General features: G+C 52.3%; 3 protein-coding genes across 6 annotated transcripts in view; all 3 read right to left on the bottom strand.

Moving 5' to 3' along the window:
• PCSK9 (proprotein convertase subtilisin/kexin type 9) overlaps positions 1–14,516 on the bottom strand; it is a 17,269-nt gene extending 2,753 nt beyond the window's left edge. Inside the window, exons 1-9 of one of the 4 annotated variants that reach the window (XM_063105586.1) lie at positions 14,478–14,516; positions 12,182–12,305; positions 7,396–7,529; positions 7,019–7,163; positions 4,265–4,461; positions 3,233–3,416; positions 2,558–2,731; positions 2,114–2,262; positions 1,190–1,367 (exon numbers count right to left, since the gene is read on the bottom strand). In XM_063105586.1, the coding sequence (XP_062961656.1) occupies positions 1,190–1,367; positions 2,114–2,262; positions 2,558–2,731; positions 3,233–3,416; positions 4,265–4,461; positions 7,019–7,163; positions 7,396–7,529; positions 12,182–12,305; positions 14,478–14,501 (1,309 nt within the window). In that variant the 5' untranslated portion in view covers positions 14,502–14,516. The remainder of the gene's footprint in view (positions 1–1,189; positions 1,368–2,113; positions 2,263–2,557; positions 2,732–3,232; positions 3,417–4,264; positions 4,462–7,018; positions 7,164–7,395; positions 7,530–12,181; positions 12,306–14,477) is intronic. The other 3 variants (XM_063105585.1, XM_063105588.1, XM_063105589.1) reach the window with 3 other exon arrangements.
• A 27,344-nt stretch (positions 14,517–41,860) lies between these two features.
• Positions 41,861–50,417, bottom strand: BSND (barttin CLCNK type accessory subunit beta). Its single transcript, XM_063105758.1, has 4 exons — positions 50,241–50,417; positions 45,182–45,276; positions 43,216–43,479; positions 41,861–42,272 (listed from the first exon to the last, which is right to left on the bottom strand). Exons 1-4 carry the CDS (start codon positions 50,415–50,417, stop codon positions 41,861–41,863), a joined length of 948 nt encoding a protein of 315 aa, XP_062961828.1.
• Positions 50,418–56,222: 5,805 nt separating this feature from the next.
• On the bottom strand, positions 56,223–66,077 carry TMEM61 (transmembrane protein 61). The gene is made up of 3 exons (XM_063103848.1): positions 66,029–66,077; positions 61,990–62,339; positions 56,223–56,490 (listed from the first exon to the last, which is right to left on the bottom strand). Exons 2-3 carry the CDS (start codon positions 62,337–62,339, stop codon positions 56,223–56,225), a joined length of 618 nt encoding a protein of 205 aa, XP_062959918.1. The 5' UTR covers positions 66,029–66,077.
• Between the last annotated feature and the right edge of the window lie 3,780 nt (positions 66,078–69,857).

The raw sequence follows: 69,857 nt of genomic DNA, 5'->3' as shown, positions 1-69,857 counted from the left end.
GCACATGGCAAGTGCTCCGTACACATTAGGGTCACGGTTACTAGATTTCTCTGTGTCCTAGCTGTGTGGCCTTGGGGAAGTCATTCAGCAGGTCCAGGCTACATTCCTTTAACTGCAAAATGGGACTCTTCCGGGTGCGTTTCATAGATAGTGAGATTCTGTGGCTCTCGTGACTTCAAATAGGCACGTGCCCTTGAGCTTATCTGCTAGACTTTCCCAAAGGAGAGTGATTGGAACATGATGGATTTCCCAACAAGCCAAGACCCAGGAGCATGGCCACAGGCTCACTGGACCTTTCAGCCTCTCCCCTGGACAAGGGCACCAGCCACCTGACTGCAAATCCATCCTGCCTGCCAGCTGTTCTTCCTGCAGCCAGCTTCTGACTGCTCACTCCCCTGCTCCTAAACCTTCAGTGGCTCCCCAGTGCACACTCAATCAAGAACCAATTCCTGAGTGAGTTATGTCAGGCTGGCTCCCCACTGTTTCCCCAAACCGTCCCTGGGACATCCCAGGCTCCATCCATGTAGAACAGCTCAGCCTTCTGCTGACCTGAGGGCACCATCTCTTGATCCCCCACAAAGTTCCTATCTGACTTCCTGCTACCTGCCGGGGCATGTTTTTGACATAGGGTGGCCCATCAATAGTTACTATACCAGAGAATGGATTTTAAAGCAATGGGTGATGACAGTAAGAATAACAATAGCTAGAATTTATATTGTCTGGCACCAAGCTAAGTGCTTGGTGCCTATCCTCCCCATTTTACTGATGAGGAAACTGAGGCACAGAGATGTTAAGTAACTCACACAGCTGTTGAATGGCAGAGTGGAATTCAAACTGAGGTCTGCCCCACTTTCAGATCCAGGCTCAGAGCCTCCCCTACACTGCCCTGCCTTTGGTAAAGTACCACCGTGCTCCGGGCCTAAGCTCCACAGGTTACCCACCTCATGGCAGCCCCATGAGGCAGCTGCTACCTTCCTCACCCTTACGGAGGAGGCAGCTGAGACAGAGAAGTAAAGTCGCCTGCCCAGGCTCTCACAGCTTGGAAGTGGCAGAACCAGGCTCCTAATGGGCACTTGGCTGCAGAGTCTGACTGATCATGCTCATGAGTACCATGTCTGGTAGGGGCTGGGCACCTAAGGAGGCAGGGATTCCTCTGATCCTCACCCCAGGGCAGGGCGCAGCCTCCTACCTGTGAGGACGTGGCCCTGCGGGTGGCAGTGGATGTGGGTGCCCACACCGGCCCCAGCTGGTGGAGCTGTGTAGACGCTGCAGTTGGCCCGGGGCAGCAGGCAGCACCTGGCAACGGCGTAGACACCCTCACCTCCAAATGCGTTGTGGGCCAGGCAGACCCGCCTGCCCTCTCGAGCCTGAGGGCCAAACATAGAAACAGAAACCTGCTTTGAAAGGGCTTTGGAAACACAGGATGAGGGGCTGGAAGGGGTTGACTGAAGCACCTGGTCCAAGCCCTGTGAACTCTTTCAGAGGCCAGCCAGCCCTTCTCCCATCCCTCTGGGGACAAGGAACTCACACCTGCCCAAGGCAGACTGTTCTGCTGACGGTCAGCTCCAGACACTGGAAGTGGCTTTCAAACGGAGACATAGGGCAGATGGCAGAGTGAGGACCCAGCCTGCTCTGCCCAACCCACTTAGCCTGTCTGGAACAAGCACTCCGGACACTGCCAGGAACACCCACCTGCCCATGCCTCCTGGCTGGACACTGCCCTTCCACCAAAATGTCTGCTCATCACCCTGCTGCAGGAACATCAATTCCCCTTTTGTGCTGGTTTGAGATTCCTCAACTCCCAGAACCACGGAAGAGCTGAGTAGAAAATGCCCTTGAGACTGCTGAGGCAGGCACTGCAAATCGGTCTAGCAATCAGTGGTGTCCTGCCATCCCCCAGGGAACACTTCTTGGTGTGGCTCCCTTCAGCAGCGCCCCAACTGTGTGAGATGGAATGCACTCTCACCCTGCCCTCGCCCAATGCTTTAAGCTCACAAGAATGGACGGAGGGGCTTGCTGGGGATCACTGAGGGCTTGGGGCTGATCTGGGCCTGGAAGTGAGAATCCTGCTTGGTGCACTGACACACATAAACAACGGAGGGGCGCAGGTCACCTCAATGCGCTCTCCCCGCCGCTTCCCACTCCTGGAGAAACTGGAGCAGCTCAGCAGCTCCTCATCTGGGGCGCAGCGGGCCACCGCCATGGCCATCCGAGTAGGCCCCGAGTGTGCCGACCACACAGTTCTGCACAACAGCTGTCCACCTGCAACAAGGCCCTGGGGTGAGGGGGGATGGTTGGGAGGAGGGAAAGCCTCCACCAGGGAACTCTAGAAAAATCTGTAGTTCGTGGTAGGGGAGAGGGGGCTTAAAGAACACATTCAGCTTAACCATTAAAACATGCTATAAAAACCCTGCAAACCCTGTCACAGCCTGTTCTCCTTTGATCTTATTTAAGGTCACTTCTCCCTTACCCAGACGAGGGAGAGGAGAGAGAGGCCAAGGTCACACAGACCTCCCAAGCCCAGTCTGGACCCTGCCCACCCTGCCATCCTGCTTACCTGCTCCATGGGTGCTGGGGGGCAGTGTGACCACCAGGTTGGGGGTCAGGACCCTCTGGTCCTCAGGGAACCAGGCCTCATTGATGACGTCTTTGGCAGAGAAGTGAATCAGTCTCTGCCTCAGCTCAGCCAGGGTGAGCTTGGGCTCAGCAGTCAGCATCATGGCCGCAATGCCTGGAGGTGGGGGTGGGCAGAGAGAGATGGTGGTGGCCTGGCTCTCCTTCTCAAAAAGGGGACTCCTGCTAGCACACAGACACACACAAACACACATGCACACATACTGACACACCAAGCTGCTCTTCCAGAAATTAAGCCACCGGCAATCTCTTTCTAGGTAAAAGCCAAATAGCAAGGTATCCTGCTCTCCCACCTCTGGGCCTTGGTAATTGCTGTTTTGTTTGCTAGGTGAACTCCTATTCATCTACCAAACCCCAGATCAAATGTCCCTCCTCTAAGAAGCCTTCACTCAGGCTGGACAGATACCTCTTCTGGGCTCCCTCCGACACAGCCCTGACTACCTCATGCTCCATGTTTGCACGCCTACCTCCCCCATCAGACTGAATGTCCTTGAGGACACCATCAGGTCTGCCTCATCTTTGGTCCCCTGGCACAGGCCCTGCCTGCCAAAGGGGCTGTTGGAATCATGGTGGCTGAGGTGGTAGGGCAGTGACTCACCAGCCACATGGGCAGCAGCCTGTGACGTCCCACTCTGTGATACAAAGCAGGTGCTGCAGTCGCTGGAGGCACTGATGATGTCCTCCCCTGGGGCAAAGAGGTCCACGCAGTGGCCAAAATTGGTCCCCAATGTTCCCAGGGTCACTGGCTGGTCCTGGGCATTGGTGGCCCCAACAGTGATGACCTGGAGAGGTAAGGAGGTGGGTGGCAGAGAGAGGAGCCAAGGGGAGGGGTTGCAGGGACAGCCTGAGACCTTGCCAGCTGGTCTCCTATACACTTGTTTGGATCCCACTCACATGTCCCCTCCTGAGGGAAATCTGACTCCCCAGGCACCCCCCGCCCCCCTGCTTCCCCATGTCCCTACCACATGCCAGGCACCAAGTCCCTATGGAGTTTACATTCTAGTGTGGGAGACAGACAACAAAGTAAACAGGAAACTATTTGATGTATTAGACTATTAGGCAGTTTTAAGTGCTATGAAGAAAACAAAGTGGGCAAGGCAGAGAAGACTGCTGGGTTTGGCTTGCTTCATGCAGTTTTGGATTTGGCAGCCAGGGAAGTTGGACTATGGGGAGGCCCTGAGGGTACTGGGCAGGAGCATGTGCCGCTGGCCTTTGATTTAGGCCCAGCCCCTGGGGCCTTGTGGGGCGGCCAGGAGAGGAAGCAAGGGCGGGTGGGGGAAAGCCAAGGACACTGTCCTGTGGGCCCAGGGAAGAGCTGATAGGGGCCTGGTCTGGACAAAGACCAAGGTCCTGGGGATAGGGAGAAGGGGCGGGGATCCAGGAGGCCTTCGGGAGCGAGAGTGGCCAGGACAGGACGTGGGTGTGGTGGGGGTGGCTTGAGGGTGCTGCTGTCACAGACCCTGGGATGGAGGTTCCAGCCCCTGCTCTCCCCAGGCTCCCGCGAGGGGGTCTCTGACAACTCCTTCCCAGCCAGGCCAGTTCAGCCTCCAGGAAAGCACCACATGAAGCCCGCAGAGGGCCGGCCAGCCCACCTTCCCCTCACTCTGGGGACAGTGGCGGCAGCACCTACCTCGGGAGCCGAGGCTGGGGAGTAGAGGCAGGCGTCGTCCCGGAAGTTGCCAGCCGCGGCGACCAGCACTGCGCCCATCCCTGCCAGGCGCTGGCAGGCGGTGTTCAGGACCCGGCTGTACCCGCTCACCAGGGGCAGCAGCACCACCAGTGGCCCCCCAGGCTCGGCCAGCTGGCTTTTCCGAATAAACTCCAGACCTGGGAGGACAAAGCCAAGGTCAGCCCTAAGGAGACATGCTCCCCTCCTCTGGCCCCTTCCTACAGAGGCACCGTGTGACATGTGTCAACTTGGTACCCCAGTGTTTGGTCAAACACTGGTCTAACTGCAGCTGTAAAGGTAGTTTTTAGATGTGACTAACACTTAAGTCAGAAGACTGAATAAAGCAGATTATCTTTCATAATGTGGGTGGGCCTTACCCAGTAAGTTGAAAGCCTTCTCAGGACAGACTGAGGTCCCAGGAGGGAGAAGGAACTCTGCTTCCAGACCATCTTTGGACTTGGATTCCAGCCCGCCTGGCCTGCCTTGAACATTCAGACTTGCCGGCCTCCACCATCATGAGAGCCAATTTCCTTAAATAAAACTCTTGCAAAATATGTATATATATTCTACTGGCTCTGTTTCTCTGGAGAATCCCAGCTAAGACACATGGGAAGTCTATTGACAATGGCAGCAGCAATAACACTAGCCAACTCCCAGGTATCACATACCAGACTCTTTCTAAGTGTCTAAATATATGAACCTACAGGACCCTCTCAATGGCCCTGTTGTTATCCCTTTCCAAGAAACGGAGGCACTGAGCGGATAAGTAAAGTCCTCAGAGGAAAGAGCAGGCCCCTCCGCCGCACCTCTGACTTCACAATCCTCCACCCTCCCAGGCCTGGCTCAGGTGCCCTTTGCTGTGACTCAGTTTTGGGCCCACACAAACGCAAGCGAGTCCCGGAGCCCATTCACCAGCTGTGCGACCCCACCCCTCTGCAAAACAGGGACCATTAATTTTCCACCTCCTGGAACTGGGGGGCTCATTAACCCTCTACCCTTGTGAGTGTGGTTCCCTCTGACCCGGCTGCACTCTGATCCTCCATCTTAGAGCTCCGTGTGCAGACCGTGGTCTGCCTCATGCTACCGTCCCCAGTGACGATTCTAACCCCTCACAGCCCGTGAGCTCTGGCTCCATGGCCTGGAGACCTGGAGTCTAACATCAGCTCTCACCCTGATGTGCTAGGGGGCCTGGTGCTGAGAGCTTCTTTTCTCATGCTCTGGCTTTTGCTCTGTCAAATGGGAGTGTGGCCCAGCCAGCTTCTCAGAACCTTCTGGATCCATGCCTCTGGGATGTCCCTATGTGGGAGTTGGAATCCCATGGCCATGCCCCTCCTACGAGACAGCTGGTGAGGCCCCTCCCACCAGGGAGGGAGCAGAGTGGAACTGGGTGTGAGTTCCACTGGAACTGGAGGTGAGTGGAACTGGAGGTGAAGAGTAACAGCCACAATTACAATTGCCAGTTATTAAGCACCTGCTGTGTACATATCTCTGTGCTCAGACTTGACAATCATCTGCTCTCAGAGGAGGAAGCTGGATTGACAATGAAAGGAATAGCTACTGTTTGTTGAGCCACTGCTCTGCCCCGGGTAATGTGCTTGGGCCTTTCTGCACACTGACCAGGACCCCAAAGAGGGGGTGTTCTTCCCTTCTGCACAATGACCTTTGGGAACTGGCCTGCCAGAGTCTAGGTCGGTCGATAAAGGGGTGGGACAGCCATGAGGGGTCACCTGATGGGGCAGGAGTTATTGATTCTTGCCTTTAAAACTGAACATCAAAACCTGTGCTCTAAATAGGAAAGTCTCGGGGCAGAGCTCGTGGGGCACAAGGCAGATTCCTGGACCTTCTCAGCCTTTCACACAAGCCCATGGGCTGCCGCTGCCGGCTGAGGAGCCAGTGACTGACCCAGGGGACCGGGGTTCGCAGTGGAGGTCAAGTCACTGTCCAGAGCCACCACCTTCCCCAGTGAGGTCACCAGCTCTAGCTATGTGACTTTGGGCAAGTCACCTCCCCTCTCTGGGCTGGTTTAATCAATGGTTTAACAGGTATCGCAATGCCGCCTCAGGATGTGGTGTACAAAGCACTTTGCTCAGTGTCTGGCCACAGGACAAAGCTCCTCTGAGAGCTCCCTCCCTCTTCTCTGTCCACAGGCCCCCAAGTCCTAGCTCTCAGTTAAACTTCACTGGAGACCACCGTGTGGACTGGACACAGTAAACTGAAAAGTCTGGAAAAAGTCCTCTGCCAGTTTCTCCACCCAGTCTGCCTAGCCAGGGTGACCTACTGGGCACAATCAGTCATGCAGTAGTCCCCTGGTTTTAGAGGTATGCAAGCAGAAGCATGCATAGAAGTATGCAAGAAGAGTTTGCTTAGATCACCTCAGGGGTCCATCGGAATCTGAGATAACATGACAAAAGACATAAATACTTTAAAGGGCTTGAAAAGGAGAGCGAGCAGAACTGAGGAACGACCACTGACCCAGGGTCAAGGCTGTCATCTACCTGGGCTGAGCCCCTGCCCTTTCTGGGCCTCGGTTTATCCATCTGCCTTCATGACCTCTGGGGGCCCTGCCAGCTTTGACACTCTGGGTCTCTCTGGCTCTGGGGCAGAGGATGCCTCGGCCTCCTGGGTCAGGAGTCATTAGTTCTCCCTGGGCAGAAGCTGCCTCCCGGGCCAGGTCCAGACAGAGAGGGACCAGCACCATCTGGAGCCATCACTCACCTATGAGGGTGCTGCTGACCGTGCCCTTTCCTTGGCAGTTGAGCACACGCAGGCTGCGCAGGCTGGTGCCCTTGGCCACGCCAGCATCCCGGCCACTGACCACCCCTGCCAGGTGGGTGCCATGGCTATCACACTTGCTTGCCTGCTCGACCAGCACAAGGACCCGTTAGAAAGCCCACCCACCCCATAATATAGCAGCACATGGCTGGACAGATGGACATCCCCACCCCAAGACTGCTAGGCCCGGAAGGGACAGTGATGGCTGGGGAGGCCAGGCTGGAAGTGCAGCCATGACACTCTTGAAGTGGCAGTCCCCTCCCACCTCCAGGTAGGGGGTGAGAGACAGGGCAGCCCCCCTGCCTGAGGGCCATACTTACCTGTCTGTGGAAGCGTGTCCCGTCCTCCTCGGGCACGCTCTCAAAGTCAGTGACTGTGACCCTGCCCTCAATTTCCCGGTGGCCACTCTGGATGCTCGTGTCTAAGAGATACACCTCCACCAGGCCCCCTCCACCTTTCCAAGTGACATTGTAGAAGAGGAGAGAATAACCATGAGGTTAACATTACAGTTAACACATACAAACTGTTTACCACATCCCGGGCACTGTGGTAAGCACCTTAAATGTACTGACTTAAATATACTGACTCACTTAATCTTCAAAAACTCCACATGAGCCCATACTATTATATCTTTACAGAAAAGATATAATAAAAGGGAATAATATAAAAGGGAAAGTGAGGCATAAAGAGGGTAGGTAACTGTCCAAGGCCACAGAGCTGGCAAATAACAGAGCCACGAAGTGAACCAAGGGGCCCAGCTCCATAATACTAACATCCATACAAAATAACAACATAAGCATTAAACATAATAGATATTATGATGTCAAACAAACCATGCCCCTATTTATATAGCCTTTCACAGTTCACAAGCCTGAGAGGCATCCAGACAAGATTTGCAGGACACATGGAGAGTAACAAGGCTGCCTGGCCATCTGAGCAGGCCCGCATTGCTCAGAGAGGTAGCATTGCTACCACCCACACTCGATCATTCTCATCGGGTCAGTCCATACTCCCCAGGAAGCAGGCACCAAGATGGCATGAGAGCTGCAAGAGGCCTGCTACGGGAGATGTGTGTGCAGGACAAAGTGGAGGGGCAGGAGTAGGTGCTCATCTCATGACAGGCTGGGAGTATCCGTCTCCTACGGCTGCTGTAACAAATTACCACAAACGCAGTGGCTTCAAACCACAGAAATTTATTATCTCTCAGTTCTGGAAGCCAGAAGTCCAAGATCAAGGTGTCTGCTGGACTGTGTTCTCTGCGACTGCAAAGGCTCTGGACGAGAATCCTTCCTCGCCTCTTCCTCCTTCTGGAGGCTGCTGGCATCGCTTAGCTTGTGGACACACCATCCAATCTCTGCCTCCATCTTCACGTGGCCTCCTCTATGTGTCCAAAATCTCCCTCTGCCTTTCCCTTGTAAGGACACATCATTAGATTTAAAGCCCCCTGGATGATCCAGGATGATCTAATCTCAAGATCTTCAAGTACAACTGCAAAAACATTTTTTCCAAATAAAGTCACACTCACAGGTTCTGGGTGGATGTATCATTCTGCCCATTACAAAGTGGTTCAGTGACTGCTCTGAGCTCCCCTACTAATTTCAGACAAGATCAAACCCCAGTCCCTAGCCTTCCCATCCCACCATGCTACTAGATTTGGGCTTCACCCAGCTGTCAGGAGCCAGCCTATGTGTACACTGTCCTGCTGTCCCCCTGCCCTGTGGCCTCCAGTCTCCGCAGGAAGCTCTGCTGGTCCCTACCCGTGAGTACTTTGGTTACTTCCATATCAAATGGGGCAGGTGCCCAGCGGTCTGCCTCCCCTCCTAGGATGTGGGACAAGGCAGGCTCCTCGCTACACCCCATACCCCTCCTACGAGTGTGCCAGTAATTTTCATTCATCAGTGGGCACCTATCAAGCGCCCAGTGCCACACTGGGAACGGTAGGGCCGAGAGGGCTCTGAGCTCAGACCTGAGGACATCCAGAGACCAAAGGGTGCCAGTCACCCTGGAGGAATCAGTATATATTGAGCGGGAACATCGAAGGGGCAGACCCGTGATGAGGCCAGTGAGGTGGGCAGAGGCCAGATCCTGCAGGACCATAAGCCTTGGACTGTGTCCTTCTAGAAGAGGCCCCGGCTGGCTGCTGGGGACACAGGTGCTCAGGAATCAGCCTAGGATCTGTCCTTGAGCTGCCAGGATGGCGGGAGAGATGGATCTATCACCAGACAGCCCGATGGGATAAAAGCTAATCCAGAGGACAGCACAGGGACTGTTTCATAGACAAAAGCCTACACAGAATGAACGCTCAGCTAGCGGGAGAGCGTGCCTGGTGGGCTTTAAGTCCAGACCCCTCATGGTGGGTGGGGAGGAAGCTGAGGATGCCGCTGTGGTAACCCAGGCCAGAGTCCCTCCTTGGTCCACCCACGTTCAGGACCACCATCTGCTCCAGGAGCTGTTCCAGGGGCCCACTTCGAGGTGAAGTGACCACTTCAAGGTCACACCCAAGCGCCTGGGGAGTGGGCCCAGCAGAGGTTTGCGGCTCAGGGAGGCAGCTCTCACCCTTCCAAACACAGGTGGTTCCTTCCAGCTGGCCCTAGCCCACTGTCCTGCTGGGACAGGGAAAGGACAGGAGGCTTCGAGCATGGCCAACAGGTGCAGGCGGCCCTGGCAAAGGCTCTTGGTGAGATGCTGCTAGGAGAGAAGGTCCCAGCATGGAGCATCCACTCCAGCCCACGGCCCCCACCACTCCCTGAGCAAAAGCACAAGCCAGAGGTGTCTGTAGAAAAATCCCCATGCTTCCAGTGAGATGGAAAAGGGCAGGGGCCCAGCTCAAATAGGACACAGTGCCTGCCTGCTGGGCCCTTCCTAGAAGGCATCCCCCTATTGTTAAAACCCCCATGTGAGGTGAGGCCTACTGTTGTTCCCTGTCACAAGCTCTGCACCTCTGGCAGGTGGGCATCCAGTCCTGCTTGCATACCTCTGGAGCAGGTAGCTCACTCCCTCCCACCAGCCAGCCCCTGCCATGCCTGAGAAGCTCAGACTGTAGCCAAGTTCTTCCTGTCACCTCTATCCTGGAGCTACCCCCGCCCAGGACCCTGCCCATGGCCTTCTGCCCCTTCCATACAGGCCACACTCTCTCTTGCCTCGGGGCCTCTGTCCATGTTCATTCCTCTGGTTGGACACCGTCCCCTTTGAATGAAGGGTCTGTTCCTGGGTCCAGCCAGCCCACCCTGCACTTGTCTGCACGGTGCCCAGCCCGCCCCACCCTAGCCCAACTGCTCTAGAGGGGCCTCCTCCAGCCACCCCCTGCCTTCCATTCCTCCCTCTTCTCACACACACTAGGAGCAAGTGAGGGGTCAGACTGCCATAGGCATCCCCAAGGGGGAGGAAAGGACCATATCTCCTTCTGGCCCAGGGGAGTGTCCACATCCCCGGGTTACCCCACAACCTGTGGCTGTGACCTTATATGGAAAAGGGTCTTTGTAGACGTTATTAAGTTAAGGCTCTCCAAATGAGATCATCCTGAATTATCCAGCGGATGCTAAATCCAATAAGTGTCCGAATAAGAGAATGAAGAGGAGAGAGACACACACAGAGAAGGCCATGTGAAGATAGAAGCAGAGATGGGCATTATGGAGCCACAAGCCAAGGAACACTGCAGCCACCAGAGGTGGAAGAGGCGAGGAAGGATACTCCCCTAGAGCCCGCAGGGAGAGCGCAGCCGGCCCACACTTTGAGTTCAGACTTCTGGCCTCCAGATTGCAGGAGAATAACCTTCTCTTGTTTTATGCCACCGAGTTTGTGCTACTTTGTTACAGCAGCACTAGGAATCCAATTTAGGGGGCACAGTCCACTCTCTCCTGCTTGGCTTGGGGTCTCTCCAACCCTCTGCCCAGTATCCCTCCCCCTTGCCAACATTAGCCAGCTCTGGGAGTCCCTGAGGCATGGATGTGGAGTGCAGGGGGCTCTAGGGCTCCACTTGGAGAGGCGCAGCCTGGGGTGGGGAGGGGCAGGCTCTTCCTGCAGAGGACACCTGTCCTCTAGCGAGCCACAGGCTGCCCAGGCCCAAGCAGCACACCCCACCTGACCAGGCCCCTCCTCTCTGCACGGCCACTCTTGCCAGATGGTGCCACACACACACACCTCTGACCTCCCTACCCTGGCCACAAGCCCTGATGACAGCAACTCAGAAGCCACCCTAACTTTCAGTGCCAAAAGCGTTTGCATATCCTTCACCTCACCAGAGCCTCACAACAACCCCATGAGGAGGACAGGGACAGGATTATTGTGCCCATTTTACAGATGAGGAAGGTAAGGCTCAGAGAGGGAACTGGCTTCCTACGATCCCATGAGAACTAGTAAGGGCTGGAGGCTGAGCCCACCCTGAGACCCGAGTCCCAGCACCAGACTCCACTGAGCCCAGACCCGCTGCCATGGGCACCTCACACTCAACATGGTCCAGCTAGAACCCCAATCTTCTCCCCAAACCAGGTGCACTTACAGTCTTCCCTGCCAGAACCCATGCCTCTTTTTGGCCTCGCCTCCTCCCTCCCCGTCCAGACCAGGCAGATGGAAGAGCGGGAGGAAAGGCCAGGAGGGGACACACGGCATGGCCCATGCGTAGCCCCTGGAAGTCTAACGGTGCTAGAGGCAGGCAGGCAGAGCAGGGAGAGACAGGAGACTAGAGACCTAGCTGGGGGCAGCCCAGACAGGGCTGTGTCTGTCCTCTTAATGGGCCTGGTCCTGTCTGTGGTGCATTAGGAGACCTGTGGGCCCTTGGAGAGAGTCAGGGTCAGACTACTCTCTCCCCAGGTAAGTGCAACCAGCCGAGCCATTCCAAATGGAGAGAAGAGGCAAACAAGAACTTTCAGAAGGTGGAAGAGAGGATCACCTAAGGAAAAGACTCCCGCATTCTACATGGAGCAACAGGAAGGCAGGGAGTGGTGGCTATAGCGGGTGGGAACAGGACAGAAATGAAGTGGTCGGCGGAGTATGCTGAGTTACAAAGCCCCTGAGAAGTGAGGCCATCGGCAGTGGGGAGGCAAGCCACAGCAGAGCAAGGGAATTCAGCCCGGAGGGTGAGGGGCAGGGCACAGAGGGGGAGCTTACTGGGGGGGCGGTATTCATCCTTCTGGTATCGTGCAGGGATAATCCGCTCCAGGTTCCACGGGATGCTCTGAGCAAAGACAGAGGAGTCCTCCTCGACGTACTCGACACGGGGCAACCTCAGAGCCTGCAGAAGCCAGAGAAGGCAGGAGATCTGCCTAAGCCATCTGACCAGCGACAAACACAACCACAGCCCTGCCCCACCTGACCACACGGTGCCCACATCCCAGCCCAGCATCCTCCCACTTGTCCCAGCAGACTCCCTCTGGGTACCCGATGACAGATTTGGAGCCAGATTTCCCCACTCCCTGATCAGGCTGGGGAGCCCAGCGCTCCCATATCTCTGCAACTGAGCCCAACACTGCCTGGTGGCACAGAGGATTCCTTTTGGGAAGGATTCTAAATTTGACATCTCACCTGGGGAGCTAGACAATGCCAGGCTCTGGGCAGGCTGGACAAGCTCAGGACCTGGACTCTACGCCAAAATCATGCTAACAGCACCAGCAAGTCTGTTTGTCCCAGAGCCGTTCCCCACCCTCCTCTGCTTGCTCAGTGCCTGGGAGGCTGACCCTGCTCACTGCAGCACTGGGCTCCTTTGCAGCACCTTCCAGTTGGGCTCAGCCAGTGGGGGCACCAGCAGGAGTCTGGGGGACCAGAGTGTGCCTGCTCCACTCCCTCCCTGCTCTGGTGCAGGTTCCAGCAGTGGCTGCCTCCTTGGTGAGCATGTCTCCCCATAGACAGCCCCTCCTCCGTGCTGCCAGCTCCCACTGGGTAGGGGAAAACTACTCCCTCTCCTTGCCCTTCAGACTAGAGGTGGTAACTGCTTCCCACCACAGCTAGTCTCTAGGTGCCTCAGTATCCCCAGGGGCTCCTTAACCACCCACACCTCAGTGAGTTTCTGTACTTAGCATCTGCTTAAATACTTCATGATCTCATTTAGTCCTTAAATGACTATTCCCGTTATTTTGCCTGGCTCACAGAAAGGAGATTGAGGCTCAGGGAGTAGAGGGAATTTGCCCAACATTAGACAAACCAGTAAGGGGCTGAGCTGGGACTTGAGCCCAGGCTGGTGGGATGCCGGCTCTTGGGGGCAAATGTCTGTAGCCTTCAGCTCGGCCTCCTCTCCTCAGAGAAGCTGCCCTGGACTTCGGGGCTCGTGCTTACCACCTGGCACTGTGTGGGCACCTTACTCGCTCCTCCCCACTGTGCTGAGCACATTGTACCACAGTTAATTGTACTGGCAGTCACTGGTCAGCCTCTCCTCCTTAACTGTGAGCTCCAGGGAAAAGCCTGGGGATGCTTCATCTTCGTATCTGCAGCACACAGTAGGTGCTTGTTAAATGTGTGTTGAGCAGACAGATCGAAGGCATTTACTTGTCAGTCTCCCTACTAGACTAAGGGTTCCTAAGGACAGGGACCCTGTCTAATCCCTGTCATTGCCCCATAGGACTTGGCACACAGTAGGTGTTCAGCAGTCGCACAGTGGAGCCAGGCCAAACTCTGACCCTGCCAGTCACATGCTGTGTGGCCTTGGGCAAAACCCTGTCCCACTCTGGGCCTCAGTGTCTGCAGGAGGCTGAGAAGCACCCAAGCCAAGTAGAGAGTCAGTATGAAGTTGAGATCCATGCATTCTCATCAAGTGAGAGGACAGGGAAGGGGAGTGGGTTGGGAGGTGAGGGCAGACACAAAAACAAGAAAGGCTCTTAAGATGTGCATTTGAAGCACCAGGGCGAGGGTGAGGAGACAGGAGGCCACAAGTCCTCAGCTACCCAGGCCCCTTTCTGCCCCTCCACCAAAGATGAGCATCCTTGTTGAGCTGGAGGGAGAAAGGCCACCCTCTTCCTAGAGGAGGAACATCACTCTGGATAGTATCAGCTTCAAAGGAATTTTGGAGCCTTGAGTCATGCTTTTTATAAAATGACTCAGATTTCACTGAATGTCCCAGGACTTTGTCCCTACAGGTTCCCACAGGCAGCAGATGAATCAGCACAAGAACAGCTGGCAGGCCGACCACTGGGTTTAATCCCAGGCTCCGCCGCTAGCTGTCTCTGTGGTCCCTTCTGAACCTCGGTCTGCTCGTCTTTCAAATGAAGATGGTCATACCACGGGGGTACAGCCAGGCTTAAAGGGCATTCTATACATAAAGCCACTAGGCACTACGCTTAGTACCCAATAAGTACTCAATAAATGTTGGCTGTGTCCTTCTGATTTTCAGTGATGGACACACTGAGGACAGTCCCCAGCGTGTCTGCGGCGGCACACCCCTATCAGAAGTGCCACATCCAGCAAGGTAGCTCACCAGGTCCAGCAGATCACCGCTCATCTTCACCAGGAAGCCAGGAAAGAGGTCGTGGAAGATGTGCAGGACCTTGGTGAGGTAGCCGCGGAGGGCAGCTTGGGCCTGCAGGCGACGTGCAGTGCGCTCCGTCTGCGAACGGTGGGTGCCTTCCTTCAGCAGCACCACATAGGTGCCTGGCAGCCTCCAGGCGTCCTGGCCCCAAGCAAGGAGGAGTAACGTGATAGGTTACAAATACCAACAAACTCTATGCGTGCTTTATCACACCTTTATTAACAAACTAGAATTACAAAAAAAAAAAAGCCAGTAAAGTAAGCTATAAAGAGAAGTTACCAGATTAGGACCAAACAAACAAACAAACACACACAAAAAAACCCAAAAACCACATATAGGCCAACTATTAACATAGCTTACACAACACTTTCAAATTTGACAGTCAGACAAAAATGGGAACTGTAGGTTACACTCAACAACAGGTTCTCCTCAGTACCTGCACCTAGCTCTGTATAGGCCCTTCTGAGGCTTGGTCACCCCTGAAGGCCCACCCGAAGGCCACTCCCTTCTGGAGACCTTCCTAGTTACGCCTTCCTCCCCCATACCCCAATCAGAATAAATCACTTCCTCCCCATTCTAATACCTCCATGACTCTCCCCAGAGGCAGGCCAGAGGGGAAAACTCACAGGCTTTGGAGCCAGAAAAATGTGGACCTGGACCCCAACTCCAATATTTACTGGCTGTGCAGCCATGAGCAAGTCACTCAACCTCTCTGAGCCTCAGACGTTTCCTCTGGATTGTAGGGACCGTAATACCTACGGCACAGGCCTTCCGGGAAGGCCAAGAGAGGAGGCTGTGTAAAGCACCCAGCTGGATGCTCTGCAGATGCAGATGGAGTCAGCAAAGGCAACACTTCTCAAACAGAGTCCAGGCATGGTCTATAGGAGCAGATTTGTTTAGTCTTAGCAGCTAGCTCTTGTCTCCTCCAACTGCTCTCGAGCAGACACACCTGCTCAAGAACCTTCAGTGGCTCCCCACAGGCTGCCAGATAGAGTCCAAAGTCCATGCTCCTTCTTGGCCCCTGCCTCAACCTACCTCTGCAGACTCATCTCCCACATCTCTATATGTGCACCATGGGTTTTGAAATTCAGAATTTCTTTGGATTTTAGAAAGGTAATGATGAACAATCAGGAAGTTCGCTCAGAGGAAACTGGAGCTGCATACTGTAATCTACACAGCAAAATATATGAACGTCATATTTACACAAGTGGAATAAATAATGAATATAAATAATCTCATGTCAGTTCAGGTCAGATTCTACCATCAAATAAATTACAAAAACATTTTGGTTTTCAGAACATTTTACAATTCAGAAGATGGATAAGGGACTGTGCACATGTGTGCCCTAGGCTCCACCTCTGCCTTTCCCAGCTCTGTGCCTTTGTTCCTGCTATCCCCTCCCCTTAAAGAATAAAATTCTCCTGCCACCTTTATTTGTTAAACTCCTATTCATGCTTCAAAGACCCATCTAAAATACCCTCTGCTAAATGAAAATCTAATGAACTGAGAGGGTACTCTGTGCAGTGAAATGAGAGTTCTACTGGAAGCCAAGCTCTAGTGCACCTCCTCTCTCTGTGCCTCAGTTTCTCATGACTAAAATAAAAGGATTGGTCTAAAATCCTTTGCTTGCTCAAAATATTTTCATTCTAAATTTGATTCCCATGAAATATCCATTGAATGAATTCGTAAATGAACTTTAGTTTCCTGATCTAAACTTCCACCAGGGAAGAAATACCACCAGGTGGTTGTCTAGCCTGTGCTTACTCACCTCTCAGGATAGGGTACTAACTACTTTCAGAACAGTTATTTTGGGGCAGTGGTGACTTGAAATGCCATTTCTTATCCTGGCCAAAACCAGCAACATCTCTCTAGAAGGTGAAAGGCTCAGGGAGCAAGGAAGAGGCACTGGGAGCTGAGTAAGGGCCTGACATGATGCCTGGGACATGAGTGAGGGCCTCACCCCAGCAAACTCTCGCAGAAAGGAGGCCAGGTAACTGTTATCCGCAGAATTCCCCCCTCTGCCCCAGCAGCTGCAGTTTGGAGCAAAACGGGTGCCACCCAGAGATGACACTGCAGCCAGAGACATAACTACTTCCTGCAAGTGATATCTTCCTGGGCTTACATCGGGAGGTCACTCATGTGCTCAACCCAGCTCTTTTCCCTTCATTTCCCCACCTGCTGCACACTGAATCTTCACAACCACCCTTGAAGAAGGATTGTCACCTCCCCGTTAAACATAGGGAAATGCAGGCTCAAGGTTAAGTGACTTGCCAAGCACCACCCAGCTAGCGAGGTAAAGCCAGGATTCAGCCCTAGGTCTGACCCCAAGCCCGGACATCGGAACTACACGGGGAAAGATTGTAACTGGAAGGAACTAGCAGCCCGCAACCCGAGGACCAGGTGCTGGCAGAGAAGTTCAGGAAACTGGCCGCGTCCCCCCCCCCCCCTCCGCGGACCGCCAGGGGGGCTGCGGCGCGGGGCTCAGCCTCCGCCCCAGCACCAACGGCCCCTCCCGGCCTGAGCCCCAGGGACCCCCGCTCTCGAGGGGGCCTCGAGAATAACTCCGCCCCTTCCCCTTTAGTTTTGTTCTTTTCTCCAGCCGAAAAAGACGCAATACTGAGGATGAGTTCTGTGGCACGAAGAAATTGCCTCCCGCCCCCATCGTCTGCCCCCTCTCCTTCCCATCTCACCCCTGTTTCGGGTAGTGCCATCTCTCCAAGACCCCCACCGCACACCCTCCACTGCCCGCATTTCCCGAACTAGGTCAGAACGCACGACAGCAGCCAGCCCGGTGCCGTCCTCAGTGCGTGCCAGGCGCTCAGCCCTTCACCCACCCAGCCGCGGTGGTGCAGATGTCTGAAACGCGGGCAGGCGACCACGGCAGTGCTCTGCTGCTCCTACCTCGTGCCTCCCAGTCCCCCACGCCCCGCGAACCTTCCCACCACCTAGTGCGGCCGCGCGCCCCAGCGTGTCCCCAAAGTGCCAGCCGTCCCCCTTTCCCCGCTACCGTCCCAGCAGTCCCCACGATCGCGCCAAGCCCGCCGCTGGGTGAGCAGAGGGCCCTCAGAACCCTTCCCTCCAGCTCCTCCCTTACATGGGGAAAAATGAGGCCAGAGAGGAGACGGCATCGCAGCCGTCCCGCGGCAGCTTTGTCCGCACCTCCCACCGGGCGCGCGCACCTTGGCGCAGCGATGGAAGGTGGCGGTGGCCACGTGCTGGGCCGCGTCGGCCGGGCTGTACTCCTCGGACCGCAAGGCGAGCACCAGCTCCTCGTAGTCGCCGTCCTCGTCCTCCTGAGCGCCGGCACCCCCAGGGCTCAGGAGCAGCAGCAACGGCAGCAGCTGCGCCCACGGCCGCCCGGAACTGCCGGTGCCCATCGGGGACACAGGAGAGGTTTGCGTCGTGGCGCTGAGATCCGGGGCCGCGCCGGCAGCGCCTCGTGCCTCGTGGCCGGGGAGGACGGTACGTACACGGGAGCGCGGGGCAGTGTCACTACTCCAGGCTCGAACCCCGAGCTGAGCCGCTCAGCGCCCGCCTTCAGCTGCGCGCGCCCCGACGCCGTGGCGGAAACCTTCTAGGGTGTGGGTGCTCGAAGACCCGGGCCGGAGATCACGCCACCCGAGCCCCATCGGACGATCCTATCTGATTAAACATTAACGGATCCCCCAGACTAGAGTAGCAGATTTCGGCCTCGCCCTCCCCAAATAGCGTCAGATTACGCTCAGAGGGAGGCCTTAACAGCCCCAAACTCTAATAGGGCTGGAAGGTGGGCCGGCGCTCGGGAGGCGCCTCCTCTCGGCCGCTCACCCCGAGCCCTGCGTGCGATGCCGGACTCCGAGATCTGTTGGGCCCACCCGGTCGGTGTGTCCGGGGTCTGCCTTGTCATCGGCCAGTCACCCTCCTCGCCTCCCCTAGAGCGATGTTAAACCACTCCTCCCTGCTCCACTCCTCGCCGCCCCGGTGACCCTTGCCAATCAATCTGACTGTGGACTTCTCCCTGCCCCCCGAATTCTCACCACCCCCGCAACTCGGCGTCCTTCTGGACTTAGCCTGGACCCCTCTCCAGCCTCTGCCCTTGTGCACCCCGCACACCGACCTCACCTCCAGCCGTCCCTCTAAGATACTACTTGCTTTTGATTTCCAGCTGGCATGCATTTCAAGGGATTTATTTTATAAAGATTCAGTTTTTTAATCTGCAAAGATGTTACATAGGTACATTTAAAAATTCCATTGTAGGCAAAAGCTCAGTGTTCCGAACAATTCGATTTGCAAAGATTCCTTTTACACGCCATGTCCAAGAACTCAACTGGACAAGTGTCCTGTGAACATCTATTGTGTGCCAGGCAGCAGGATGCAGGGCAGAAAGAGCAGCTCCAGGCATCATCAGATCTGTGTGTGGCTAAGTTGAGCCTCGCTCTTCCCAGAAGGGCTATACTGGGAAGAAACAAGGGGGGCTTTGTGACCCCACTTTGCAGATGTGCAGCAGGTTCTCAGTGAAATGACTTACTCCAAATCCAGGTCCTGGAGTCTAGCGTTAGTGCCCTTTCTACCTTGTTTGGAAAGACTTCACTTCAGAGAGCCGATTAAACAAAGACTGTGCGACCAGTGAGTTGAGGTGACCTCTGTGAGGTGAAGTCAGAGTCACCCCCTGTTCTTTGTTCCCCCTTCAAATATCCCACAATCCTGGCAAAAGTAGGAGCTCATTGTTTGCTGAAAGAGGTAGCTCATGGCTCTCCTTCCTGTGGCCTGTAAGTGGAATTGTATTTGAATGTGCTTCTGGCAGCTTCCTCATCAAAGGCCTCCTCCTATAAAAATAAGGGTGGGAGCAAGCTTTCCCCCATGCTCCCCTGTGAGACATTAAGCTTCTCACCTACCAGGGGGTCTTCATGTGTAGCCAGAGGATGATGAAGCACGTGCAAATGATACTGGAGGAGAGGGTCTGGGCAGCCCAACAGCCGGCCTCGACCCACCCTGTCCTCTTACCAGGTTCTTGACTCTGCCATAGGAATGAATTCAAGAGCTGAGTCACAGCAGAAAGTGAGAACAGGTTTAATGTAATGAATAAGAGATACAGATTTCACAGAGAGAGTACAGCATAGCTCCAGAGACTGAGCAGGGCCCACACCAAGTTTAACAGGAAAGTAAGAAATACACATTCACAAAGTGCAGGCTGGCTCTAGAATGGACAGCAGCCTGCTAAAGGCAAGTTTGAGACAAAAAGATAGAAATACACACCTCAGGTGAAGTGCAGGCTAGCCCCAAGAGGGTGAACAGCTCTGCTTCCTATCAGGATTCCACTTTTATAGTTTTGCTAATACATATTTATGCTATCTAATGAATATTCAACTGGGGGGTTGGTTCCCAGTTAAGTATCAGGTTATGTAACACGTTTGCACATGCTCAGTTCGTCTCTTTTTAGGGCATCTCATTGGTCAAATTCTGAACATATTCAAGAATATTTTCTGATCTTTAGTGCCTCTGGTGGAAGGTCATTCAGAGGATAAATTCCACTTTATTGAGCATGCTTAGGTACTAGGGTTATATAACTCCTTTCTTCTGAGCATGCTCAGGCTACTGGATTTGCATAAATCTGCCCCTTGTGGTCTAGATCTCCCTGTGTTGGTACCAAAAATAGGTGCAATAAGCAACAGTAACTCTCCTCTAGGGGAGGGCCTAGATGAGGGGCCTGAGATTGGGGAGTGGCTTGAAACCCAGAGGGGTGTCTTGTAACCCAAACCCATGGAAACTGAGCACCTCCCATCTCACACAGAGAGGCGTGGGTGTCCCCAGACTGAGGATGGGGGCTTCTGTCCAGTGTGCACTAGGTGTGTTTACATTGAAATGGGAGAGAAAGGAAGCCCCACAGGCACTGTGGGCTCTGTGACAGATGGAACCAAAGGGGCAGTCACTTCTCATCCCACATCCTCCGTTGCACTCTCTTTGGGGCGGCAGACCCAGCTGGGCCTCCTGCCACTTGGCAGGGCTTTTATCCATCACTAAGTGCCCCCCTTAAGTTGCCCAAAGCAGCTGTATCACTGCTTCTCTCTTTTCAGATCGGTCCCCTACACCCTGGCCTGCTGATAACCAGCCTGCTCCCCACAAAGCTATAGGCAATCAGCGTAAGTCAGAAGCCCCCTCCAGGTCCTCTTCTCCACCAGAGTACTTTTGAGGTCAACACCCATCCTTTCCTGCTCCTTCCTTCCTCTTTCAGGGCAGAAGGGACTGTCTTCCTGCCCTCAGCTGACTCTCTCATACCCCAATCTGGCCTCTCCAGGGATGTCCTGTGTCCACTGTCTGCTCTCCCCTCCTCTCTCCAAATTCCTTTTCTGCTGTCATTCTTTCTCCTCACCCTGCAAGCCACTCTAGAAATGTCCTCCCTCCACTTTTGCTTTCCCTCAAAATGGTCTTCTAGGCCTAGACTCCCATTCACAGCCTGCATGAGTAGACAGAATGCACTGTTTATGCTCTCTGACCACCTTCTCCAACCTCGAAAACTTGGGGTCTGCAGCCACTATTGGTGTGAGTATAAAGTAGGGCAATTTGGCAGGATCAGCATTTTAAATATTGGAATGAGCAGGACTGAAGCCATGTTTGGACTAATACACCTGTATTAGTCCATTTCATGTTGCTTATAACAAAATACATGGAACTGGGTGATTTATAAAGAAAAATGACATTTATTGCTTACAGTTTCTGAGGCTGAGAAGTCCAAAGTCCATCGGGTGGTGGTGACAGTGACCCAGGGGTCTCACATTGCAAGATGGTGGAAGCAGAGAGAGCAGAGAGAGGGAAAGGCAGAGTCTTCTGTTCTTTTAAAGCCCTCAGAACCACTCCCCTGAGCACCATTTTTAATCCATTCACTACTGCACGGTCCTACAGTCCAATCACCTCTTCAAGGCCCCACCTTTCAATTACCATAATAGGATTTCCCACCCTCTTAGCAGTCACAGTGGGGGCTAAGTTTCTAATACATAAAATTTTGGGAACACAATTCAAGCTTCTGGGAGTTTGGGGGGCACATAATTCAACCCACTATAAGATCTAAAACTGCTTTGGTAGGAAAAATTTTTTAAAACACACACACAGTTTTTTTCCTAGCATGCATTTCTCTGAGTTCCCTCTTTGTCCCATGGTTACTTGATATTTCAACCCTTGATTATGCAGCAAGAAGTATGTAGAGCTATTTTTCAGACCCTGAGAAACCAAGGAAGACATTAATAAAGCTATGCTGATTCCATCTTGAAGAAAAACAAAATCCTAAGATAACATCAAGGACCGTAATGTAACATCAAGGACAAGAACAGAAACCAGACAGATCCTTGACAAGAATTTGCGCCTGGCCCCTACACGTAACCCCCGCAGCTCACATCTCCTTCTCCTGCTTTTCATTGCCTCAACCTCCTCTTTAAGAACCCCTCAGTAAATCTGAGTCTTTGAGATGGCTTTAGTCTGGCCATCTTCAGGGTTACTGGGGAGATGGGTTAGTCTAGCATCTCCCTCAGGCCACTGGTATTCCTGAAAAAAGCTGACTTCCCTTTTCACCAACATTTGACTTTTGAGTCTTTTGTTTCTGTCTGGCAGTGGGCAGCCAGACTTGGATTTAGTAACAGATTTTGGTGAGCCTCAGCCGGGAGCTGAATGTCCTGGTTGGCCTATCCCCCCTACCACCCCCTAGGTGGAGCGATCGGCTACAGCAGGGTACCAGGGCTTACCCTGTGGGAGCAAGGCTGGATCCACCTGTGGGTGCCGGCTGCCGGGGTAGGCTGGCCCCGGGGCTGGGATTCTGGGGAACTTACCCTGATCTTCCAGCAGCAGTGGTTACCACTGATTCCCTGCCTTTCATTTGGTGGGGAAGGCAGCATTAGTAAGGGGTCACTGGGCTCTGACCTGGTAAGTCCCACCAGTATGTACACCAGGAATCCTCTTTCCACACTGTTTGTTTGTTAAAGGTACCATTTTGGGTGTGAGAAATGACTCGAGGACTAATAACCTGCTTTCTCCTCAAAGGAGTTTGTTTGGGAGCACTCCATCTGTTTGTGTTTGAGTAACTAAGTTTGTGCCTTTTGGGCATTAAAGACCCAATCACCAAAAAGAAAATGTTTTGTTTTGTTTTATTTTGTAATACTGCTTGGCCAATGTATGTGTTAGATTCTAAAGAATGGAATGATTCTAAAGAATGGAATGACTGGATCTTTAAATTAGTATACTGTACCTCAGCTTGAATTATTTTGTCAGCAATCTAGGAAATGGGTAATGAGAGCTCCAGACCCCTTAGGATGCATCCTACAGAATTGGTCTGAGTTTCTCATGGCAAGCTTGAGAAACAGAAACTATGGTCCTGAAACTTATAATTGGCTTAGGTTTCTGGACAAAATTTATCTGTCTGTGTGCACAGTTAATCACAGTTAATTTAAGACTATCTCAAAACTTTAAAAGTCCTTCACATAAAATAAAGAGTCAAGAAAAATTGTTGAAACCCTTTTCTTTTCTAGAGAAAATTGTTTGCTTTAACATATCTTACAGGCAAAGAAAAGATGAGCCATATTTAGGTTACAGAGCTTATTTAGAAACACTGTTTATAGTATATTCTGAGCTTGTTACTAAAAATTCAAGGCCACTTAGAGATTGTTTTCTTATACAATTCGACTAGTGTCGTATTTGCGAATTTAACCCAAAACTCATTTGAAACTGAAAAAAAAAAAAAAGAGTAAAAAGTTTTTTCCTTTGAAAATCAGACTGCTATGAAAACTGTCTTCAGAATTATCAGAATACATTACTGGCCAAACAGGATTATATATGTCTCTGCTAGAGGTTTTTAAAGTTAAGGTTATAAATCCAGCCTAAATCAGAATGATCTTTGATTATGCAATGCTTAGATAAATGAGACTAATTTAGTATTTTTGGTTTAACGAAAGCAACTGTGTTTTCTGAATTATCTCCAAAATCAAAAGGTAAATTTAGGAAAGAAATAGAAACAAAATAGAAAGAAATCAGAAACTAAGAGAAGAGAGATGTGAAGAAAGCTATGGATATGAAGATGTAGTTTGGGTTAGGACGATTAAAAAGATAAGAGAATAATTTTATATGAGAAATAATCTCATATAGTGAACTTTTGTCCTAAAGGAAAATAACTGATTATTTAGGAAACAGGAAATATAGAACAAAACAGGAAATCTGAAGCATGTCATGGAAATGTCTTAGTCACAGTAATGGTTTGTGAAGGGTGAATTTAGGAAAGAATTTTGTGTGTGATTAAGTTGGCTATAATTTTAAGGAAATTATTTCTAAGCCTTTCTAAAGATTGAGTTTTGATGTTAAAAAGACACTGATACAGAAAATCCCCCCACCTCCATATTAGGGCAAGGTTTTCTTAAAGTATTGATCCGCTCTTAGTAAAGTTGCAAGAAGTTTTGATATTTCTCTAAAGGCATCTGCAATTGGATTCATGGAAAAGACTATAACAAGTACTCTTAAATATAGGTTTCAAATAAATTTTAGATTAATGGACAAAATATAAGTTTTTCAGAACTCTAATATGAAATCTGATGGGTTTATAACTGCTAATCAAGATCAAGCAAGGCAAAAATTAATTACATGATATTAAATAATTGATACAGATAATGCTTTTATGACTTTTATTTAAACCATTTTTGGTTCTCTACTTAAATGTTTTGTTTTCCAGATTTAAGGAAATCTTCTCTCTTAAGTTATTTATAAATTACAGCAATCTGGTAAAATATACTTTTATGAACAAAGATGGAAGCATTTGCTTTTTTTCCTCTACTTCATTCCTCCAAAATTTGAAAACTGTTTGTGAGTGTCCTTATGATTTTCGTGGCAATATGGTTATTTACTAAGTTCGGTTAAGAATTTGCTCTCTCTTTATAACAAGATACAATTGGAAACACTGGTTATAAAATAGCACATCTCTTCTAAGCTCCTGGCCCCACTTCGTGCGCGTTGCCCTCATTTGGCCTAACTAATTTCATCCCTCCCCCCACCCCTTGACGTGGGACACGATTACCTGAGAATGAGCCTTCCCAGCACCAAAGGACCAATACAAAGAAAAGTAGGCCATGAGGAGTGTTTTGATCAAAACGGGAAAATGATGTCTTGTATCTGACTCAACTATACCAGTAGTTCTCTAAATATATTGACAGCATCGAAGGTGGGGGCCTCATGACTTGAATGAGACATCCTGTTCTTAAACTACATCTTCATATCCATAGCGGGACACTGAGTCACATGCACCTTGCACCCAGGAGTGCCCCACACCACTTCCCCTCACGTTTCCTCCTCCAGAGCAAGTCACATACCCACACCTACATCCAAGGGGTGAACCTGCAATGCACCAAGTGCCCAGAAGGAGGAAAACGGGAATATTCGTGAATACCACTGGTGACCACCACTCACAGCCACACCCAGGCCAACACAGAGAGCTGTCTAACACTTTGATCTTTCAATGTTAAAAAATCATCCACTTTTGTTTGTCTTTGAACTGTCTCTTCATGTCCTTTGCCCATTTTTTAAATTTGGCTATTGATCTTTTGTTTAATGATTTGTAATAACTTTTTATATGTAGTATCTAGTTAGCCTGTTGTCTATTATATATGTTGCAGATCTATTTTCCCAGTTTGTTGGCTGATTTTAGACTTTACGGTATTATTTTTCATAGAAAATTTTAATTTTTACTGAGTCAAATGTATCAGTCTTTAATTTAATGATTTCTGGATGTTCTGTGCTTAGAAAGGCCTCCCCCTTATCAAGATAATATTAAAATTTTCCTTTTGTAATGCATTTTTAAAACATCTTGGCTTCAGCTGGAATTTATTTTTGTACCAAGTGAGGTTATTTTCTCCAGATGGCTAGCCCATTGCTCCAATACCATTTATTCAATAACCCATCTTTTCTCCACTAATTAGAAATGACATCTGAGTAACTAAATTCCCGTAGGGCTTTGGATCTATTTCTGGCTGTCTGTTTCGCTCCTTTAATACCTCCAATCAGTTCCAAACTGTGAAAATGTGCGTGAATTCTAGCAATATTATTTCTCAGAAATGCATCCCAAGAAAACAATTAGGCAATTGGACAAAAAGGTACAAAAATGATCGTTGTGAAAAACTGAGAGAAACTAAGTGTGTGGAGGCCCTAACGTAATCTAGCAAGGACCCCTGTGATGTCCACCCACTGTACAAGGACAAAGCCTGAACTGGGCCAATGCGCAAGGGGTAAAGGATAAGAGCACACTGCTTCGTAAGAAATTCTGCTGTGTAATGGGTGGGCACTGCTGTTAAAACAGCCTCTGAACAAGTAAGCAGCCTAGCCGTTGTGTGGTCAGCTGGGAAGTTTGCATCTGGTCCTGCTTCTGCGTACCACGGGGGTCTCTGGCCAGCACTGCCCTGTGCCCTGGTGGCCACCCCATCTCCTGCTTCTTAGGGCGGTGTGATCCTGCTCTGACTGCAACATGTTGATTCACTTAGCGCTGCTCCCCTCCTAGCATTACTAACTTCTGTAATAAAACTTTCACTTTGATCTGCCAGGGTGTCATATACTTCTCTTTGCTCTCACCAAATCCTTCCAATGGTTCAGCAACACAAATATCCATAAATGGAGGGACAGATTTTAGTCTGTTCCTGTGCTGGAATATTTTGCAGCTGTTAAAAAGAATGAAATAAACATTTGTATATGGCTACAGAAAGATGCCCAACATCAATAACTTTTAAACAGTATGTTAAGATCCCGTTCCAATAAAGTGGTTGCATACATATACCTTATGTTCGCCTCTGCATAGATAAAGCAACACGTAAGGTATAGACCCCAAACTGAATTATAAGGGGTCTTGATGTCTGTGTTCTATCGTTCTATCATGTTTGGAATTGTAAAATAAATGTGGTACCTCTTCTCTAGCCACGTGGAACCCCTCACCTTTGTCCACAAGGTGTTTTCACTCTCCCTGTCTCATGTGCCCCAGCCCCGTGCTGCACACTGAGCTGGGACCACTGTCTTTATTTAATAGATGAGGAGAGAACCTTGTCCACATCACACAGCTGTGGGTCAGAGTGGACCTAGACTCCCCTTCCAGCTGTCTCCTGAAGTCTAGCAGTCCCAGGGGCCCAGCTAATGCAGCTCCAGGGCAGTGGCGGGTGAGTGGGAGGCCTGAAGTGGGGGAGGTGGGACTGCGGCTGTCTGCTTGAGGTATCTCCTCCCAAAGGCAGTAAGGGCTGCATCGGAAAGTGGCAAACATAAATGGCTTCCTGCAAGTCTAACTGTCAGGTAATGTGTCTGTCTCCCCATGAGGCCGGGAACTCAATATAAGCAGGGACTCTGAGTCACCTTGGTGTCCCCAGCACCCAGCCAGAGCCTGACATGTATATTTTATGGCTGATTTCATTAATTAGTGGGCCCCTTCTATGTGCCAAAGACTGTTCTAGATGCTGAGTTACAGCAATGAACAAGATAGGCAGAATCCTTGCACCCCAGGTAAGTGGGTAGAGTAAGTAGAGAAAAACAGGTAATAAACAAATAAGTCAAACACACAGTGGGTGAGAGGATGATAAATGCTATGGAGAAAAATGAAAAGGGGAGGAGACAGAATGTATTGGTAGGGAAGCGGGGTGGGAGAGCTGCACTTTAAAATAGGCCAGTGCTAGGGCTGGCTGGGTAGCTCGGTTGATTAGAGCACAGCCTTGTGACACCAAGGTCACAGGTTTGTATCACCATAGGAAGAGGCCGGTCAGGAGGCCAGCATGGGTACAAACCTGCAAGGAGCTCGTAGAGCATGGTGCGGACTTTGCTTTTCTCTGAGAAGGTGGGGAGCAAAGGGCAGGTTTTGAACAGAGGAGTGATGTGACCTGATTTACATTTTTAAAGGATGGCTGTGGTTGCTATTTAGAAAATAGACGGTAGCAACCTGGGGTAAGAGCAGAGAAACCAGCCAGGAGACTGTGAGTCACACTGACAGTGGCTTGGACCAGGGATAGCAGTGGGGTGGTGAGAGTAGCTGGATTCTGGGTATATTCTGAAGGTAGAGCCTGTCGGGTTTGCAGACAATTTAGACACAGGATATGAGAGAAAGTTTTGGCCTACTCGACTAGAAGGACAGAGTTGCTACCTACTGAGCTGGGGAAGTCCAGGGGAGGAGAGGCTTAGCAGGGAAACTGACGTGTTCTGGTTGTACCTATTTGAACTGTTCACCAGACATCGAAGATGCCACATCGCAGTGAGACTCATGAGTCCAAACTGGGCGGGAGTCGTCAGCATATCAATGATGGGGACTCAACAGAGATCACGAAGGGAGTGTGTCCAGGAGGAGGAAGTGACCAACTGGGCCAAATGCAGCCCATAGGTGACATAAGGTGAGGCCAGAAATTTGATTTAGCAGACAAGATGATGGGTCCAATGATCAGATTTACCAACATGGAGACCACCAAAATGGCCCCATTGAAGAGGGTTCTAGAGAGAACACCGGAAGAGGAACTGACCACAGCCAGCGAGTACAGTACAGGAATTTTCCTATGACAGGAGCAGGAAAATGGGTTGCATCTGAAGGGAGCACAAGGCCAGGAAAGGTTTTTGTTCCTAGATGGGAGTTGCTAGAGCATGCACATGGGCCGATGGGAAGGACACAGCAGAGAGGGAAAGCTGGAGATGCAGAGAAGGCAGGGTTCTTAGGGAGATGAGAAGGTGGAGGCTTTATCCTTAAGACAGGGGCACAGACCCGTTAGCCATACGGATGGGAAGGTGGAGGGAAGGTAGCGGGGTAGGTGTGCAGGGGGAGCTAGTGGAGGTTCTCTCTTGATTGCGTCTATCTTCCCATTGAAATAGGAAGCAAGTCACCAGCTGTCAGGAAACACGGGGGAGGCTTTGGAGGTCTGAGGAGGAAGGAGAAGGTGCGATGTGCCATTGGGGACAAGGCAGCATTGCACGGTGCACGGGCTCCAGGGCAAGTCTCTCAGTCGCTTTCCACGCTTTCATTTCCTCCACCGTGAAACAATAATCATTGTGGAACGAACCTCACAGAGTTTTCTGAGAATTAAATGAGTTGATATTCGTAACATGCTTAGAATGTCGCCTGCAAAGTGTAACTATTATATACGTTTTTATGAAAATGCAGCATGAAACAAACAGGCGTGGCAGAGGGAGGGACTGAGGACATGAGTGGGTGTGGAGGAGGCCTGCGGGGAAGGGAAGTGGACCAGAAGGCTCCTGCGTTTCTCCCGCTGCGTTCGGCGCTGGGTGGGGAGCAGAGGTGGACAGCTGTCCTTGAGCACGTGCGGTTCTGCCTGTGAGCAGGATGAGCAGCGGGGCCGGCAGCTGGTGTGAGCAAGGCTGAGACAAGGCCAGACCCGAGGGCGAAGCCCGCAGAAGCGAGGTGGCGAGGAGGGGAGCAGGAGGTCCAGGTGGGAAGCTGGTGCTGATGAAGAGTGTTGGAGTCGGGAGGCAGCTGGAAAAAGTGGGAAGTGGGTGTCAAAAAGGAGGGGGTGTCCAAGCTGAGGTTCTGGAGGAGACACAGGTCGAGTGAACGGGTGGGAGTGGGTGGCTGAGGGAGGGTGGAGGCAAGGTCTCTGGAGGTGGAGGGGCTGCGAGTCCAGAGATGGGGGTTCTCCATGTGTTTTGGGGAAGGCCCCCAGCAGGAGAATGTGACCCTGAGCCAGGAGCTGAGTCTTCAGTACTTAAGGGGCTGTGGCCCCAGGGGTAATGCGATGACAGGAGCTTTGGTGTTGAGTCTGGAGGAGAGAAGGATGGTGAGGAGTAAGAGGACCCCTGTCCCAACCTCAGGCCCCTGGTAAAGGGCTGTGGGAGAAGAAAGCAAGAGACTGTGTCCTTAGGGGACAGGGGGATTTTAGACAGAGCAAGAAGGGAAGGAAATGTTGCGAGAGGCTGTTGAGGATAAGAGGGTGCTGGTGATGGGCCAGGATTTCCAGGGCACAGTGAAGGGTGTCAGGACAGGAAGGAAGGAGCCATGGAGAAAGAGACGGGCCAGGAGAACCAGGCCTCTCCCAGGAAGTTCTAGCTGCTCCGGAGCAGTGGCCATGCCCAGCTGGGCCAGCAGAGGGCGGCCAGTGCCCAGTGTGAGAACCCGCGGCCAGACAGCCGTCCAGGAAGGGCAGAGCCCAGCAATTGCTGGCCGCTGCTCTAGCCCCTGAGCTGAATCAGACCCAGCCCTGCCCTCCAGAGCCTGTAGGGAGGCAGGTAAGAACACATACATGTGTGATAGGAGGCAGAAGGAGGCAAGTCACACAGGAAGGGACAGGTTAGGTGCTACAGGAGCCCAGTCAGGTGAGCGGGCACTGGATTCAGGCAGGCTTCCTGGAGGAGGGAATGTGGCATTTGTGGTCCAGTTGTAACGGGTGGCATGTCCAGGGAGCCGTGCATGGCCCAGCTGGGGACATTGGGACTGGAGGCTGGTTCTTAATGCCTCTTGAGGCCAAGGCAAGGTATGGCCCCTTCCTGAGAGTAGGGGGATCCCGGGAGTTTCTGGACAAAAGAGGGTCATGACCAGAGCACCAGCCTCAGTAAATGCTTTCACACACACACACACACACACACACACACACACACACACACACACACACACACACACGAAACGCTCCAGGCCCACCACGATCCAGGACCCTCCACCCGCTACTCCCCTCCCCTCTCTTCCCAGGAAGCCCCTTGCCTGCCACTTCATGGAAAAGATGGAAACCAGTGGGGTCTTCCTGGCACCAACCTCGTGCACCCCTCTCCAGCCCTGCACCTCCTCCCTCTCTGCTGGCTTAAAGGAAAGAGATGTGTAGCAGTCAGGGGGCCTCTCCCAGATGCTTTGCCTGGGCCCCTCCAGGAACTGTTCTCTGATGGCTCTGTCTTGGTCTGTTGTACACACCAAGGCTTGCTCGCCCCTTTTCCTGCCAGCCTCTGAGCACACTCAGGTCTCTTCCACCCTAAAAAAAATTAAAATTAAAAAAAAAAAACAGAACAAAAATTCCCTCTACCACTTTACGTGTTGCAGATAGTGGGCTACAGCAGTGAACCAGATGGACAAAACCCCCTTCGTCACGTGGCCATCTAATAGAGCAAGTCAGGCAGTAGACAGAGTAGACAAACATTCAGCATGTGAGGCGGGGATGAGTGCTCTGGAGGAAAACGAAAAGGGAAGGGGATAAAATGTGTCAGTAGGGAAAACAGGTGGAGAACCGCACTTTTAAACTGGGTGGTTCAGGAGCATGCAACTGCTACAGCTCTTCCTACAGCTCATCCCCCTCTACCCCCGACCCCAGCCCCTCCACAGGGCTCTGGTCAAAGCCTTCTCTGTCCTGCTTGTGTTTCTCCAAGAGTGAGTGAGTGGTCCAGGGACCACTGAATCAGAACTGTGGGGTGGGGTCATTCTGCAGCCTGTGAGAAGCACGGATTCCTCTGGCTGACCCATAATCTCTAGGAACTGGGCCCAGGAATCTGCATTCCATCAGCTCCCTGAGATTTCCTGAGGTGGCCCAAAGTGTGGGAACCACACAGATCAGCTCCCTGAAAATGTGGCACTGCCTCAAGTGGTACAGGTCACCCAGCTGCACTATGCAACCACCAGGGGGGGTCCATGCCTTAATACACACTGTTCCCTCCTCCTCCTAGCTGCCCTTGCCAGCATTCTTTGCCTGGCAACTCTTGCATATCCTTGGAGACCCACCTCAAGGGTCACCTCCTCCAGGCAGCACTCCTTGAACTTTCCCCTGTGCTCCTCTCCTGTTTGCCACGGGATGTTGCCGTTTCTGTGTGACCATCTCTGCCCCTGGACCAGGAGCTTCTATAGCCAAGGCCTCCTTTAGACCAATTTTTGTTGGTCTGGAGAGACTGGTTTTAGAGCCCAACTGCCATTCAGGAAAATCCCTCTGAAGGCCAGCAAGGGGCCCATGTAATGGTGAATGCAGTCCTGAGGAGATGGTGACAGTGGCTGTGGGGAGGGAGGGAATGAGGAGAGGGGTCTTGTGGAGGCAGAGCAGGCCTTGATGGGACAGGACCCTGGCTGGGATCCAGAACATGAATTCTCCCAGCTCTGCTACTAAACCCATGGAGTGAGCCTAGGAAACAACCTGCCTCTCTCCAAACCTCAGGTTACTCATCACTAAAATGGTGACAATAGGTCTGACCTCACCAAGGAGATGTGAGGCCAGATGAGATGACAGATCTGAAAATGCTTTATGTTTCACAGCACAAAGGAGAGGGATTTGTGACATCAGACAGGCATGGCCAGAGAGGAAGGACAGGGCCGTCAATGGTCCAATGGTGCCCTCCACACACTAAACACCCACCTGTGTCACCAGGACTGGCAATTTAGATCCAAAGAACCCCAAGGGCATGCACCCAATTTGCATCAAGTGGTCAAGGGTGAAAAGAAAGAATCCCCAGCAGCCCAGGGCCTCAGGGCAAGTGGGATGGGGAGCAGGAGGAATGTGCAATTGGCAGCTTCAGGGGCCACTAGCCCTCAGCCCCAGGCCAAAATATTTCCATATAACTGCCTGGTCAGGGCAGAGTGTTAATGATGCAGGGAAATCAGCCATCTGAGCTGGGAGGATAATCAGAAGCTCTGAAACCCAGCATAGCAAATAACCACCTAGGTCCCCAAAGGTCCCCAGGCCTGGCATCAGCCCTATGAGGCAGGCAGGCAGAACTGCTGTCCTATGATAGGGACAGCAGATCGCCCACCCCAGGCAGGGAAGATCAAAGCTGCTCCCTGGGAAGAGGCAGGGAGGCATTGGCTGGTCCCCCATCATTTAGATGAGAAAACTGAGGCTCAGGCAGATAATTTGAGCTTCATAATCCAGAGGATGAAGGAGGCAGAGGGGAGGAGAAGGAAGGAGAGGAAGAGATAAGAAAACTGGAGTCACTGAGGGACACCTCGCTTCTCCAGACTTCTGTCTCATTCTACAAGAAAAGGCAAGCAGGGCGGGCATCGCAGCTAATGTCCAGTTCCTCACTGCAGAGAACACTGCTGTAAAACCTTCTCTGATAGTCCACGGTCTCCCACCCCAGAATAAAACATCGCTGCCCTTGTCAGTTGTGCTTGTCCCTGACCCCTGCTTCTCCTCCAGAGCAGTTCTGTGTCTGAGTCATTTGTGACAGCACCTTCCTCATGGGGGAAGGTCAGGTTAGCTAACATGTACTTGGCTCAGGCTGGCACTGTGTGCACGTAAAAGGAGCTGCTGCCATTAGACATTTGCTGAGAGAATCGACAGCATTCCCCTAGGATATTTTCCACTTCATTCTTGGCTGGCATTTTCTTCTTCTTTCCTCTGCTTTTTCCCAGGGTCACTTTCACAGAGAAAACCTGGGTTTGTTGTGGGATGAGGCAGCAAAGCCACTTCCCGTAAACCTGTGTTTATAGCCAATACAGGTGCATCCCGACCGTCGGCCCCACCTGCAGACCACAGTGGCCCCATCTTCCTGGGGCCTCGGCCTTCCCCTTCCTCCTGGTCATCTGCCCTGATCCTGCCAAGAACCAGCTTGGCAGGCTGGCCAGTGGAGAAGGCCTGGGGGCCTAATCTCAGGTGAGGATGGACATGTCCTTGTGGGAGCTGAGGGACATCACCTCTCCTCACAGAGCCTCAGGTTGTCATCTGTTTCCTGGGACCATGATGTCTGCCCTGCCTCCCTCATCAGGTTGGAATCACACACTGTTCGGGAGGGGACCTTTACAGGTCAAGTCCCACCTCCCACTTGGTGCTTGAATCTGTTCTCCAGGATGCCCACAGGCTGTCATCTAGCTTCCTTTGGATTCATTCATCAGATGAGAGTGAACTACTTACTGGGGACCCAATATTGTGTTTATTTATTTTTTAAATAGAATCAGCATCATTATTTCCTGAATATAAAAAGTTATTTTTCTAATTGTTATTTACATGCTTATTGTAAAAAACTTCATAAAATAAAAAATATGAAGGAGAATCCCACCACCCAGAGATAATCACTTTAATTTTTCTCTGTTCATATTTGCACATACATATATATGGGATCATACTTTGTGTCTGCTGGGAGTGCATTCAGCTGCAAGTACAGTAGCTTAAACAGAGGTTAATTTTTCTCACATAGCTAGAGTGCCTGTGGTTGCTGACTGTAGTTCACTGGTTCAACAATGTTAGGTCCACCATCTCTGTGATTCTCTTAGAATTTCCCTCAGGGGTGCAATACAGCTGCTGCAGCTCCAGCCACCACATATGTATTCAAGGCCAGAAAAGGCATTTACTTCTGCGTTTTTGTTAGGAGAGCAAAATCTTTTTCTGAAGTGGCCCCCCAACAGATTTCTCTTTAGGTCTCATTGACCAGAACTGGATCTCATGGCCAGCCCTAGCAGCAAAGAATAGGTTTATCATAATTGGCTTTGGATCAATCATCATTTATTGACTGAGATTGGGTATGTGGTCCCCCCAGACAAAATCAAGGAAGGAGGGAATTAACAGTGTCTGCTACAGCATGCATGCTGTTTTATAATCTGCTCTCTTTCTCTTAATTATATGTTACGAACATCTTTCTACATCAAGAAATATAGACTCAGTCATTCAATTAACAACTATTTATTGAGAGCATACAGTATTCCAGGAACTTAACTGGGCACTGAGTACACAATAATGAACATAATAGAGTCCTTGTCTCCCTGGAGCTTAGTGTCAAATAAGAGATGCAGAAATTCACCAGGAAATGTAAAATTATGATTATAACGTGCGACAAAGGAGAGAAGTATGTGGTGCTACGAGAGCAGGTGAAAGAGGATTTGAGTCCATCAGGAGGGTCACCATTTCAAATGGCCATATAGTAGTAGCCCCTGCACAGCTGTAGTATAATTATTTAGCCAGCCTCCTATCCTAGACATTTAAATTCTTTTCACACCTTAACTCTCATCTTCAATGCCACAATAAACAGCCTCTACAAGCACATCTTGGCACACTTGTTGGATTATTTCCTTAGGATAAATTCCTAGTATGAATTAGCAATTCCCAGATGTGGAATTGCTGAATCAAGAGGTAGCCCACCTGTGAAGGCACTTACACACACTGTCATAGTGCCGTCCCCAAAGCTCCTGTCATTTCTACTCCCACCAGCTATGTGAGAAAGAACCATCTTCCTCCACGTTCTGCCAACATCCCCTCTTATTATCATCTTTACAAAATGTTGCCAGTGTTATGGGTGAAACATGGTTTCTTATTGTTTTAATTTGCGTTCCTCTGATTATTCCTGAAGCTGACCATGTTTTCATTTCTTTTTTTTTTTTTTTCATTTATGGGATCATAGATCTTTCCTGTGTGTGAACTAATTCTCTTTTCCTGTCTGATTTTTTAGTACTCTCTTTGTTAAGAATTGCAAACTCTGTCAGAAGTATTACTGCCCATTCTTTGGGTAGCTCTGAGTGTTACAAAGTCCTCCTTCTGTGGAAACTATAGCTGTACCTTGTCAATTCAACCCACTGGGGTTTCCCATGTACTCCAGAGCAACGCCTACAGCCCATCCTGGCTCAGTCCCACCCACTCTCCCACCCATGTCTTGTCCAGCCACCCTCCATGCCTATCCTAAACCCCGTTCACCTCTACCCCTAGGTCAGTCCTTGCATGTGGTAGGCTGACTCACAGCTCCTAGCCTTCGCCCAAGCTGTTCTCCCTCCTTGCTCTTCCCTAGTGACTCCTGCAGGACATAGTTTGGTGTGAGTCCCCTCCCTGAGAAGCTCTTGGTGACTCCCCAGGTGGGGTCAGATCCCAGCCGTGCTTCCCTGCCCCCTTCCCCCCCGCTCAGCACTGACCATGCTGACCTGTCACTGTTCATTTTGCAGCTTTCCCAGGGGAGTGGGGGCTCCCCCCAGACAGGAATGGGTCGGACGCATCTCTCTATCCCCAGTGCCTAGCACAGGGGGTGGCACCAAGCAGATGCTTAGAGAGTGCTTGTAGCTCAGATAAATGAACTAATGAACAAATGAATGAATGAACAGACAAATGAATGAAATCTAACCATCCCTGCCCCCAGGCTGGCGGATCAGTGCCACAGTTGGAAAAAATCTTTCACAACACAGGTTGAGAACTGAATGCCTACCAGAGGGCATAAGCCAACATTCTTGCCACCAATATGTCCCCCATTCCCTTTTGCATCTATTAACCAGTATATGCCCTAAACACTCCTTTCCTCATGTCACTCCTCTGCTCAAGAGCCATCAGTGGATCCCCCTTGCCTGTCAGATCAAATCTGAGATCCATGGCAGGAATTCAAGAAGCCTCGTGACCAAGCTCCAGCCTCCCTCTCTGACCTGTTCTCTGCCACTCCAGCCAGGCCAGTCTTCTCCAGGTTTCTGAGACCCCGTCTTCCTCCTTCCCTCCTCCAGGGTTTTGCTATGCCATGCCCCATGCCTGAGATACCCTCACCCCCTATTTCTACCTGTTTAAATCCTGGCTTGCAACCCCTACCTCCTCTGGGTTGCCTTCCAGCTATACCAGTCCTTGATAACCCATTTAGAAAAAACAAAAAACAAACAAAACAAAACCAAAGCCTTCTGCACTTTAGAATAACCAGGTTTACTTGTTCAAAAATCAGACCATCCCAGACCTCTCCAAAGGTCCAAATCTAGGACACTAGATTATTAAAGCTTCCCAGGAGAGTCTGATGCCACCAGCCCAGCCAGGTCCATTGACCTGCATTTGGGAAGAGCTGATGATGCAGTGCTTGGATGCCAACTCCATGTCTACGCTGGCTCCTGATGTCCCCTCATCTCTACAAATGATAGTGATAATAATAACTCCCATTTGCTGAGGGTTCACCAGGTGCCAGGCACACGCTGCACACTCAGTATGCATTATCACATCTAATCTTCACAACACACCTCTTAGGTAGATATTGTTAACCCCATTTTATTGATAAGGAAGTAGAGGCACAGAGAGGCTAAGTCTCTTGGCCAAAATCTCAGAGCTGGCCAGGGGGGAAGCCCAATCTCAAACCCAGGGCCAATTACTGCAAAGCTGTGCTCTTCATCCCTGGGCTCGTAGTCTGTGCACCTGGCCAGCGAGCCTTCAGAGTGGGCAAGTGTTCAGCTCAGTTCCATTCTGTTCCACCAGCACTACTATTCCGTGCTACTGCTAAGTCCTGGGGATAGAAATATGGGTAGGAAGAGGCCTCAGTCCAGGTGGGGAGACTGGTAATCACACAGCTAGTCACATAGGAAGGGAAGGACTCAGAGCAGAGGGTGGAGTGGGGAGGGATGGTGCCCTGGGAGGGGAGAGCAGAGCCAGTTCAGGCTCCAGGGGACAGGTAGAATTTGAGCCAAGCCTCAAGCAATGATTGAGAAGGGGATGAAGGGCATCCAGGCGGAGGAAACAGCCTGAGCAAAGGCAGGGTGGCATGAAAGGCCAGGACTCCAGGGCTATGGAACTGGGGGAAGTGGTGGAAGATTCAGCTGGAAAGAGTGGTTGGGATCAGATCACGAAGGGCCTCAGATGCGAGGCTGAGGAATCTGACCTTTACCCTGTGGGCAATAGGGAGTCACGGAAGATTGGGAGCAAGGATGTGTCTCCCTCGGCACTAGCACAGGGCAAGGCACAGGCAGGTGTTCAGCAGAACCTTGCTGCCTGATTTGTTGGTGTGTGGCTTTCTCCTGTCCGCACCAAGGTGGGCATGTTCTGGGGCTACTGGACAATTCCTGCCAGGAATGCGAGGCCCTGCAGCTATACCTCCTCTCCTCCATTTAGCCCTTCTCTGGAAAGATAGGCAAACTTTTTGGCCTCCCTCAGCCTGAGTATTCTCATCTGTAAAATGGGGACAACACGCCAACCTTGCAGTTGTGAGGATGAAATGAAATCAGGTGAGCACAGCACAGCAAGTGCATTATTGAGTCTTATGATGTGTGGACCAGGTGCATAGTGGAAAGAACAGAGGCTCAGAGGACCTGCACTTGGACTCCACTTCACACCTCCTAATGCCCATCTCTTGGGGCTGCTGGGAGTGTTAAATTCAGTGAGACGACACGTGTGAAGCGCCCAACACTCAGCAGATGCTCAAGAACTCTGGGTGCTACCTCGTCTGACCAGGCACAAGCACTCCTGCTCTTCCATGTTCCCAGGACGTTGTCTCTCTTGCTCAGCATACGACTCCATCCTCCCTTCCTGCAGGAGGTATTTTATATGTGCCTTAGCTCCCTGTCACTTGCTGCCAGCTTACCTGTCTCTCAGCACCTAACACACAGCAGTTGTCCTTTACCCTTTGCAAGGAGCTTTTACATGTATCTTTTTCCTGGTGAATCCACTCACCTACTGCTTTATTTATAAGCAGGACAGAGCTGATCCCCATTGCATAGATGAGGAACCAAGACCCAGCAAGGGAAGGAAGGAGCCTGACACTGTTCTAGTACTTGTGACATACGGGGGTGTCATACCCCTTAGTTCTCCTGTATGACAGCCTGAGAGGTAGATATTATCCCCACTGCATAAATATGGACATTGAGACTGAGAGGGGCAGTGGTTTGTCCAAGGTCACACAACAAGAAACTGGGAGAGGCTGAGTGCAAATCCAGGTCTTTCTGACTTCAGAGTCTGATTTACAACAAACACTTGCAATGCAGGGTGGATAGATCTGTCCTCCAGGGCTGTTTTGGGCACCAGATGGGGTAACAGTGTGAGGGCACCTGGCACAGTGGCTGGCACACAGTGCCCAAGGACTGGGAGTAGATGTGGATCTTGCACACCTCCACTGAATCATACAGAGCAAAGGGACAGAAGCCCAGGGAGGGCTGTGGTATGCCCAAGGTCAGGTTAAGCAGTAGACAGAGCCCAAGCTCCCTGCCCCCAGGACTGCTGTCTTCCCATGCCCATCCCTCCCCAGTTAAGGGCAGGGGCCATCCCTCCAGGTCCTGTTCCTCCCCAGAGAGTGGAAACTTCCAAAGTCCCTCTGATCTAACAGGAGAGTGAACAAGAGCAGGAATTTCCACCCTGGCACACAAATCTGGAGCCTGGGGCTGAAAGCTGGACTCCCTGAGTTTGCCATACCAAGGTGGCTCCTCTGGCCTTTCCAGCACCCCACCTACTTCTGGGGACCTTCATGAGCACCTTGCCCCCCCCCCAAGTCAGTCAACCAACTGAAGGGGATATCCCAGAGGCACTGTGTTCTTGAAGGAGACTGAAAGTTGGCAAGGCCAAGGGAATGAAGCCCAATGGTGGGATTTCAGGCGCTGTCATACATTGTGAGGCAGATCACAGAGCTCGGAATGGCCAGAGCTGAAGGAATCAGTCACCTGCCCCTGCTCTTCACACTTAAAAGCTGCAGACCCTTCCGTTCCAATGCAATCCACAGCACACTCCACTCCTACCCCACACCTCCCCACAGTCACCAGTAGGCTCCAGGGGAGGACCCCCTGAGCAGTGAGACCTCAGAACAGCAGCCCAGTTCTCCAAACAAATCAAAACCACTTGGTAGTCACGACTGAGCACAGCAAAACATGAACATTGTCCAAACCACAAAAATGACCCAACACCCCTCCTCTGGCTCTAGGATGACCACTGCTGCTTTGCCAGCTACAGCTTTAGCTTTGGTCTAGTCTTCCTTCTTCCTAGATAAGATTGATGAAGCTGCCCTGTCACAGAATTAGCCCTGTCTTCTGACAGCATCCAATCTGGGGCAAAGTCCCAATTCCTTAAAACCCTTCCCCAAATCACCTAACACAAGCTCAAGTCCTTTCTAGCACCCTCTTTCAGAGACACTGTGTGGTTTCCCGTGTTGCTTGTTCCCCTTACTGAGACAGGTGACATACCCAACTTGTTAACTACAAGTGTGCTCCTGGTGGTCTTTGGCTGCTGGGCATTGACAGGTGGATCCCATCAAATACCCCCACCACACAACCCCTGCAAGATTCAGAGACATGGGTACATCATCTCCCGCTTGCACATGAGGGAACTGAGGTCCACAGCAATAACCAGACTTGCCCAAGGTCACAGAGCTGGTGGGTGAAAATATCATTTATCACCCCAATGGGGTATGTTTGAGAGTGAAAGGGTGCACTGCTTGTAACTAAGCAGAGACAGCAGGCATCCTGGGTAGTAGGCATGTGGTCCCCATCATGCAGCAAAATGTGGGGCGCCATCTCTTTCCACTGACCCGAGCCCACTGAGGACCACCCAGGGACAGGGCTAGCATCTCTCTGCTGGCAGGTCTGGCAGCCAGAGTCTCTTGTTTATGTCCAAGCTCCTGCCTTAGTTATGGTTCAGGGGCATGGGGGCCACTCCTGACATTCAGCACCACACGGCTGCCCCCACAGTCACACCACCGTGATTGGTATTCACTTTCCAGAGAGGGCCCACGGGGCTAGCTGGGCGCGATGCCCATTTATCCTGCCCAGAGGGGGAATGGGTGGTGTTACACAAAAGAATTTGCTGGTGAGTAAAGGTGACTCCTTTAAATGTCAAAAACTTTTTATTTAGCCATGGGTGCTGGGCTCTCTCTGATGTGGGTCACAGGCTTCCCCGCCTTAGTGACAGAGCACAGGAGCATGCTACACATCACACCATCTGAAGACTCAGCCAAGTGACACCTGTTCCTGGTCACACCGGCAGAGAGGATGTGCCCGCTGGCACCCTTCACTACAGAGGTAGAAATGACCTTGAAAGAAGAGGCAGTGTACTCAGGAGGTGAGCCTTCTGACCCAGCACGGGGGTATCTCCTTCCCTTGGCCAGGACCCCTGACCTCAGCCCAGAGGCCCAGCCCAGATGAAGGTCTCCCACTCTCAGGTGCCCAGGGTACAAGCCCTGAGTACAGACCTGGTTCGAGGCAGTGTCACTGCCCTTTTCTCCATGGCTGTCACCATCCCTGGGCTGGGGCACAGAGGGGCTTTCCAGAGATCAGCATAATGTGTCACTCTGTGAACTATAATACAGTGATACCTTCAGGGGCTGCTGAGACAGCAGAACTATTTGCCACTGCACTCGATGGCCTTGGGGGTTGCGTGGGTGTCACTTTGCTGCCTCTGCTGTGTTGGTTTTTTACTTCTCTGCTCCTGCCTCAGCCTCTGCTCTGTGCTCTGTCTCTCACAAGAAATCAAGCTCACTAGATTGTGAACCCTTTGAGGGCAAGGACCGCACAACTAGTTTGTGTCTCTCTCTCCCTAGAGATCCCAGCTTAGTGTTTGGCACATCATAGATGCTCAGTAAATGCCTCCTGATTCAAACTGAACTAACACCAGGAAGCTCGATTGTGCCCACAACCCTAAACCAATGCAAGTTTACTCTGAAGGGAGGGGAGAGGAGTGGCGGTGGGGAGTGAGGAAGCAGTGTTACTCTGGGGCTTTTTGCCTGGCTTTGTGATTATATACAGGCCACTTAGACGTTTGAGTGCCAGAGAGTAAAAGCGCTATGAGTCTAAGAGCTGGGGAAGTGGGCAAGGGTGATGTTATCTGCGCAGGTTCTTGGTCCTGGCGAGTCCTGCACACCCCTGATGACCACCGATCCTGGGCCAGCCCTGGGCTGGGCACCAGAGATACCAAGGTCAGCAAAGCCAAGAGGCTACCCTTGAGCAGGAGGCAGGCAGGCAGGCGTGCCACAGTGAGAAGTGCCCAAGGACAAGAGGCGTCACAGAAGAGCAAGGACTACCTCGTTCCAGGAGGTGGTGACATCAGGAAAAGCCTCCAGGGGAGGGTCATCAGTGCAAGGGTTTGAAGGATGAGCACAAATTCCAAGAGGGCAAGGGAGCCAAGGGCATCCTGGTGGAGGAGAAGGGCGCGGGCAAAGGCATGAGCAGCAGGATGGGGGGCAGGTGGGGACTGGGCTGTGAAGTGGAGTAGCAGAGAGAATGGGGGCTCTGCCCAGGGACAAAGTCGGGAGGCCAGAAGGAGCGGTTGCGGTAGGTGTCGCTCCTGGAGAAGGAGCTATGGGAGCCACAGGAGGGATGTGGGTGGGAGGAGACGTGCTCAGCTCTGAGCAAAGATGGATCATGCCACCTGCCAGGTGGACTAAAAGGCTCAGTAGGAACAGAAACCCTGAGAGGCCTTCACAAAGGATCAGAGGCCCAGGAGTAGCACCAAGAAGGGTCCCCGTTGGAGACCAGCTTTGAGGAGAGGTGGGAAAGGCTCTTGAGGGGCCCAGTTGCTGCAAATCTCCTCAATGAGTCATATTTTACCTTCAAAGGTTTTTCCAAAGAAAACTAGCTATTGGAAGAGCAACAGTCCATCGACAGCAATCATCCCCTCCCTGTGCATTTCTTTACAGTTCTCAAAATGCCCGTGGGCCCCCCACCTCATTCGAACCTCCATTATAAACCCATTTTGCAGATAGAGAAACTGACGCCCTGTGAGGTCACACAGGGGTTAACAGCAGTGCCAGGCTAGGAACTTGAGAGCAATTCCATTTCAGTCCCGTGTGTCAGGCTCCAAGCCCAGTTCCGTATCTGGGAGGGGGTCCCCGGGGCTGTCTGGCAGCCCATAGTACAGGTCTTCCTCTTCCCCCTTGGGCTCCTCTGCACCTGTGTCTGAAGTCTCCTCCTCCTTTGTCTTCGGGCACTGCTGCCAGTTGTTGGGCAGGGCTACCTCCCGGGGCTGCCCCTCGGGGGACGCATCCTCCGACGCAGGGGTGTCATCAATCAGGGCAAAGTCATGGAAGCGGTCCAGTGGGCATCTGCAGGCCCAGGGCCCCTGTGCTGGGGTGTGAGGTTCCTCCCCATCAGGTGGAGACAGGCTGGGGCTGCTGCCTTCGCTGGAGCACATGTCCAGGTCATCTTGGAAGGAGGCCAAGGGTGCAGGGCCCTGGGGACAGGCTGGGGGGCTGCCGGGGTAAAGACCGTGAGGGAGAGGGCAGCTGAGTCAACCTGCTCGGTTCTAAGTCCCAGCCACTAGCTACAAGCCTAGGATAGGTTAGCTCACCTCTCTGAGCCTGTTTCCTCCCCTGTAAATTGGGGGAAATGACAGTATTCCCTCCTGCAGTTGTTTCTGAGGTTTATGGCAGATAATATGTGCAAAGCACTTTGCACGATGCCTGGCACACAATAGATGCTCAAGAAACAGGGCTATTCTTATGTTATTCTCCAAACCAAGTCACTCATCCGCTTCTCCAACCATTTGTGCTTCTCCTCTGGTCCCTCACAACACCAGCCACTCCAGCATGTCCTTCTGTCCCTTGTCTGCCTCCCATATTGGACTGGGAGCTCCTGAAAGGGGGCCAGTCAAGGTCTGGCAGGGCCAGAAATGCCCAGTATTGTTGATGAAAGAATAAATAAATGGATGAATGAGGAACTCAGTTCACTGACAGATGGGGCAGGGGGTGGGTGGGGAGTGACTTGCCTGAGGTCACACAGCAGGTCAGCAGCAGAGCCAGGATCTGAACTCAGGTCCTCTGGCTCCCGGCTCCTGCTACTCATGACAAGCATTCAGAGAGAGCAAGGGCCTACCATATGCATTGACCCAGACCTCACAACAACCCTGTGTAGGAGGAATGATTATTACCATGTAGGGAAACTGAGACTCAGGAGGGTAAGAAACTTGCCAAGGTTACACAGCAGAGGAGCTGGGATTTGAACCCAGGCCCACCTGACTTCCAAGCCCGTACACATTTGTCTGCTGTGCTTGCTGCCTCTCAGAGTGTCCTGCACCCTCCACTGCCCTCTGCTTACTCTCAAATGTCCTCAACCACCTGTCAGCAGTCCCTCACCCCTCTCCTCCTATACCCCAGAACTAGGCAGCATCCCCACTCCTGAGCTCTGCACACTCACCTGCTCTGAGTTGGGTTTCTCTCTCCCTCATTCTCCTCCAAGCCCCTGTGGACGACCACAGCAGCGTCCATCCAGGCCTGAGCGTCTCGAGGGCCACCCTCTCCTCCATCGCTGGTTCCTAGCTTCAGCTGTCCCGGCTTGGCAGCCAGCAGGGGGCGGGGGTCCTCACTATAGCCCATAACCTTCATCTGGATGTGGCTGAAGTCGGGCAGGCTCTGGTCATAGGCGGCTTCCTCCCACAGCCTGACATAGGGGGGCTGGGGGCTGAGGGGCACGGCAGGCAGAGCAGGAGAGAGAACAGGCAGGTGGGCGAAGATTCACTCAACAAACAGCAGTGTCCTCCCTGCCCTGTTCGCTCTGGTCATGTGGTCTTCCCTAACCTCACAAGAAGCCTTTTGGGGATGTCACTGTACCCATTTCATGGAAGAGGAAGCCCAAGGTAAGTAAATTAAGTGGCAGAGCTCCAGCCTGACCCTGAGTCTGACTCTCAATCCAGTGTTCCCTTCACTTGGTGTCTGCAAAGTTAACCACGAGGAGCAGTCACAAATGATGACCAGCTAGCACTGAGTCTGCCGGCTCCCACGCAGCGGGCTACGGCCTCATGCTCATCGCCTGCTAGTCTCAACAGCGCCTCGAGGCAGAAGTTATCGTTCCCACCATACAGATAAGGACGCATCGGCAGTAATGGTCACAGCTTTTGGGTGTCGTTGCCTGTCAGTCTCTGCTGGTTAGCTCATCTAATCCTCACCTTAACTCCAGGAGACACTGTGAGGAAATTGAGGCACAGGGACTCTAATGGGCTTGTACCCAGGGTGACAGACACCAAGTGGTTGCACTGGGGCTCTGGGCATCATGTTCTCTATCGCCATGCTACAGTCCCTCTGGAAAGTGAGGTTTAGAGACTAGGTCCCTTGCCCATGGTCACACAGTTGGGAAGTGACAGGGAAGAACCCAGAACCCAAGGTGGCTGGAGCCCCGGCTCTGTGATGGTAGCCCACCCCACGTAACAGCACTGAGGCAGGGCTTGGGCTGGCCCCCACCTCCACCCACAGTTCATCACTTCATTCCCACTGGGATGCCAGGAGCAGAAAGCGCCATTATCACCCCCGCCCCCAAGCAGAGAGAGTCCCTGAGCCCCGACAAACTCGGGACATGCAGCCCAGCCTTCTGAGCTTGGAGTCACAGCCCAGGGAGCTGGTTGGTCCCACCACCTCACCAGGCCGGAATGCTCTTGGCTGTGCCCTGGTGAGCCAGGGCTTGACTCCCCAGGGAGGGAGGGAGTCTGTGGCCAGGTCAGGCCTGAGCTCAGGTCCCGCCTCCAACACTGACTCCTTATGAGGTTTGGGGCTCGTGACTGCACTTCTCTGAACCTCAGGCTCCACCTGTGCATAAAGAGCCTAACACCTGCCACCTCACAGTGTTTCTATGAAGACTGTGGGGGGATGAGGGTGCTAAGTGCCCGACCCAGTCTCGGCACACAGAAGGCACTTACGGAAGACCTCCTGTGTGCCAGGTCCTGTTCTTAGCACTTTGCACATGTTACCCCACTTAACCCTCCCCCAAGCCCTAGGAGATAAGTACTGTTGGTATCCCCATTCTACAGATGGGGCAAAGTGTATTTTTCATAGTTTTACTGTATGATTTCTGTTTCACTGAGAACCTGTATTCAGTGCAGGACTTTGTCCCTGACAAGGCAAACTCCCTGAGCCTTGGGTTCCTCATCTGTAAAATGGGAATAACAATGCCTAACTCACAGAATTGGGAGTTCAAAACAACCCATGACTTCTAAAGGTACGTTCTCAGGAAGTGGGAAGGCAAAGCTGGAACCTGGAGCAAGGGCAGGTGATGGTGGCCTTGCCTGCCAGTCTGTTAGTTAGACCTCCCACCCCTCTCCCTCCACCCTCCTCAGTCAGGGCAGGTTGGCCTGTGGGGCCCAGTGCCCCTGCCCTGTGGGCCCAGCACCTACCTCTTCATCTCGGCAGCAAGCCCGTTCTCCAGCAGGCCCAGGGCCTTCGGGGACAGGATGCCCTGGAAGTCAGAGTCAGCAGGTACAAAGGCAATCTGCAGGGCAAAGGGGAGACAGCCTCTCTGCAGCTGACCAGGGCAGGGGGCTGGCTGCCCTACATGCCCTTAGCTGCTGCTCTCCCAGAGCATCCGCAAACTCTCCACACACCTGGGAGAGAAGCCAGGGCCGGGAGAGCCTCCCTTGCAGTGGAGGGGCCTACTCAGGGCGCAGCACCAGTGGGTGGAGGGATCCTGCTCCCACCCCGGCTCTTCTTTCGCTGAATATTTATTGAGCACCTACTGTGTGCAGGCCCTCTTTTAGGGACTAAGTGGCAGTGGTGAGTGAAAGAAACAAATAACCCTGCCCTGGGGAGCTCACGTCTTGTCACTTCCCAGGGTCTTCATCCAGTGCCCAGCACATGCCTGACATGTAGTAGATGCTCCATCCACACCTGGTGAATGAGTGAGCAGGAGGTCATTATCATGTGTTTCTTGGCACAGAGGCTACAGTGGGGGACGTTGAAGTGGATGGTTGCGGTTGTGCCCACCAGCCCCTGTCCCTGAACTTTGAAGGATCACGAGGTGTCTGCAAGTCCAGCACCAGGAGGTGAGCGCTGGGTGGTGGAGGGGAAGGCAGGTCATAAAGAAGGCAGTGGACTGAAGCAGAAGGAGCTCTGCCTTCTTGGAGTTTGGGATCCTTCCTCTCTCTGCCAGGTCCTCTCTGTGAGCCCCAGGAGGGTCATCCCTCCTCCAAGAGCTTCTCTGTGCTCTCCTGTATAACGGGGCTAGCCCCGAAGAGACTCTTGCACACCCATGTTCATAGCAGCATTATTCACAGTAGCCAAAAGGTGGAAGCAACCCAAGTGTCCATTGATGGATGAATGGATAAACAAAATGTGGAATATACATGCAATGGAATATTACTCAGCCTTAACAAGGAAGGAAATTTTGACACATGCTACAACATGAATGAACCTTGAGAACATTACACTAAGTGCAATAAACCAGTCACAAAAGGACAAATACTGCATGATTCCATTTATCTGAGGTACCTAGTGTAGTCAAAATCATAGAGATGGGAAGCAGAATGGTGCTTGCCAGGGGCTAGAGGGAGGCGGGGAAGGGGAATTGTTTCACGGATCCAATTAGTTTTGCAAGAAGAAAAGAATTTTGGAGATTGGTTGCACAACAATGTGAATGTACTTAATGCCACTGAACTGTGCACTTAAACATGGTTAAGACAGTAAATTTTATATTAGGTAGATCTTACCACAGTTTTTAAAAATGAGGCTAATTATACCTATTTCCTAGCATTGCCTGAGGAGTCATGAGATAATGTATAAGGAATCCTCCAGCATGGTGCCTGGCACATAGTAACTGCTCAGTAAATAACTTGATGCTACTGAAGATTAAGGCACCTGACTTCTCTGAGTCCAAAATTTTTTCAATAAATATTTGATGAGACGCTACTGTCTTATACCAGGTCCATAAATAACACTCCCCTTTTTCCCTTCCCATCCAGTGCAGTGAGTAGAAGACACTTGTCTGCACCAGGAAAGCTCCATCTTGATGGGGGGAATGGGGTGATGGTTGGAGGGGTTGGTAGAACTCCAGTGAGGGGAGAGTTTCCTCCAGATATCTGGAAATAAGGCAGGGCCTGGGCGTCTTCAATCCCCACTAAGGATGCCCTGCACTTGCCAGCTGGCTCTGTACTTCCTAGAAGCTGCCTCTTCCTCTGCCTCATTACCTCATGGGCCAGTCACCAGCAGCAGCATCATCGTCACCATCATCACCATCAGTGTTATCACCATCACCATCACTAACATCATCATCCCCATCACCATCCTCACCATCAATGTCATCACCATCGTGATCACCATCATCATCACTACTGTCATCATCATAGTTATCATCACCATTATGAGGAGCCTGGAGAAGGAGAAGAGGATGTAGCCTCTTAGAACACAAGTCCTCTGATAAGGAGAGACAGGTGGAGTTGGAGCTGTAGAGGGGAGATCAGACCATGGAGACCCCCAGAACCTTAGACTAAGGAGCTCAGCCTTTGTCCAGAAGCAAGGGGGAGGCTTGCAGAAGCAGGGAGAACTCCTGGAGGAGTCGTCAGCAGGAGAGTACGCAGTCAGACGTGTGTTCAGACAGAACACTGAGAGGTCCCCAGAGGGAGGGAGCAGAGGGAGGAAGGCCCACGGAGAGGACAGATCCTTTAACCACCGGCCAGGGTCCTGGTAGGGGCTCCAGCAGAGCAGGCAGGAGTGGGGAATGGGGACTTGCGCGCAGAGGCTGAAGGCAGACAGGGAGAGGCCCTACTCTTCCTACACTCCTCGCCTTCTCGCAGCTCCCTGGCTCCATCTCAGCTATGGGGCTTAGCATCCACAACGAGGCCTACCCAGAACCCTCCTCCTCTCTCATGCTGAGCCCCAGTTGACCACCAAATGTGTCCAGGTCTACTTTAGAAATTCAGTGAGCTGACCTAGGCGGAAGTGCTGGTGCTCTGCCCAGCCATAGCAGGTTCTCTATGAGTGGTGAACTGGAAATGTCTTCTCAGTTCCTGCAGCCTTGGGTTCAAATTCTGCCTTAGTCCAGACAACCATCATCTCTCACCTGGACCAGAGGAGAAGCCTCCCCACTGGTCTGGCTGCCTCCAGACCTTCCTCCTTCTGAATGTCAGCCTGATAACTTTCTCAAACTGCAAAGCTGGTCATGTCCCTCTCTTGTCCCATCAATTAAAGGGCAAGGTCCAAATTCCTTAGCATGGCATCCCAGGCCCAGAGGAGCGAGCCCACCCGTCCCCACCTCTACCCCCTGCCTCCACCTCCAGCAGCCACGGTGGTCCACTTGCCTCATGCTTTCACTGCACGTCTTTGATCATGCTGTTCTGCTGCCTGGAACATCTTTCCCCATCTTCTCTGCCTGGGGAACCTCTACTTAACCTACACCTTCTCGGCCTACTCAGGGAGCCTCACCCCTGAGCATCTTCCTTACAACACTCTGTCCTTCCTTCCTTCAGTGGAGCCAACCTGCGCTGGCTCTAACAGCCTGCATACCTGAAACATGTGCGCACACACACACACACACACAGACCCACACCAGTCCATACACACCTGCATGCACACACAGAGACCAGCCCAGTGCCACAAATACCACCCCTGAGAACAGTGCCTTCCCATCTGCTCTGTGCCAGGCACGATGCCAGCCCCCGCCCCCACACAAGACCCCACTGGTTCTCCCACTCGGCCATGCAAGGCTCAGGGTGGGGGGACTCCCTCTGCCAGCGTCATAGAAGTAGGACATGAGGGAGCAGGGATCTGAATCTAGGCCTGTCAGAACTAAAACATGTGCCGTTTCCACCCCGCCAGCTGCCACCACAGCACACGAACACGTGAATCTATCAACAGTTACTCATTAATACCAAGCAATACGCTTTCTCCCCACCCCCCACGGCCACTCTGGTCGCTCTGCCCACCACCCCAGAGCCACCTCTGATTAAGGGAGAGGGCAAGAAGGGTGCTCCCCTCCATACCCCCACTGTCGCCTGCTGTCCCCCAGGCTCCTCACTGGGAGGAGGATTATGATGGCAGTGGTGCCATGAGTGGCCTTAGCCCCAAGGACCTCTTCTTCCAGTGACCTCTGCTCAGAGCATTGCACAGACAGAGGCAAGTTGACTGTAAACTGCTTGGTAAATGACCATAAACCAGCCCAGACTGCCCCAGCACCAAACACACTGACAGCCTAGGCCAGACCCGCAGAGGGGGCAGGGCCGTGGAGAGCCTGCCCAGGCCCCAGGAACTTCCTCCCTCTCCCCTGAACCCCTAAGCACAGCCACCCAGGTGGGAGGAGAGGAGGGCACTGGGGGTGCTGGGGGCTGCCTGCGCCTGGAGCCCTAGAAGTCAGGACCAGCAGGGCCCCCGGATGTACTCCCCTTTCCCACCCCATCATCCTGACTCCTAAGGTACACAAATGAGGAAACAGAGGCTCAGAGAGGGAAGGGGCTTCCCCCAGGCAGTTAGAGATGGAGCCCATGTTCGAATCCATGTTTCTCTCCTTGTCTCCCTGGGTCTGTCTCTGACCAGCTGTGTGACCTTGGCACAGTCACTCAACCTCTTTGGGCAATGAAGGTTTACAACTCCCAATATATCCATTCGTAATAGTGGCAGCCCTTCACCTAAATATAACACTATACAGTTTACAGAATATTCCTATATCCCATCTCTTCTCTGATCTTCATAACAACCTGGCAAGGCTGTGCAAAATAGGGGCTTGGGGCCCCATTTTGCAGATTAAAAAAACTAAGGCTCAGAAAAACAGATCACACAGAGAGTCTGGGACAGAACTGGAACTAGAATCTGGAACTCCCAAACCAATGCTCTTCCCATCACGAAATCACTCATAAGGCTGGGAATACATCAAGACTCCAGAAAACAGAGCACTGCCCCCAGCACGGCATCAAAGTTAGAGCTGACCCACCCCAGAACTCGCAGCAGCTCTGGGACACAAGGGTAGAGGACCCCAGGTTGGGGGCTACACTTTAAGTCACACACAGCTGAGCTCCAATCTAAACTCTGCCGCTCACCACAGGACCTCACCTTTCTGAGCCTCAGCCTGCTCCGCTATAAAATGGAACGATAGAAGGTACCAAAAAGCTCAAGATGAGGGCTGAACTGCCCCATGAAAGCAGGAGTGCCTGGCAGGAGGGAAGCACCCATTAACTTGTGTTTCAAGCACATGGATAGTGTGTTGTGTCTCATTGTGTCTCCCCCATGGTGTCTGGTTCAGGGCTGCAGATCAAGGGGGCTTCTGATCAACCTTTATGATAAGTGATGGGTGGATGGATGGATGGATGGATGCCCAGGAGAGCAAAGAGAAGAAACAGGGAGTCAACACAGGACTAATGAAAAGACAATTGAAGGGTGGGGGATTGATGAATGGAATTGAGGCACAGCCACTGGCCCTCCTGGCCCCTGGCCCCAGCCAACCAGGCCCCACCCAGCCCCACCCCTACCTACCTTGGGGTAGCACTGGCACATGCTCCAGATGACTCCCCCGATCACCATGATACCACCCATGGCATAGAAGGTGCCGTAGACCTGGGGCCGATCATGGCTCATGAGGAATGTCCCAAGGGCCAGCAGGAAAAGCCCCAGCACAATGAAACCAATGCGGAAGGTCTTCTCATCAGCCATGGCTGCCCGGCCAGGCCTTGGCCTGTGCTCCCACAGCAGACGGGGTGTCGGCAATCCAGCGTAAACACCCAGACAGGCTCACACAGGGAGGCATGCAGCTCTGGGGTCACTGCAAATCAATGCTTAGAGTTAAAGGGAGGGCAGGATCCCTTTGGGTCCAGCTCTCATCCCCGGGCCCACCGGCTCAACAGGGCGGCACGCTTCAATGGACCCGTGCACCCATCCACCTTCACTCCTGCCCTCTCATCGTCCCTCTGGGCCTGCTGGCCTGGAGTGTGTGTGTGTAAATCTGAGTGAGGGAGGACGCAGGGGAGGGAGCGGGGAGGTTACAGGGGCTGGGCCCCAGCCAGGCTTTGAACATCACCTGACTGGCCTAGTGTAGGGCTGAGCTGGGTGGACAGGCAGCCCCACGCCTTCCAGCCATGGGAAGCAGGGTACAATTCTGCAGCCAAAAGATGTTAGAATGTTGCTGGAGGATTCCAGGATCCCGCAGCCTGGCATTCTAGAGTCCTGAAGAATTTCTAGTCTCTTCCAGGACATGTTCCCATCTGGGGTTCAGGAATAATAGCCCATATTTACTGGATGGAGACTACGTGCATGACACTATTGTAAACATATTACAGCTATTAACTCATTTAAGGGGAACCCCATGAAGCAGGTACTACTATCCCACTTTGCAGATGAGGACACTGAGGCACAGACAAGTAACTTGCCCAAGGTCACACAGCTAGAAGTGGCAGAGCAGAGGCTGTGTGCCACAGCACAATACTGCATTACTGTAGCAGGAGGGTTAGAAGTGCGGGCTCTGGTGGCAAGGCACATTGCCTGGGTTTGGATTCTGTCTCCTCTACTGTGGGGCAGAGGTCTTGATCAAGTTACCTGCCTGTGTCTCAGTTTCCTCTTCTGTAAACAGGGGTAGTGATCGCACCTCCAGTACTGGAACTGTCTGCGGACCTGACCTCTCTGGGTCCCTCTGTCCCCTTCATATGCTATGCAGCATCCAGACCTGCTTATAATGAGCTGCCCAGCACCTCCCTCAAAAGCCCCCCAGAAAGGTTCTGGTGAATTAATGCTCCTGCAGGGTGTGATAGCAATTTCCTCAATTCTTTGCAGCCTAGCTTAGTTTTAATCCTAAGAATAACATTCTGATGGTGGAATTATTTCAGTCTTGGGGACTGGCCGATGGGAGAAATCAGATTCCTTTACAGGATTACAGGAAAATGAGGACCATCGGAATCTCTAAAAGAGAACACTCACTGGAGTGTTGATGGGGTTGAATTGCTGACGCAGGATGAAAGGCTTTCCCTTGGCTTCCTGACTTCCTAGGTTTGGGGATCTACCTGTGTGTGGTCATCACCGTCTCCTGCCTCCCCAGCACGGGCAGCGCTCGTTGCCTAACACCACACCTATGTCACACCGTACCCTCTGCCTGGTGTTCCTTCCCACAGACCCTTTTTCCAACAGCAGGTTCTCCTTCATGCACACCTGCCATCTCCAGTCCTCAGATGAGTCCAGGCTGCACTTTATAGTACTTTGCAGAGGAGGTCCCCTGGAACAGAACTCAGGGGACACTGCGTGAGAGATTGCTGAGGGGTCAGGAAACGGCTGAGAGTCACCGGGTCACATTCAGGTCTGATTCCCCGGGTGAACTTAGGTTGCTCTGCTCCGGGCTTGAGTTTTGCCACCTCTGGATGGGGGTGGGGTGGAGAGGTGGGTGTTATTACACTACCTCCCAGGTATTGTCAGGGAAATGACATAAGGTAAAAGAAAGTGCTATGTACATTATTATCATCATTTTACAAAGGCTCAGAGAGTGAAGCAACGAATCCGGGGTCACCTAGCTGATGCCCCTCCCAGAAAAGGAGACTGCGGCCCAGAGAGACCTCAGCCTACCTGGTCCTGGGGCCTGGACGAGCGGCAGGAATGGATCTCCGCTGACGCCTCTTGCGCCCCCTGGTGGCCGTTGTAGCACGCGCTCGGCAAGGCGCTTTCACATCCTGTGTGGGTCGTGCTTCTGCCCCGCAGCTCCCGCATTTCACAGACAAGGAAATCGAGCCCGGGAGTGCAGGCACTGGTCAAGATCTTCCCAAACTGTGTTGGGGGATGACGCCCTCCCGCTCCCCGCCACAGTCTTTGGACATTCCGGAGACGCCTGGCGATCACCGGTGCACTACCCTCCTCCCGTCACGTTTTTTTCCTCTACACGACCCTTTTCTCTCTTAGTCGCTTCTCCTATTAAAAAAACAATGGGAGTGTCAACGAGTAAAAAACTATGGGACAAGCAGGTTCTCAGTCAAATGGGCCTAATCTAACCTCTTCCATAGAGTCGTGAGAATTAAATGGGAAAATGCGTGTATGGTACACTGGAAATGCTCGGCAATAGGCGTTTCCCGCCACCCCCTCCCCTCCCCTCCCGCCTCCTTCTGACTTTTACCTTCCTCCCCTGCAAAGTGGGGGAGGGGTGGGAGGAGTCTGTCATCTTCCAGCAGGGGGCGCGCTAACCACTGTTTTCTTCCTGTGGAAAGAAATTGGGGCTCATAGGAGTGGAACCACCCCCACAAGACTCTCAGAGGCAGGGAGGGGAAAGAACACACCCATTTGACAGATGCAGAAACTAAGGCCCATGAAGGCAAGGTGAGCAACCCAAGGGGGCAGAACATGTAAATAGCAGAGCTAGGATTCAAACCAGGTCCCCAGTGAGTGTCTGGTTGAGCCCTGCTATGTATGGAACGATCTGTGGTGTAAGGTACTCCGATAAACACGGGGGGCTCTGATGGCACTAGGTCATACCTTCTGCTGCGCAATTCGGTAAAGCCTCTGAGATATGTGTGAGGTCCAACATGTGCTCAAAGAGAGGGATAGACTGAGTGAGGGGGTAGGGGGTGAAGGGACAGATTCACAGAAGGGATCCTTGAGAAGCCAGTTGGAGTCCTGACAGGGCAGGACAGGTATCCCAGGCAAAGCACAAAGGCACAGAGGCAAGTACCCAGGGACACGTGGCTGGAGATAAAACTCTCAGTGCTATGCCCTGGCTGGTCCCCAGTGCATACTCCTCCGCAGACCTCCTCCAACATCAACTCCATCCTTCCAGTTCATTATGCGGGTCACCCACCTGGACACCCAGACCACCATGCTCACCTCCTCTCTCACGCCCCATATTGCTGGCTCTATCTCCAGGACGTAAGAACTCAATCACTCTCAGCCCTCACAACTGCTCATCACAACAGATCTGAGCCCCCATCATTTCTTTACCCCTAGTTGGTCTCTGCTTCCATCCTTGACCTCTGAAGTCTCTTTCCAACCCATAGCACTAGGTCAGACCATGTCACTCCTCTGCTCAGAACCCTGGAATAGCTCCCTGCCTTATCAGAGTAAAAGCCAGTCTTCAAGATGACCTATGCGGCACTAGATAAGCTGCCCATCACCCCTCTAAGCTCATCTCCTACCAGGCCTCCCCTCACTCACTCCACCCCATTCACCCTGGCTCAGTGCTGCTCCTGGAATACACACTCACTCCAGGGCCTTTGGGAAGCCAACCCAGAGGTTAACAGAAGCCTGGAAGGAGCCCAAGAAAAGAGTGGGAGAGGCCTGAGCTGTGAGGGCCCCTGACATCCAAGACTCTGGTGGCCGGCACAAGATGGGGTCAGAGTAGTGGGTGAAGAAACGGGATGGTAGGCCCACAAGGAAAGAGAGCCGAAAGGAAGTGCCACTCTGGTGCCTACTGGAGGCTGCAGAGTGGCAGATCTGGCCCTCATGTGGCTCTGTGACCAGGCACATTGCCAGTGGGCACAGGATCCCCATTCACAGCGAGGCCTCTGTGGCTCAGTAGGGGACAGCGACTCACTCTGGTCAGGAGACTGTCTCCATGGCACTGACTCAGCCTCCAAGGTACTGGTGACCTTGAGAAAGTTACTGCCCCTCCTGAAGGCTTTCAGTTAGGACACAGGTGAGTCGATCAGAAGAGGTCTTTCTGGTCTTCAGACCCTCCTCACCTCCTGCCCCTTCAGTTCCTGCCAGTAAAAGTAGTGGCTCCAAGTCACACTTGCAACTCATTAACTCACCTGCCCTGGGGGAAATTCCTCACTTTGGGGTAGGAGTTCCCCCATTAACCCTTTAGAAACCGCAGAGGGTCTGATGTGTGTGTGTGTGTGTCTGTGTGTGTGTGTCCAGCCCAAGGTCATGCAGCAAGGTATGCAGCAAGGTAGGGGCCAAGGCAGAACTAAAACTAATTTCCAAACTCCTAGATTGCTCTGGGCTAATATCCAGAAGGGTGAAGCAGTGACTGGAGAGGAGAGGAAGGGAAGGAGGTGCAGGAGGGGGATCCAGGATTTGGTGATGGGGGAGGGAGAGGGTTACCAAAGATACACAGGTAGTTGAGGAGCCAGCCCTGGGAAAGAGCTTCTGGAGAGAGGAAGGGCAAAGTCTCTGGGAGAGACTGGCTAGAGCAGAGAGCTAAGGAGAGGGAGTGGTGGGGGTGGAGAGGGTTAGGAGGGAGGGTCAGGCCCAGACAGATTTTGAATCCCTCCCTCAACCCACGTAAGGGCTTTCATTATTCAAAGTGAGCTGGGAACCACGCAGCAGTTCTACTGCAGGGAAGAACTGATCTGGCCAGGGGGGAACAGGCAGAAGCAAGGAGATGGATGGGGGACTACTGTAATGGTCCAGGCCTAGGTGGGAGGATCCCAGGCCCGGGGCCCAGCCAGACCTGCAGGAAACACTGGCTCTGACTTTGTTCTCTGTGATTTTACCTCTCTGGGGCTGTTTCCTTGCCTGTTAAGTGGGTACAGCACCAGTAGCAGAGTGGCTTTGAGGATGTGAGACAGTGGCAGAGGGCCTGGCCCAGCACACAGTAGGCTCTCAGGATGCCACCCTTATCCGGCTGACTGAGCCCCAGGCCTCTGAGCGCCTGCTTGCTCTGTGACCCTGGGAAGGTCATTGAGCCAGTTTTCTTATCTGAAATGGGGTGGGATGAAGACATAGGGAAGCAGAATGTAGCTGGACAGAAAGCAGACATTTCTGCCATATCTGGCAAGTAAGGGGAGGTAGTAGGCTTCCTGTCACAGGAAGTATGGGAGCAGAGGCCAAATTTGCATGTGGTGGAGGTGACAGTCACTGCATACTTAATAGGCACTTGGCACAAGGCTAGGAAATCTGCATTATTATTTGATGCATTAGCACTGAGCTTACAGTGGCGATGTGAGCTCACAATGTCAACTGTTGTCATCTCATTGAATACTCATGACTCAACTCTATGAAGCAGGGGCTGGTGCCACCGTAATTCCCAGCTCCTATTTTACAGATGAGGAAACTGAGGCAGAGAGAGGAAGAGTCACTTGTCCAAAGTCATTAAGCTGGTACATGGTGGAACCTGTGCACAAGTGGTCTGAATTGAAAGCCCATGTTCTTTCAGTTATAAACTCAGTCCGTGAACTTGGGCCAGCTCTGCCTCTGCCTCTGGGCCCCAGTTTTTCTCATCTGTATAAAATCTCCCCACTGACAGCCATTCGAGTGTGCCATCTTGGATGTTCTGGTCCAGTTGGGCCCCTGATGACTGCAGCCTCACCGAAATCACGTGGGGCAGAACCACCCCACTGGGCCCAGGCAACCCACACAATCATGAGACATATAAAATGGGATTTATTTTAAGCTACCGAATTTTGGAGTGGTTTGCTACACAGCAATAGATAAATAAAACAGCACTCAGCAACAAGCATTCGTTGAGTGCCTACTATGCACCAGGCACTGTTCGGACACTGGAACAGGCTCATCATTTTTGTCTCTGGCTTCAGGGCCTTCTAGGAGCCTTTAACTTCCTCTCCCTGCAGTTTGAACCAGGCCTGGGCAGGAGGATTCAGCACGAGGCGCTGTTTCTCCAGAAATGGTATCAAGAGACAGGACGATGCTCTCGTAGCTGGGCGGAGGTGAGAGGGGCTGGCACACAAGCAGGGCATCCTCTGGGCCATGGCACTTCAGGTCTCCTGCCATGGGGTGCACAGATGGTGTTGGGGGCCCCTCAGCCAGTGGGCAGCACACAGCCTCCTCGTAAGTGGGGATGGCAACCGCCTTCTGGGTCCTACAGGGACAGAAGAAGAAAGGCTGTTAGCAGCGGCTAGGGCAAAAACCTACTGCATGCTAGGGAGACTAAGGAAGGCTGGAGACGACGAAGGCTTCGTGGCCTGTCCCAACCTTTGCAGCTCCACAGTGCCCCTTATCCACAACTGAATCTTGGCATGGGCTGGGCCCTGACAACCTCAGCTCTCTTACCCCTTCCTCCCCTCCCAGTATCGTTAGTGCCCCGTAGGTGCCCACCACACCTCCTCCTGCTGCTCAGTTCTCTCTGCAGGGAAAGTCCTTCCCGTCTCCCTCACCCCTTCTCTGGTGGCCACTCCTCACTTGTCCTTTGAGACTCCTCTGGGAAGCTTCCCTGATCCATACTTCCCTCAGCAAAGCTCCCACTCCCTGCTCTGGGATCCCACAGCACTCTTCTTTGTCACTGCACTGACCCTGATGGTGGTCCCCTAGGGCAGGGACTGGTTCTGAGTGTCCAGAGGCTGAAAGCAGGTTCTTGGGGATGTTTTTTAAAAGACTGAGTGATGGTCCATGGACAGAAAACTCTCAGCTTATTGAAACAGCCTTTACAAAATCAGAGTTGTAATGCCAGGACAGAATGGAAGACCTCAATTCTCCTGCCCATCTGGATGCCTGAGGCCTTGATATGATGTCTGCCAAGTGATTACTTCTGCTTGCATACCTCCAGGGATGGAGAGCTCACTATCTACCAAGTCAACCATTTCTATCTCGGGACAGCTTAGCTTTCCTGTGACTCTTTCTCCTGTCCAACTGAACCACCCTACAGGGACCTGAGGCAGAGACCAGATCTTCTGAGGTTCCACTGACCAAGTTCTGCAGGCCAGATTCCAAGAATAGGATACCTGCATCCCAGCCACACCAAGGCTGATGGGAATGAGACTGCCCCTCAGCCCTCTCAGAGCCCTGACAGGTCATCTCCAGGGAGCCAGTGACCCTTCCCCTACCAGGACCCTGATCACTGACCCTGAGTGTCACTGATCTTCGGTCTGGGCTGCTACTACTTTGGGGATAATAGTGCCAGATATAGGGCTGACTGGGTGATCTTGAAGGTCCCTTCTGACACTGAGTCACTCAGGACAGTTATGAGTCTGGGCACTGGCTGGCTCAACTCCTTGCTCTGCCACATTCTTGGTGGGAGATCAGTAACTCCATTAATTGGGGCCTCAGTCATGCCATCTGTAAAATGGGGGACAATAATGACACTTAAATAGTAGCCATTAACAAAATCTCAAAGGTCCCTCATGAGGAAGGGGTGGGGGCAACAAAACTTATCACAGGTCCCCTGCATGTCAGGCTCAGAGAGCCTGAGCCACTTGCCCCGGATCCTCAGTTTGCAGCTGGTGGGGGAAGCAGTTTAATCCACACCAGTGGTCTTGCCGTCTAGATGGGGGAGGGGCTGATGGTGGGAGGCTGGCCCAGAGGACAGAAGAGGTAGTGGACGGGACTTGCTCTGGTGGCTGATGGAGGGGCCATGCTGCTTCTGCCCCCTCACATGAACACCCAATGCTCACTGGAGACTTGGCCTTTCTCTGGCAATTTCTCTTTCAGCCCAAGCCTACCGCAGCCCACAGAGTCGCCCACTGGGGAGGCAGGTTTGCTGCTCCCAGACACAGACCAGGGGGAAAGAGCAAGCTGATGGGGTCCCTGGATCTGAACCCCAGCCTATGTACCAGTGTGATGCAGGGCACTAGCCAGGAGCCAAACATAGGGCTCCCCATCCGGGTCTCCTGGGAACTCTCACAGAACTTCCTTCTCTGGAAAACAGCCCAAGAGCCGGCAGCCTCCTCTGAGCTCCCAGCATCCTTTGCAGATGAGGGCAGGACAAAGAATATTGCTCCCAGAGGCAGGTAAGCTGCATTCCATTACTGGGCGACTTGGGGTGTGTTCACACCTTCTCTGAGCCTCTTTCTCCTCATCTGTGAAACAGAGATAATAATTCCCCTTTCACAGATTCAGGAGAGAGAAAAATAAAAAAACAACACTCGAAAAACATGGGTAATAAAGCTTCCAGAGCCCCCACATCTCCTGCCCTGCTCACTTCCCAACCATACCCCTGCCCCTCCCCAGCTTCTTAGAGCCCTCTAGACATGAGACAGCTTTTGGGTATGACTGGGGCCACCCCAGCAGGCGACAGCTGGCAGGGCAGGGAACAGGTGCCAGGTGAGCTCAGCCCACAGCAGGAAGTTTTCTTAGAGGGCAGATGTGGAGTGGCCCAACTGTCATCTCAGTGGCCAGCTGGGCCCACCCAGCCCATCTCCAAGGTCACGATCTAGAATGCCAGGAACTCGGGGCCCTGTGCCGGGCAGCCATGTCACACACTGCTGCAGAGAGGGCTCCATTCGTGGTGTATTCTGGATATGGCGCCTCTACAGTTGTGTGTGGCAGTCCTACCACTATGGTCTCCATGTGCAGGAAGCTCCACCCAGGCCAGGGGCTTGCCCCTCTCTTTGGAGCCTGGTCAGGGCAGGAGACCTGGGCCTGGCATCAGCTCTACTGCCCTTCAGCTGAGTCAGGCAAACACAACAGGAGAAGGGGAAAGGGACAAGGAGTGAAATACTATTTGCCCAACACTTAAGTTCTCTAATCTCATTTCATATTCATGACAACTCTAGTGGGTAACAGCTGTCACCCATTTTACGAATGAGTAAAAGTCATGTATCAACTACACGGCAAAGCCCCAGCTTTACCTGATTGCAAAGCTCAAGCTAACTGTAGCTATCACACCTCTCCCCCAAGCCACCTAATCGCTCGACGCCTCAGTTTTCTCATTGGTAAAACGGGCCAGATCCCTACACTTGCCTCAAAAGCAGTTGAGGCTCAAATCAGTCAGTGGGCATGAGAGTACATAGTAAACTGGAAAGCACAGTAAGAGCAGAGAAAGCTAATGTGTGCACAAACTTTGCAGTGTGGACACCTCTCTGTCATCTCATCTGAGCCTAACAGCGATTGGAGGGGAAAGACTGTCACGCCCAGCTGATAGATGAGGGATCAGACATGGCTCAGAAGGTCTAAGTAACATACTCAAGGACACACAACTTACACAAGAAGGAGCAGAGACTGCTGTAGTACTCAGGGCAGAGGCCCCTGGAGCCCTCACATCCAACTACCTCACTTAAGGGGCTTGCATATAAGATACGATCTTCCTGAAAGCAGGGGTTTTGTCTGTTTTGCTCACTGTTGCACTGTCAGTACTCTGCATAGGACCCAACACACCATAGGTGCATACTAAATAGTAGTTAAATGCATGAAGGGAGCTAGCCAGTTAGCTCAGTTGATTAGAGTGTGGTGTTTGTAACACCAAGGTCAAGGGTTCAGATCCCTGTACTGACCAGCTGCCAAAAAAAAGCAAAGCAAAACAAACAAAAAACCAAAAATGCATGAAGGACTAAGTAGATGAATAAATGGGGAAACTGAGGCCCAAAGGGGAAGGGACCTGTCCAAGCCATCAGCCTAGGGGTCCTTAGTCTCTGACCCGAATTACCCACAGCCAGGCACCTCCAGAGAGCAAGGTGCCTGGGAGTAGGAATAGGAGAGTGGCTTCCTCCATGGGGGCCAGATGCTGGGCTCTGCAGGCAGCAGAGCTGGGCTGAGTCAGCCTCTGGGGCAGGAAAGAACACCACTAGCAGAAGCAACCTCCCCGACACCTAGGCACCCCAGTTTCTGAATCTAAGACTTGAGTCTCAGAGCCTAATAGGCTAGGAGCACCCTGCCGCCTCCTAGGTGGGCTTCCTCCCTCGCCTGCTGGGAATGAAGGCTGAGTGGTCCCACCTGACAGCCTCAGCTGTGGCCTGGACTCTGTTGCATCAACACGGCTGTGTATACAGACAACACCCCCTCCACCACCCTGCACTCATGCCAGGCTGGGTTGGGAGGAACAGGCTCTGGTCCAGAGCATGCCAAGGTCTGGCCTGGCTCCAACTGACCACTAACTCGCTGTGTGACCCAGTATGTCACTTGGTTTCTCTGAGACCCAAGTTTCTCACCTGAGAAGCAAAGGGTTTGGCTGGATAGTCCCCAAGATTCAAACCAAGGTCTGAATATTGTACCAAGTGGCCTCTGTTGAATACTGTCTCATCTCTAGCCTCAAGGAGTCACAGGCCAGTAGTGGGAATACTCTTGCATTCTGTAACTCGGAATGAATTTCCATCCAGGTCCCAGGGCAGCTCGCGGAAGTCTAGATTAGCCCCTAACATGCCCAAATACAGTGCTTTGGGAGTGGCGTGGGAAGAACGCAAGCTTGCAGCCAGGGGCTCTCGCCACCTTCCAGCTGTGCATGCCTTGCCTTCCTCTTCTGCAGATGGCAATGCTACTGCTTGCCTTGGAGGGGACAGAAGGACAGAAGATGAACTATACAGGTCCCTGGTATGTAGGCACACTCGATGCTTTGTTGAATACGTAAGTACGTAATAAGGGCTTTCACATTGCATGCATTCTCTGCAGGGCAAAAATTGGTTCTTGGGGAGTGTTGATACTCCCTTTATATATAAAGTACAATAGATACAGAACATAAACAGGTACACAGTATATCTGCGTTATTAAAATTTCATATGAGAGGATTTAGAAAAATGTCTAAAAAGGCTGGGGGGTAGGTACTGATAATGAAAAAAGGTTGAGAAATGCTGTCTCAATGCAACATTTTGTCTCCACTCCCCACCACCCCCCCTTTGCACATGCTCTGCCACCTGCCTAAAATGCCCCTCTCCACCGTGTCCACTTGAGGAAAAGGTGACATTTTCTGTGTACCTACTGTGTGCCAGTCACTGGGCTAATAAGCTCTACATACACATCACCTCATTCAATTTCCCCAAGTGTCCCCTGAGGTAGTGAGTGGATGAGAGCACAGACTCTGGGGCCAGACTGCCTAGGTTCAAGTTCCGGCTTTGACACACACCAGCTGGATGTCCTGGGGCAAGTCACTTAACTCTCCATGCCTCCATTTCCTCCTCTGTAAATGGAGTGAACAACAGTACCCACTTCAGATTAAGTGAGCGAGTACATGAGAGCGCTTAGAACAGGCCTGGCACGTGGCAAGGTGTTTGCGATTATTATTGTTGCTGTTGTTTCTGTTTTATTTCAGATGAGGAAGCTGAGACTTAGTGGAATTTCATGATCTACCCAAAGTCCCATTACTAGTCGGTGATAAGACCAGGACAGGATCCCAGTGGGACTCTTGTGCCTGAGCTCTTAACCCTTCTGCTATTCTGCCCCATAAACACTGAGCTCAGCTGCCACCGTCTCCAGGAAGCCTTCCTAGGTTTCTTTTTGTTGCCACAGGACCATGTCTGCCTTTCTTTCACAGCTCTAACTACTCTGGTTTGTCATCATCTGCCTCTATCAAGGGGCTTTAAACTCCTTCAGGACTGCACTGATCTGCTTCCCTATCCTCAGGGCACAAGGCAAGGCCTGGTGCAGAGGAGGAACCCTATGAGAGTTTGCTGAGCAAATGCCAGATGGTGTGCTGCCCCCACCCTGCCCTGCTGACCTGCAGCTGTCCTTCTCTGATGACTCCACGGTGAGGTAGTAAAGGTCTCTGGAGATGTGGTATGGATCCCATCGGGGTGGCCCCCGGGTGTTGGCCTTGATGGACCACAGCAGGCCGAAGAGCAGCAGTAGTCCACCTGCACCGCAGCAGAAGAAGCTGACCGACCTGAGCAGGGGCCTGGTGGCCTCAGGCATGGGGTGCTGAGTGGGTAGGACCAGCTGGCCAGGTTGGGCATCTGCATCCCCTTCGCTCCACCAAGCGAAGCAGAGTGTCCCGGCCACCAGAACCACTGTGCCACCGACTGTCATGCAATAGCGGAGGGTGGAGGCCACACGGCTCCTGTCACACATCTAGACACACACACAGGAGAGAGAAGAGGAAATGGGCCACATGAAAGATATTGGAGATTGGATTTCAGGCCTCCTCTGTCTGAGGTCACTGTGCAACTTTGGGAAGGTCATTTGACTCCTCTGTCCCTTAGTTTCCTCATCTGTGGAATGGAGATGTGCCCCTGACTTTGAAGGGCTATTTTGAAGGTCACAGATAACATGTATTAGTTTCCTAGTACCACACCTGGTACACAGTAGGACCTTAGTAAGTGTGGCTACGTTCACCCTGGGCCTCTCCAGTCCAGAGGTATAAGATTCCTCACTGTGACTACTTGATGAGAAGCTGGGAGGGAGAAGAGTGAACACTTGTCGGGTCCTCAGGCCTGCCACGATTGGGACTTGCTGGTTATGCACCGCCTTACTTCACCTGGTCACAATCCTGTGAGGTCTATTCTATTACCTCCATCTGACACAGGAAGATACCAAGACCCTGGATAAGTTCAGCTACTGTTCCCTCTGCAAGGAACTCCCCGTTATCTTATCTCCCCTCAGGGCTCAGCTCAGCCCTCACCTGTGATGCCTTCTCTGATGACACTTGAAATGCCCAAGACCCCTGGGCCTTCTTCCACTCCAGCATTTACATCTTTGTGTTTAATTCCTCCTTCACTCATCCCCCCTACCAGACCATGAGACCCCTGAGGGCAAGGTCCATATTGGCCCTGTTCACTGCTATATCCCCCCCAGTGCCTAGCACATAATAGCAACTCAGTAAACTTTTGTTGAATAAGCCCTCTCAGAGAAAGTGTTGCTGGATAAATGTTCATTGGGCAAAAAGCCTCCCTCCCAGTTGTGAAGAACTGGGAGAGGGAGGGAACACAGGACTCCAGCTGCTGCAGCACAGGGCCATGGAGAACAGTCCTGGCTTTGATCCTCACTCTGCAGTCACCAACTGTGTCCTGGGGTTAGCCTCTCAACTGCTCTGGGCCTGTTTCCTCATCGTATAAAGGGCAGGCTCTCTAGTACGCTGCTGGGAGACTTTGTGGAGGTGCTGTCTCTCTCCCAGAAGCTGAGCCAGTGAAGCAGGGGGAAGGGGAACCCTCAGATCTTGAGGGAGACTTCAATGACCAGAAATCCCTTCCAAATGGGGGCTTGCCCAGCCAAACATGGTACATCCAAACGATGCCCTTATCTGCAGCCATTCAAAGGCATGTTCCTAGGCGAACTGAAGGGCATGGCAAAATGTTCAAGATATGGCAGGTGAAACTGTAGATTTCAAGAGGGCATGTTCCCAAACATGTTTAGAAACACGTGTGCGTGCGTGTGTGACAGAAAGAATGTATACATGTAAAAGGGGTGCTCTGGGAGTGGACCCCAATATTTCTGAACTCCCAGACCAGTAGAAGCATATAGAGAAACGCCATTTGTAAATTACCTGCAGTTCTGTTCCTGTGAATCTGTCTTTAGGGCAATTGCCTCCTGTCTCCAGTTCAGGGCATTTTCATGGAAGGAGAGGAAGAACCTGACTACTCTCTTCCCAAAGTCAGACAGCTAGGAGAGGCTGTCAAGAGGAGAAACCAGCTTGGGGAGGGAGGCCACACGCACACACAAGCAGATCAAGAACAGTAATAATATGCACTGCCTGTATGCAACGGCACTTGACAGTTCTTCACAGCCAGCATCTCATCTGACTCCCCACAACGGAGCTGATCGGGCAGGAAAAAATTCCCATTTTACAAATGAGGAGACTGAGCCCCAAAGGGTGAAGGACCTTGCCCAAAGCCAGGTACAGCAGAGTCCTCAGCACCAGAGGAACTCACATGTGGGCACGCCCGCATGAGGAAGCCTACAATGCTTTTTATCTTTTATCAAAACAATAGTTGCTCATTGTGGGAAAAGGAAAAAACCACAGACGAGAATAAAAATGCAAAATGCAAATCATGAGTAATCTTGCCCCTTAGAGATGAACAGGACCCCATGTGGATGTTCCCTGTCCATCTCTCCCTTGGCCTGTATACCTGACAACGGTGGCAGCAGATGTGGGCTGGGCCCTTATCAGGCTGGGCACCACTTTACAGGCGTCCCTTCACTTAATCCTCACAACAGCGTTGTACTGGGGCCCCTAGAGTGACAATTTGTTCAAGGTTGGTGCTGGATTTGGACCCAGATCTAGTCTGACTCAAACTCCCTGTGTGTGTGCACAGCTAGGTCTGTCTATATTGTTTAGCATGTAAAGCTGAGAGCATGTTGTGAATACGTGCATTTGTAAGTCTTTGGCACAGGCTGCTTCCCCCACTCCCCACTTAACTCCTCCAGGCCTCAGACAATCCTGCAATTGCCCTTAGTGTGTTCTCACGTGGTGTCATGGTCATCTCCTGTGTGGGTCTCCCTCCCTCCATGTGGATCCCCCATGGCAGGCAGGGCACATGCCAACCTGCTATCCCCAGGGGGCAGAGGTTGTCAACATCCACTGCATGAAGGACAGCCTTTATTACAGATCAGGGCTCCAACTGATTATCACCAGGGTGTCCTGCCCCAAGACTCTCCCTGAACCATTTCAAAGAGGTGGTCTTCAGGCAGTTTATTTGCCCCTCACACTTGTGCACCTCTAGATCCTCCTTGTACCCTAGCGAGGGAGGAAGGAAGGGCTCTCTGCCTCGGAAAGCACAATCCCAACCCCAGGGCAGGCAGGAAACTCCCCCAACCCCAGAGAAGTCCCACTCCAACCCTGGCACTCAGTCAGCAACTGCCAGGCCGACCCCATCTCCCTCCACCCCCTTCCGCAAACTCCTGCCCTGGGAGCCTCCAGAAGACCTGTTGCTCTCTCCACCTGGGGAGCCCTCTGCTCCCATCCAGGGCCCTCGTTTCACCCCCTGTTCAAGACCCAGCCCAAACACCATCCCCTCCCAGAAGCCTTCCCCCTACTACACCCCACCCCCAGCTCCCGTTCTTTCTGTTAGCTCTGTGACCTTGGGCAGGCTGCTCAACATCTCTGGCCTCAAACCCCTGCCTCCCAGGGGAAAGCAGATTACGAAGATGAGATGGCAAGACAGCAAGCTGGAAGTGAAGCACAGTGACACAGAGCTGGACAGACGATGACCCTGGCTCCAACCCCGGACAAGTTGTGTAACTCCACCATGCCTTAGTGCCCCCTCTGTAAAATGGGCACAATAACACCACATGGCCCGTGAGAATTGAAATACATGAAAACCATGTACTCTCTTATCGTTACGATGTTTATTTCCACCGCAGCACCGAGTAGCTGCCTCCCGCTCCATCCTGCCCCGCTGCCCAGCAGTAGCAGGGCCGGCCGAATCCTCGCTCTGGCCCTGACAAGGCGCAGCGCCCTCGGTAAGGCTGCGGGCATTGAGGCCCTGCTCCCGGCAGCAGCGCCGCCCTTCCGCCCGGGCCGCGGAGGCCCCGCCGTTGCCCCCACTCCACGCTACCGGCAAGGGCACTGGAGGTGCCAGTTTCTGTCAAGAAGAAACTGCCTGAACGAGAAGCGGCCCCAACCATCCCCATCTAGCCGCCGGGGTTAATGAGACCCTGAGCGCCGGGACCCGAGGCACCAGCAAAACAGAACCCAGGACAGCCGGCGGTCCAGACTCTGCCCACCAAGCCACCGGGCTCAGGGGTCGGGGGGTCCCGGCGGGGTCTGCGCTACAGGGAGCCGAGATGCCTCCGGGGGAGGGCGAGACGGCGTGTCCACCCACCTCGGGCGGCCGGGCGCGGGGCAGCGCGGGGGGCCCGGCGCGGTTCAGAGCAGCTGGCGGTGGGACCCGAGGGCGGCTGCGCCCCGCGGGGCCCCGGCTTCGTCCCCACTGCCCGTGGGGGCCACCCCGAGGTCCGGGCTGGGCCGACTGCGGCCGGGCCCCCGGGGCCGCCGTCCGCCGCAGCTGTCCTCGGATGCGCGCCCTCGCCGGCCGCGGGGTCTGCGGGAACTCCCGGGCTCCAGGTGTTGCGCCGGCGCTCGGCCCGCCCCGCCCGACCTTAAAGCGACAGGGCCGGGGGTTGGGGCTTCCCGGCGCGGGGGACCGGAACCGCCCTCGAACTGCTCGGGAACCGCCTGTCCTTAGGGTCGTCCCGCCCCCACGACCGCCCTGGGCCGGGCTTGAGAATGGAGACAAAGCCCGAGAGCCATCGCCGCTCAGCGGTGCTCAGGACTCTTCTCACCCATTTTACAGAAAGGGAAATTGAGGCCCAAAGAGGAAGAGTCACTTGCCTAAGTGTTTCCCGTAACGGCTTTGTCTTCTCACAGCCGTCAGTCAGAGAGCAAGCCCTCCCGGGCCCTCGTGACCCCACAGCCTGGGGAGAAAGACATTCTCGGTAGTAATGACCAGCTTGCACAGGCTTCCCCTTCCCCAGGCCACCGCCCCAGGGCGTGAGAGGCCGGGGAGAGTGGGGTGGAGATCAGTGGCCTCCCACCAGCCCTGTGCCCTGACTTCTCTGAACCTCCCTCCTGTGTCAGAGGAGGGCTGGTGATCCCCAGCTCACAGGTGCGAGGATTTAGTGAGTTAAGCAGTGCAGTTTTCACAGGCAGGTGATTTGGGAGCCTGGATGTAAGTAAGGTTCGCTGTGTGTGCAGGTGTGTGTGTCTATAGGATGACATCTGAGTTGTCTTAGAAGGGCAGCAATGAGGCAACAGGTCCAAGCAGAAGGAGTGGCATGTACAAAGTCACAGGCTGGTTAAATCTTGACAAATTCATGTGGGTCATAGCGAGCTGGTTCCAGGACCAGGAAAGGTTTTGCCTTTCCTGCTGCTCCAACAAGCCGGGGGCCTGGGGCAAGACTGCCCTCAGCTATGGCGAAGGATTCCCCAACGAGCCTGGTGGTGACCAACCCTCTTCCCCATCCAGGACCACAGAAGGTCAGAGCAGCCTGTCCAGTGGAGATCTGAAGCTCAAAGAGGGACAGTCATTGTCTGAGAGTCATACGTTGGTGGCAGGGCCCAGTCCACTGATGCCCAAATTCCTTGTCTCTGAAGAAGTATTTCACCCAAGAGCATTAGAGTTCTCTGAGCACAGACTCCTCTAGCTAGTGAAGTCTTATTATATGTTATCTCTTTTCCTCTTCATTACGTGTGTCGTCTGTATAAATGTCCACATTTTATGGCAAGAAACTGAGGCTTAGAGAGGGGCAAAGGCCTGTGTAAGCTACAAAGCTCAGAAGTAGCTGAGCTGAGACAGGGACCAGGCAGACCTCCATCTGGAAGTGGGGACAATCCACCCTGCAGGCATCCATGCCTGGTGTGGGCCCCTCATTGCTCAAGATGGGCCCTCCCCTACTCCTCTGGCCCAGGCTGGAAACTCAGGCCTTGGAACTGGGCAAGTCAGAGTTTCTGTCCTGTATCAGCCACTCCTAGGCTGGAAGACTCTTCTCTTTAAGCTGCGGTTTCCTTATCTATAAAATGGAGACGATGGCACTTCTTTCAAGACTTATCCCTGAGGAGCTGGCCTGGGTTCATTCTGGCATTACACAATGGCTCTATCTGTGAATCTCCCATGATCTGTGATGACCTCCCTGAGAGCAGGGACCAGGAGTGACTTGGCTCAGGACCACCAGATGCAGCACAGCTGGGATGAGAGGGGGCTGGGACTGGGTGCTGATTGGAACTCAGGGATCTGGCCCAGTTCTTTTGACTTCATCTTCCTCTTCCCTTCCTTTTCAGGAATGGGTCCCAGCCATCAGGTCTGCCATGGTGCCCAGGCACAGTGAAGGTGAGCCCCTCAGGCTTGGAGGTACCTGCATACCTTCTTGGAACAAGCAGCCTCACACTCTCCCTGGCACCGGCTGGGCAACTCAGAGGAGAAAATTGGTCACCATCTTCCACTTCAAGGGAGCAGGAAAGGGGACTACCATTTGCACTCACTTACTACATGTCACCAGCCAGACACTTTTCCCACCTAAGTGTCACCTCAGCTAGGTCATGGGGGCACAGAGAGAAGTGCCTTGCCAGGGTTCACAGCTAATCAAGTAGGGAGAGGAAGTGCTGAGATCCACATTGGTCTGAATCTTCCAGACTCATATGCACTTCTTTTTTGCCACATTGTCCCCTGCTCAGTTACAGCCTGGGCTGCTGCTACTGCCTCTCACTGGTCTCTCTGCCCCCAAGCTGCCTGCCCTTCATCATATACCAGCCTGAGATTTCTAACCAGCATCCCAATCAGTCCCTCACCTGCCTGAAACTTTCAGTGGCTCCCCACTGCCCTTGTAACAACAGCCCCAGATGCTAAGCATCCACCCCTTGTGATTAGGTCCCTGGCCACCTCCCAGCCCCGTTTCCTGTGCCTCCCATCATGTCACTCCTGAGCTCACTGCTCACTGTGTCCCAGTTACGATGCCACGCCTTGGCCACAAAGGTCCTTCCTTCTCACCAGCTTCACCTGGTGAGCTCATGCACTTCCCTTAAAACTCAGGTCACAGGTCACCTTCTCTGAGTGACTTTTCCTCGGTGTCCTGAAGCAGAATGATCTGATTGCTCTTCCAGGCTCCCACAGGACTTCACAGATTCATCCGTCATAGCCATGAGCACACTGACAAAAATAAAACTACACGGCTTCCCTTTTTTCCAGTGGAAAGAAATAGCTAGACATTGCAGAAAAAATTTAAAATATCAATAAGTTAAAAGAAACCAGATTATCCCCTCTTCACAGATAAAGAACAGTCTCCAACCCAATAAAGGAAGAAAAACATTTCCCTAAATGCAGCTGTACTTAGAGACAATGAGAAATAAGCACTAGAGTCAGATAGGCCTCCTAGGGTTGTTATGAGGATTAAATGAGTTATTATATAATGTGCTTAGCCACAGTGTGTGGCTCATAGTAAGTGCTTAGTAATATTAGCTATCATCATCATCGTCATTATTTTATCTGTAAGTAGAAGAGATGAGAGAATTCATGATCTTCTTGGAAGAGCATCCTCTCTCCCTACCCCACCTCCTGCTGCCGGTACAGAGGTACAGTGTCCTTTTCCAGGGTCTTAAGACTCATCCCAGCCCAGACACAGCCAACCACCACAACATTTTTACATAATTCTTCCCAAATGTGTGTGTTTTACAAAAATCTGGTCATGCATTACAAGCCATTTTTTCTTTTTCTTTTTTTAAAATTTATTTTATTTATTGAATCAAAATTGATTATACATATTTTGGGGGTTCAATATTGAGAAATGTTGATCAAATCAATATTACTAGCATATATACTGTTACAAATCATAATTATTCTTTATGCCCCTTGTCCAATCTCTTCCCATCCCCCTCTCCCTCCCTCTTCCCCCCCCAATTACCCTAGATTTCTTCTCTCCTTCTGAAAGAGTAATGTAAACCATTTTTTCATTTAACACAATCTACCATGAACATTTTTCCATATCTCAGTGCATGATAATTATTAGCTTATATATCTGGCTCCCCTATTGACAGCATCTTGAGGACAGGTATGGACATCTTGTGCCCTGTCCCCACCTTCCCCATGCTATCTCAAAGCAGCACACAGTAGGCCCACCATGAAAATAGGTTGTGAACAGCATGGGCTGTGTAATGGTGGC

This window comes from Cynocephalus volans, chromosome 8, assembly GCF_027409185.1.
Source record: "Cynocephalus volans isolate mCynVol1 chromosome 8, mCynVol1.pri, whole genome shotgun sequence".
Taxonomy (NCBI): Eukaryota; Metazoa; Chordata; class Mammalia; order Dermoptera; family Cynocephalidae; genus Cynocephalus; species Cynocephalus volans.
Note: the sequence above shows the minus strand (reverse complement) of the source record. Positions and strands in the feature narration are given on the sequence as shown.

Bases quoted from the DNA above. Each gene is read 5' to 3' on its own strand.
- BSND (XM_063105758.1), bottom strand. From the start codon at position 50,417: ATGGCTGATGAGAAGACCTTCCGCATTGGTTTCATTGTGCTGGGGCTT. The intron at 45,277-50,240 runs GTAGGTAGGGGT...TTTGCCCTGCAG, and splicing joins TGTGCCAGTGCTACCCCAAG to ATTGCCTTTGTACCTGCTGA. The intron at 43,480-45,181 runs GTAGGTGCTGGG...CGTGCCCCTCAG, and splicing joins CTTGCTGCCGAGATGAAGAG to CCCCCAGCCCCCCTATGTCA.
- TMEM61 (XM_063103848.1), bottom strand. From the start codon at position 62,339: ATGTGTGACAGGAGCCGTGTGGCCTCCACCCTCCGCTATTGCATGACA. The intron at 56,491-61,989 runs GTCAGCAGGGCA...CTGTCCCTGTAG, and splicing joins TCAGAGAAGGACAGCTGCAG to GACCCAGAAGGCGGTTGCCA.